The 71,069-nt window shown below is 31.5% G+C and overlaps 8 protein-coding genes and 1 non-coding gene across 13 annotated transcripts in view; 6 read left to right on the top strand and 3 right to left on the bottom strand.

Moving 5' to 3' along the window:
- The window catches only part of LOC100811581 (protein COBRA), a 3,580-nt gene extending 3,184 nt beyond the window's left edge, over window positions 1-396 (bottom strand). The window contains exon 1 of the mRNA XM_003550659.5: window positions 188-396. Within this exon, the coding sequence (XP_003550707.1) occupies window positions 188-293 (106 nt within the window). The 5' untranslated portion in view covers window positions 294-396. The remainder of the gene's footprint in view (window positions 1-187) is intronic.
- Window positions 397-9,612: 9,216 nt separating this feature from the next.
- On the bottom strand, window positions 9,613-11,601 carry LOC100811042 (cytochrome P450 78A5). Its single transcript, XM_003550658.5, has 2 exons — window positions 10,521-11,601; window positions 9,613-10,330 (listed from the first exon to the last, which is right to left on the bottom strand). Exons 1-2 carry the CDS (start codon window positions 11,481-11,483, stop codon window positions 9,707-9,709), a joined length of 1,587 nt encoding a protein of 528 aa, XP_003550706.1. The 5' UTR covers window positions 11,484-11,601; the 3' UTR covers window positions 9,613-9,706.
- A 13,242-nt stretch (window positions 11,602-24,843) lies between these two features.
- LOC100810510 (ABC transporter B family member 25) lies at window positions 24,844-31,880 on the top strand. The gene is made up of 17 exons (XM_006600535.4): window positions 24,844-25,153; window positions 25,991-26,059; window positions 26,145-26,180; window positions 26,272-26,346; window positions 26,504-26,628; window positions 26,769-26,868; window positions 26,964-27,135; window positions 27,652-27,770; window positions 27,841-27,951; window positions 28,046-28,190; window positions 28,415-28,547; window positions 29,572-29,647; window positions 29,736-29,801; window positions 29,969-30,076; window positions 30,772-30,879; window positions 30,971-31,168; window positions 31,274-31,880. The coding sequence occupies exons 1-17, from the start codon at window positions 25,103-25,105 to the stop codon at window positions 31,481-31,483; spliced, it is 1,902 nt and encodes a 633-aa protein (XP_006600598.1). The 5' UTR covers window positions 24,844-25,102; the 3' UTR covers window positions 31,484-31,880.
- A 2,988-nt stretch (window positions 31,881-34,868) lies between these two features.
- On the top strand, window positions 34,869-38,494 carry LOC102659796 (RHOMBOID-like protein 12, mitochondrial). Its single transcript, XM_014769500.3, has 5 exons — window positions 34,869-35,143; window positions 36,185-36,223; window positions 36,822-36,926; window positions 37,031-37,072; window positions 37,969-38,494. Exons 1-5 carry the CDS (start codon window positions 35,114-35,116, stop codon window positions 38,056-38,058), a joined length of 306 nt encoding a protein of 101 aa, XP_014624986.1. The 5' UTR covers window positions 34,869-35,113; the 3' UTR covers window positions 38,059-38,494.
- A 1,288-nt stretch (window positions 38,495-39,782) lies between these two features.
- INFA (translation initiation factor IF1) lies at window positions 39,783-40,542 on the top strand. Its single transcript, NM_001250272.3, has one exon. It carries the CDS (start codon window positions 39,804-39,806, stop codon window positions 40,218-40,220), a length of 417 nt encoding a protein of 138 aa, NP_001237201.1. The 5' UTR covers window positions 39,783-39,803; the 3' UTR covers window positions 40,221-40,542.
- Window positions 40,543-44,914: 4,372 nt separating this feature from the next.
- Window positions 44,915-52,381, top strand: LOC100803752 (RING finger protein B). Of its 2 annotated transcripts, none has more exons than XM_006600532.4 (11): window positions 44,915-45,307; window positions 45,571-45,720; window positions 45,986-46,153; window positions 46,580-46,732; window positions 46,882-47,034; window positions 47,546-47,710; window positions 47,827-47,997; window positions 48,858-49,041; window positions 49,159-49,369; window positions 50,184-50,454; window positions 52,030-52,381. In XM_006600532.4, the coding sequence occupies exons 1-11, from the start codon at window positions 45,124-45,126 to the stop codon at window positions 52,095-52,097; spliced, it is 1,878 nt and encodes a 625-aa protein (XP_006600595.1). In that variant the 5' UTR covers window positions 44,915-45,123; the 3' UTR covers window positions 52,098-52,381. The 2 variants fall into 2 exon arrangements, with proteins under 2 accessions (XP_006600595.1, XP_006600594.1); XM_006600531.4 differs by having other exon boundaries at window positions 52,027-52,381.
- A 4,325-nt stretch (window positions 52,382-56,706) lies between these two features.
- On the top strand, window positions 56,707-62,749 carry LOC100809978 (protein LONGIFOLIA 1). Of its 2 annotated transcripts, none has more exons than XM_014769347.3 (5): window positions 56,707-57,790; window positions 58,271-58,341; window positions 58,622-60,613; window positions 60,738-60,888; window positions 61,555-62,749. In XM_014769347.3, the coding sequence occupies exons 1-5, from the start codon at window positions 57,646-57,648 to the stop codon at window positions 62,289-62,291; spliced, it is 3,096 nt and encodes a 1,031-aa protein (XP_014624833.1). In that variant the 5' UTR covers window positions 56,707-57,645; the 3' UTR covers window positions 62,292-62,749. The 2 variants fall into 2 exon arrangements, with proteins under 2 accessions (XP_014624833.1, XP_006600592.1); XM_006600529.4 differs by having other exon boundaries at window positions 61,498-62,749.
- A 1,015-nt stretch (window positions 62,750-63,764) lies between these two features.
- Window positions 63,765-63,836, top strand: TRNAT-CGU (transfer RNA threonine (anticodon CGU)). The gene has a single exon. It is a non-coding gene; the product is annotated as a tRNA-Thr (tRNA).
- Window positions 63,837-68,632: 4,796 nt separating this feature from the next.
- Window positions 68,633-70,842, bottom strand: LOC102670246 (transcription factor TCP17). Of its 3 annotated transcripts, none has more exons than XM_006600526.4 (3): window positions 70,638-70,842; window positions 70,431-70,566; window positions 68,638-70,215 (listed from the first exon to the last, which is right to left on the bottom strand). In XM_006600526.4, the coding sequence occupies exon 3, from the start codon at window positions 70,131-70,133 to the stop codon at window positions 68,964-68,966; it is 1,170 nt and encodes a 389-aa protein (XP_006600589.1). In that variant the 5' UTR covers window positions 70,134-70,215; window positions 70,431-70,566; window positions 70,638-70,842; the 3' UTR covers window positions 68,638-68,963. The 3 variants fall into 3 exon arrangements, with proteins under 3 accessions (XP_006600590.1, XP_006600589.1, XP_006600591.1); XM_006600528.4 differs by having other exon boundaries at window positions 70,431-70,544; XM_006600527.4 differs by lacking the exon at window positions 70,431-70,566 and having other exon boundaries at window positions 68,633-70,215.
- Window positions 70,843-71,069: the final 227 nt, after the last annotated feature.

Raw genomic sequence — 71,069 nt, 5'->3', positions numbered from 1 at the left:
AGAAGTCCCCCAAAAAACAAATAAAATAAAAACTAGCTAAACTGTTTGCTTTTGCACCTTTTTTGTTTTAGTAAAAAAAAGGGGAATGCCCTTGAATCTTCATGACAACTCTACTGAAAGAGAGTACTTTTAACAGTGAAGTGAAGTTGATATCCAAGGACAAGTGAGAATGAAAGCGAAGCAGTACCTGTAGAAGTGAATGTAGTGCACAAGAGCAGTGGCAGAAGTAAGATGGTAAAGAAGTCACCACGGTGGACAACAGATCCAGCGGTTGATAACCACAGAGACACCATTTCTTACTTCACAGATTTGATTCCACAATGTAAATGTAGCTAGCTACAACTCAAGATAGCCACCGCCCCTTGACAAAGTTAAGGTTTTGAGTTTGAGTTCAACTGAAAAAACTCTTATATCTGTAACACAGTTTCACTTGCCAAATGTCAATGATTCCCCTGTGAATCCGTCTGAGTGACATTATTTTTTTCCCGTAAATATTAATTATTAATTTGTTTTATTTTTATTAATAAAAGAAATATGAATTTTTTTTAATCATTAAGTTAATTTTATAAATCCTTTATCACTTTTAGTATCATTTTCTCTGTTTTCAAATGTAAAATTATCAAACAGTTCAGCTTTTTTAGTGCTGATATTATTGTTTGCAAGGGAGAGTTATGCATATATACAATAGTACTTTTTACTTTCTATATTTAATAAATATCAATGTGCTTGTAGTCTCTCAAGAAAACATAACGTACTTCTTTTTTTTAAAAAAAACATAACGTACTCAATCTTCAGAATAAAAGATATGTTTAAATATATATTTTTTATTTCATTCTCAATAACACCAATGTTCCAAAGGAATGTAACAGAAGTAATGTGCAGATAACATCATTATTCAATTCTAATTCTAATAAACTAACTCCTTTTCTTCTTCTTTTGGGTTTACTGAATGATTTTTTAAATAGGATAGGGATAATATTGGAAGAATGAAACATAAAGAGAAGGCACTGCAGGACCACGTGCTGTGAAAGTAAGGATACTAAAGACACAAAGGCTTTCCTCGGCCTCTATCTTGGTCGGTCCAAGGGATGTTTTCCGCGTCTAGCCGTGTACGTCTACCCATGTTATGTCTAAAACCCTCAAATCAATTAATTATATACGCAACTGTTAAGTATTTTGTACAGATTTTATGCAGGATTTAGTTTTAAAATAACATTCATACAAATGAAAATTAAAATAAAGAAATTCAAGTCGATAAATCACAAAACTTAAGTTTAACTGTTAGTGACACAAGACTCAACCTAACAATTATTTGATTGCAATGTTTTTAACCCGATTCAACTCGAGTCTATTTGATTTTAATTTTTTTTTCCAGGTTGGATCGAACTTGTGAGTTTAACTGGACCTATAACTGTTCCTAAGTAGCACAAAATTGTAGTGATTATAACTTTTAGTTCATAGAAACAATAGTAAAAAAGTGCATTTCCCTTCTGGTTACCACTTGCTACACTTGATTGGGCTTGCCTTTAATTATTGTTTTCCCGGCCTTCCCTTTCTTTTTCATACTTAAAGCGAAACAATATATTCTTTTTAAATCGGAAAAAAAAATCAGTTGATATAATGAAGAGTGGAATTTTAAACTTGAGGCTTCAGCATATAGTTGTGTAGCGTGTAGATGTAAGTAATTAGTATTAGATTTTAAATTCAAATATAATTGCCATTATTATTGTAAAAAGAAGAAAAAATGGTTTATAATTTTAGAAGAACCCCCTTGGATGACCTGTGTGCTGTGGCATCTTCATTGAAAGCATCGGCCACTTAAGAGGAACTTTGCTGAAGAGTTAAGCCATAAGAATCACTTTGCCGCACAGTTAATTGATTATTATGGACTTTAATTCACTGGCACGCAAACATAATGATATACCTCCAAAAAGAAAAGAAAAAATACGTGGGATGATTTGAAAATCATCATTCACCACGATCCGTTATTGGGACGAAAATTAAGGGTGGATTAAAAAAATTGCATGAAATAAGTAACATAAAAAATAGAAAAAAAGACGATGAACATTTTATACTTTCATTTCGTGATTTATGATAAGTTTATTAATTTTAATAAAAATATCTTAAAAATCATATCAATAATAATTTGTGATTCAATGATATTACACTGTTATTGTATCATTATTAAACTTTAAAAAAATATAGATATAATATAAAATATTATTATAATCTAATAAGAAGTCAAAAATATCATAAATTTTTAAAAATTACAATAAAAAATATAACTATAATAGAGTTAAATGTAGTTATAAATAACTTCATCTTTAAAAACAATCAAGTAGTTAGTTAGTTCAAGTAGATTTTATTTAATTTTCTCAAGTAAAGTGTCAAATTCAAATATTATAAATACAAAAAAAATGTTATTAAAAAATACTTATTAAAAATTATCAATCAAATAGAGATTATTCGTCAATAAAATTGATAGATATTTTACACTAATATCATAAAAACAGAGTATATAAAAAATTGAATAACAAAAAAATGTACTTAAAAAAAGAAATTAAGTATAAATATTATAGAAGTATAAAATGACCTAATATATTTAATTATTATGATATTCTAATTTGTATTGATATAAGAGCTTTTTTAAATGCCAAAATTGACATAAGAGTTTAAAAGTAGAAGTAAAACAAATTATCAAAAATAATTAGAAATATTTAATATAATTTCTAACTCACATGTCAACTTTCGGTATAACTTTGCCACATGTTACCTTGTGATGCAATGCATTTCAGAACACTATTCTATTACCCCAATAAATAAGCAATCTTTCATATGAATACTAGCTAGTATCAGTTAAGAAATTAGAAAAATACATAAGAAGTGATTTGATGAAAATCACAATCGTGTGCTTTTGAGTTTTGACAAAATTGTATATGTGCCAATTAACATTTTTTTTTCTGAATAAAATTGAGTTGTAAAGTGACCCGATAGCGTTGGTTATTTGGTTACTATTTGTACCAAATTATTTTGTAACTTTTAGCATTTTCGCTTCATTAACCATCGAATTTTCTTTTATTTTTTAACTTGTTATGCATTGAGCTAATTATATAGAACACGTACTTCATTAAAATTTAGTAAGGAATTTCGTGCCATACAACGTAACACCGCTGTATTATGATTGAGATTCACCGAAGTTTTGGTTGCTTTCATGATTCACTAGTGCCTGGGATAGAATTTAAGAAGTATTAATATCATGGGCAATGAAATTAGAAAGAAATACTATATCAAACACCAATCTACGTTCATGCCTACCATGACAAGTTGCATGACTAGAGGTTCCATCCAAACTTTATTTTTCTTCAGATACGTACATCAGATATCATAAAAATCTGTGAGGTCGATCTCTTCCATTTTTTGTTTGTTTGTTGATAAATGATAATAGAATATATAGTGCAACAGCACCTCCCTGATTACATTCAAGTTTCAATCCAACTATATCACAAAGAAGATTAATGAAGAAAATGTAAAATTTCAATCACCCATCCAGTACGTCCTAATGCAAAGACTCGGTTATTTAAATCATTCATAAGCATGTGTGGAATACAAACAGAGATATATACCAACTTACAGAAACGGCAATGTACGTACCAATCTTGAACATCAATTTCTCCTTGATCATTGAAAAGAATAGACGTTACTAACTAACCCAATCATGGAAGATTCATAAAGGAACTAGATTGTACGCATTCACACAAAATCAACGTATTTGCAACTCTTGATCAGTTGATGAAGATGAGACGACTAAAGTCTTAAAAGTGTATTTCAAATCTGATTTGTCTAAATAGAATGTGAGTGGTGTAATTTTTATCCGACGATTTCAAGCCACTAAACATGTAAATGCGTGGAAATTGGAAAATCAATATATCCGAATCGGATGTTGAAATTTATATTTTTTAGTGTCTATAGGAAGTTGATAAAAGTCCAAAATAAATAAATAAAAGAATGTCAAGTTACGATACACCCTCCCTGTGTTGAAATTTATATCAGGCCTTTTCCTTCCACCATCTTAGGTTGTTGCTTCTTGCACCTCCAAATTACTTCTTACATCCTTTTTAGAATATTTTTTGGATTAGCCTTTCTGAATACCAAAATCTATAATCATTTTAGAATGTAATTTTACATTTTTGATTGGTTATTTCAAAAGTCAAAAAGAAGTACAGGAATCAACTTCGAGGTGTAGGAAACAACGGCCACCATCTTAGCCCAATTCACAAATTTACTAGGATTGAGATTATGCCAGCTTAGGAAACAATTGGCCATCCAAGAGTTACTATTTACACTTCCCCTTATTACTAACATATTCTTTGTAATTCATTTTTCCTGAAGTATCCTGGAAATTAATCCTGTTATTTTGCACTCTTCCTTTTGTAATTCTTTTAGCCTTCAACCGCTGACTTGCACTAATCTTCCGCCATGGGTTGCAGTGCACAAACCAGGATTCAAGGAGTAACTAATAACAAAAAAAAAAAAAAATAGTCAGCCATTATATGGTTTTGACTATGGAAACCTAGGAAGTCTATCAGCATGTTTGGGACACATTTAGGCTCTTGTTTGATTTGAGAAAGAAAGTAAGAGAAAAGAAAGTGAAAGAAAAAAAAAAAAAAAGAGTGAAATATGATATAATTTTAAAGTTGTTTAGTATGAGAGAAAAAAAGATAAGAAAGTTAAGTTTTTTCTCTTTTATTGTTTGATTGTATAAAAAGGAAAAAAACATATATAAAAAAGGAAAAAATACCCACAAATAAAAAATGAGATATTACAATTAATAAAAGTAATTTTCATTATTATTAAATGCATTTTTTTATTGTTTCATATGTCGTGTTTTATTGAAAGTGTAGCTTATTAGTTCAAAGTTCTGTTCTCCCCTAATTTCTTGTTATTTTCTTCTCAATCGATCGATGTTGCACCAATCTTTTAATTTATTATATATAGTCATTTTGTATTCAATTTTTTTATGATCACACGTTCATCTTAATATTTTTAAAATAGTACTATATAATAGAATCAATTATTTAGTTTGAAACTCATTTATGAAATTTGCTTTATATATTTTACAAAGCTTCGTATAGCCTAACTTTTAGTTGGTTGAATATGATTTATATGTGTGTTTTGAAAATCAAAATGGTTGGTCGTCCGATAAAAAAATTTGGCGAATCGATCTATTTTGAATAAAACCAATCTAGAGAAAAGCTATTAAATTAAGGATATCGGAAAACTTATGAAAAAGGGCGAAGAATATCGATTTACAACAGATCAATGACAAATTTTTAGTGCGACACTGCTTTAATCTTATTCTTAAAACAAGCAACTTGAAGTATTTATCCTAGCTTTTTTATTCTAGATATAAAGTTGTTATTTTTAATGAATATTATTGTGTATTTATGAAAAGTTAGATGAAATATCATTATGATAATTTTAATTTAGGTTTTTACGTATACTTAGAATATTAAAAAATTTATAAAATAATGTTTTATTTATTATTTATAATGATATAAAAATATAATATAATGTGTACCTTTAATATATACTAGCTATTGATTTTACGTATTTAATTATTATTATTATTTTATTAATACTAATTTAATCACTATTCAATTTGAAGTGAGAAAATAATATTCGAGAGGCAACTAGCTAGGCTGCATGTGATGCGTCGGCGTGATTAGCCTAGATTATGATCCAGGTGATGCGTAATTAAGCTCTTCATGTCACGAACATTGTCGATTCCACTTGCACTGCTAGCACACATCCTAGACAACTAGGCTCTCAATTTTTCTGTACCAAAGAAGGTTTCTAATAATATATTAAGTATGAAAACATTAATCTTTTAAGAGAATAAGTATGAAACTTTAAGCAGTCAAAAGAAATAAAATAATAACTTTAGGTATTAAAGTAGTGACTGGATTTGCGGCTTTTTCCCTACGCAAGATCCCAACAGTTGTCCCCATTCACACAAATCTTGGGTTAGCTAAATTCTTGATGTCATGATAGGATCAGCATGATAATTAATTAGCATATTATAACTCAAAACCACTATTAATAATTTGTGTGGTCCATAAATTGAGGAAGCACATTAAGAAGAAAGTACTTTTGCTATCCAATGTTTCTTTAACATGTTAAAGCATATGTTGGAGAAGCATCCAGCAGGCCAGTATGATGGATACACACTTATTAATAAATTAATAAGCCACATGTATATGCATGCAATGCGATGGGAATTCAGAATGAGGTTCTTTAATTAACGTAGAAATTTTCTATTTGGTACTGTTTTTTTTTTTATCGTTCTATAGGTTCGATTGGTGGTGGAGGATGATGATTCGTTCATATGCTTGAGTCAGGGCTTTTAAAACCCTAGGTTTTTCAAAGTTGAGGAGGCGGCGCTGGTGTTTTTTAATTCAACTTCTTCTATTTGTTTATTTCTTTTTCAGTTTTTAATTTTTGCTTTTCGAAATATTGGAATCACAATTTCGTAAACAAATATGTGGTTTGAGGATTAAATTTTAGTTTTCTGTTTAAAGCAGGTATAGGATTACTAGATTTAGATAAACTTCTAATATAATGTTCCTTCTATTTCGATTCACTCAATCTTTCTTTCACAATTTTATGCCAGTCGCAGATCTACCTTTTGGCGGCATCTTCAAGTAAAAGGATACATAACGCACCAAGCAACTTTTAGTTCAGTTGATAATAATTCGTTTTAAAGATTTAGGTGTGTAGCTTGATTCTTTATTATTAAACCATGTTAATACAAATAAGAATGATGATGTGGATCAACTTGTGTGAGATAATTATTTTAATTTAATCAAGATCTTACTTTGTTTAAAGAAAAAATGTAAAAAAAAAAGTAAGTAAAACAACAAAATTAAGAATAATAACAACTTTTTTTACTGCAACAATAACTAGTATTTTAATTTTAATTATCTTCTAATCTTAATTTAGATTTCAATTGAATTCATTAATTTTTATTATTCAATTTATTTTTTGGGGTAAATTATTTTTCAACTTGACGTATCTTTCCTATATAGTGATGTTTAACACCGTTAATTGAGTTCAAAACGTTGCCATTTTATATTAGGGTATTGGATGTTCTTCTCCCTGCAACCAAATTTTCTTTTGCACTACCACATTTCATTTCCATTACTGTATCACATCAATCTCACACATACCTTTCATGAAACAAAAAAATTAACAAAGAAATAAAGATAAAAGTTGAGAATAATGGTATTGTACGTAAAGATTATGGTGGAATTAATGCTTGAAAAGATTAAAGCTTTTGTTAATTGTTAGAGATTAAGAAGAAGAAACACTATAGGAAAACCAAATGATGACAACCTTTTTTCTTAATCAGATCTTCCCATTATTTATTTTTTTTCATTTTATTGTCATCCCTTCACCAAGGATTAATAACGAAAGGCTAGAAAGTATGTTTACAAATTTTGAGTAATATTTGTGATGTAAATACAAGGGATAGGATTCTGATCAACAACATGGTGGGAGATTCCGTGGTTCATGATAATCTACAGTAAACAATTTTGATAGCAACACTTGTAGAGACTCTGACAAGGAAGTGGTGAGAATGAGTGAAGTTATCCATACCTGAAAGGAACTGTCGTATATATTGGTGTACTTGGTGAAAAAAGCTATTAGGCTCATTAAGTTTCACGTGTGTGATCATGTAATTAAATATCCAATTACTTAAGTGAATGCTATTCTTATCTTGATATTTCGTTCGGGTTAGATACAGATTCTAGTTTAAGATATTAAACTTGGGGTCCTTTGGAGCATTAGTTTGCCTTTTCGTCCGAGTTCAATAGCAAAAGATGGAGTGACTTCATCTCTAAGTCACTATTGTTTAGAGTAAGTAATACTGACTGAGACATTAAGGCAGAAACTCTCTTTCTATATAACAATCTCCCTTAAGTTAATATTACTTTAGAATAAGCAATATTGACTTAAGCTTTGGAACAGCAAACAGAAATAATATCTGTAAGGTAGAAATAAGATAGAACAAGGTGTTTGGTAGGTGAGAGAATGAAGAGAAATAATTTTAATATTAGTGAAATTTACTGTATTATTTCTTTTTCTTTTTGGTTCATCTCTCTGTCTATTTCTTTTTTATTTATTTTCAATCAAAGATGTATACTTTTCATTTTATTTCTCACCTGACCTATTTTTACTCTCTAATTTTATTTTTATCTATTTTATTTTATCTTCTCTGTACCAAATACAGTCTTGGAAATTAAGGGAAAAACTACCTTCATAACAGGTAATAATAATGGTTAAGATTAACTTATGTTTATTCAATAAAGTTGTGCTCTTTTTTATGCTTCCTGTCATTACATATATTTTATTGGTATTCTTAAAGCATTTTGGTCGAGTACCGATGATGAGCAATGTGTTCGTTATGGATGGTAGCCGGTTGTGATTTGAGAAGGCAGAAAGGAATATAGAGTGAAAATAAAGAAAAAAAGCTAGGATGCTCAACAGAAAATAACAATTAAAAATGAAAAAGGAAGGACTAAAGCACTTGCATTTGATGCATGTAGATATAATAAGAGAGATATTATCAATTTCTTTGGATATTCAAATCCTATTTGCATCATTCTTTATGGGTGGGAAAGGAGCAAAGCTTTTACAGGCACATTTATATATAATTGTTAGGTTCTTATTCCTCAATCATTTTAAAGTTTCTGCAGACTGCATGGTCACGATAAAACTAGGGGAAAAGGTGAAATTCTTATTATCATGACGCTACTTGCTAGTTCATAGCCTATACAAAGGAATCAATTGATCTTTACTGCGCGGGCAGGATAAAATGATGCAGCCATGATGAACATATATACACGGAATTCATTGGTTTTGATAGCTTAAATATATAACGTACATCACGCATGCTAAGTCGCTGACCAACTTTCTTTCTCTCTATATATATGTTGTGTTTTATTCATAATTAACTTTTGGAATATGGCCAATTCGATTTTTCTGAAATGGCATGGCCAATTCGATGAAAGAATATATTATTGTAATTTTATAATTTTCAGCTTTTCTATTTTCCTAATTTGTAATTCGTATCCAAATCAAGCAAGGGATAAGAAACAATTTCTGCTCATATTTTTAATTTTTGCACTCTTCCGCCCTTTGTTATTGTTATAAGAATTATAACACTTTTGAAGATAGAACTCTTAACAATACAATATATAACTAACTGTACATGACAAAAGAAAGTAATTTTTTTTTTAATCTTGTTTAAGTTGCAATATTACTAGTTTGTTAATCCTCCAATTATGTTAATAACTAATCATTTTATTAATCTCAATAATGTTTTCATTTACATCATACCGATTATCATTATTATATCTCATCTCAAATATTTTTCACTTTACATATGTCATTTAAAATTTGGATATCTAATTTAATTAAGTAAGTCACTCATTGTTTTAAATAAATATTAGTTTAAAAAGACGTATAAATTATTTAAAGGACAAATTAGATAGACTGAATATATAACTTTGCAAAATTGCAAAAACTTAAAGTGGCCATAGGATGGTTCCTTCATTGTTTTGATGGAAGCAAGTGACATTTTTTTTTAACAACGGAAAGGAATATTATTATTAATGGGAGTAAAAGGATGGGATACTCCAACCCATTACATTGCAAGAGAAACTACAGGCCTTGCAACAACTTTGGTTTTGAGAGAGTGTTTCATCTCCATGGAGAGCTTCAAACACTCAGACAAGTCAACACCAGAATCATCACAGGGCATCCATTTGAATTTTTGTAAGAACATAGCAAGCCAAAGCTCAACAGTGGCCAAGCCCATGGCTTTTCCAGGGCACACTCTCCTCCCAGAGCCAAAAGGTGCCAACCTAAGATCAGATCCCATGATTGGCACGTCCTCGTCCTTCAAAAAACGCTCCGGCTTGAACTGTTTTGGCTCATACCACACTTCTTGGTCGTGAGTTATGGCCCACATGTTTACCATAGCAGTGGTGCCAGCTGGAACAAAGTGATTGCCAATTTGTGTGTCATGAATAGAAAGTCTGGCCCATGAAAGAAGAGGGCCTGGTGGGTGCATCCTTAAGGTTTCCTTCACTATGGCTCGAACGTAAGGAAGGTTTGGAAGGTCATCATCACTCACACTACGCCCAGACCCAACCACAGAGTCTATTTCAGATTGTGCCTTTGCTTGTATTTCTGGATGAAGAACCATTCTTGCTAGAATCCACTCTAGAAGGATAGCTACCGTATCAGTCCCTCTAAATATCATTTCCTGAAAAGTAAAATCACATTAATTAAACACCATTACTTAATTTGTCATTGGCACATATTAATATAATTCACAAGGTCATTAATGAAGTAGATTCAAATTAGCAAGTAGTACTATGAATGAAACCAAATAATACTTATCCGAAATGGAAAGAACTAAAGAACATGAGATTAAATATTAAGAAAAAACTTACCCACAAAACAGCAACCATATCAGAGTGGTTTAGCCTATTCTCTTTCTCCAAATCCAGCAGCACATCAACAAAGTCACCAGAACTATCAGTATCAATGGCCTTATTATCCTCACCTTGAGCAACCCTCTTCACTCTATGCTCCAAAATGATTTTCCCAACATAAACATTCACTCTATCAACCAAACTCCTACAGCTCTTCCTCACACCTTGCAAATCCAACCAACCCAAGAGTGGAAAGTGGTCACTCCAGTTAAACACCCCAAGCAAATGATACCCCTCGCTCACCAACCCCTCGAGCTCACACCCATCACCCCCCTCACCAAACACATAACTCCTCCCAAACACGCTCTTCATCACGTTATTCAACGACCCAAAATGCAACACCTTCCTCACCTCCACCACACCGTCCCTCCCCATCAGGCCCACGATGTCTCTCACCATTTGGGCTCCAATCCGGGCCCGAAACACTCCTTGGGCTGCGATTCTCCTCGGAGAGAACATGTGAGTTGCGGAGATCCTCCTCAGGTTCCTCCAGTACTCACCGTAGGGTGCAAACCCCATCGCACGGTGAAAGAGAAGTTCATAAGCAGATTCCTTAACGGGACGATCCGCGAAAGCGGAACTGTTCAAGATCTCTTTGGCGGTGTCGGGGTGAGAAGAGATGATGAAACGAGTGAACCCCACAGAGAACGCCATCAAGGGCTTTGCATCAAAGGTTTCAGCCAACTTAGCAAGGACCCTGTGAGTAAGAGGCCCTATGAAAGCCCAAACCAGACCCACCACCGGGTAACCGGAAGGCCCGGGAATCGCGGGCTTGAACTTGGAAAAAGCCCAAGCAAGACCGCCGGGAACCAGCCAGTAGCCGAACACGGCAACTAGAAACATAACTCCGAGCAAAACATCGAAACTGAGTATGTCTGATAGACGGAGAAGAAAGAAAGAGGAGAGTTCCGATGATGACATTTTGGGAAACCCAAAGGTTTTCTTTGTGTGAATGCCAACGGTTTTCTTTTTTGGATGATGAAAGAAGGCACAGAGTAAGTAAGTAAGGCGTTTTAGAAGGGCGTTTTAGAAGGGCTGTGAAAGACCAAGAGTGTGACCCAACGCTTATAAAGACATGGAAACACTATTTTCAAACAAGTCTTGCATTGCATGGAATTGCAACTTGAGCCATGTTTTAGGTGACGTTTAGATTCCTTTTGGTATTTTAATGTTTTGTATTAACGTTAAATTTTATTGAAAATTGGTACTAACATTGAGTTTTTTAAAAGTTAAAATAATATATATATATTCGAGTTAACGTATATTTTGAAAGAAATTCAATATGATATTCATTTTTCTGATCAGTACATAAGTTAATTTTTTGACTCGTCCTTTAAGTTGATTTTATTTTTTTTAGGACCTATAAGTTGTTGTTTTTGCGTCCTATAAATTAATTTGAATAAAAGGTAAAAGCTTTTGAATAAATATCATATGTCCCCAGATGTTCAAAATATTTAATATTAAAATTTTATTTTTTTATCATTATTAAAAAATTTATTTTATTGAATATTTGTAGCAGTACCTATTTGTAAAAGTTTTGAAAATAATTTTTTTACACTATCAATCTATAGAAACTAATGCCTATAAAAAATTCTATAAAACTAAATTCAATATTGATATTCAAATAAGATATTTTTACTCATGTTTAAAATATTTAAGTTTTTACGTGGTTGTCCATGCAAAATATCGCACGTCCTACGAAATTTCGCTGTTCTCAAAGAGTGGAAGCTGGCGCTTTAGCAGCAGAAAAACTGACTAAAACAGCTAATTAAAAAATCAGAGTCTTTGGTTTCATATCATGCAGTAATGCCTTCTGCAAGCTTCATGTGAATCCCGCTGAACTGCATAATAAGAATAGACATTGCGACGGTTAACGGGATAAGGGGCATAATTTGCGGTCGGGTTAGTTTGAATTAATTAACATCTTATGGATTAAAGGGTCATTTTCCAAGCATATAGCACTATGACAGCACTTACACATAATAAAAAAACAATATTATAGTGTATTTGAGAGAGAAGGAGACAGAGAACGTTTCATACCTTTCTCGGCCTTTTGACAAAGATAAGAGAGAGAACGTTTCATTTTTTTCTGATTTGTGAGTTAATTTAAACTGTAGTATTTGAAAAGAAAATTAGTCATTAATTAATTTTTTCAGTATACTGTTTTTAAGAGAGAGAGAACATTTCATTTTTCTGATATGTGTGTTGATTTAAAGTATTTGTAGGGGTTTAAAGTATTTGTAGGGGTGTTAACTAGTTAGTTTGAATCGATTTTGATCAAAATCGGTATTCAATCTAATTAAATTTAGATTGGTTTAATTTTTATAATTTTTTTTAACCCAATCTAGTTCAACTTATGTATGAATGGTTTGTTTCATTTCAAGCCAACAAATTATTTATTTAAATTTAATCTCTTTTTTTTCTTTTTAAAATTATTATTTTATATGATGATTCATCCAAATATTAAATACACTTAACATAATATTATCAAATGTCTGAAAGTAGTAAAATTGATTCATTTAATATCATCAACATAATATTTTAAAATATATTAATATAAATTAAAACAAAATATTCTTAAATGAAATTTACTATAATAATTTGAATCATAATTATTTTCAATAAACTAATTTCTTATAATAAGTTTTGCAGCAATCATATTTGTTACAATCAAATTTACTAAAACAAATGAACAAAATATAATTTATTAATATTATAAACATGATAGAAAAAATAAATATGAAAAAAAGGTAAAAAAAAATAACAATGTATCTCAAAATAATATTTTAAGAAGTTTCAACATTTGAAGTTTCAATGTTAATCGTATTTATAGTCAAACTAAACAACTCTAAAAATTTAAACACAATCCATTAGCACAAAATTAATTGATATGTTCTACAAATATAAAAAATGAAATAAGAGATCACAAACATGATTCAATCTTTTCCGCTTAGTTTATTTCAACTTACAAGTTTATGATAATCTTGCTTAACAAATCTAAGTCAATTTTGATCACAAATAAGAGCTTCAACGGTAATGGAATTCAAGGAACTATGGATATAGAATTCTATCCCCTATACTAGATGCAAACTTAGACTCAAATGATACAGTAGATACAAGAATGATCAATATATCTCTAATCATACGGGAAAGAATATAAAATTTGGATGTTTTCAATTTGCATCAATTCAAAATATCAAATTCAAGGTGGTCATCTTCAACATCATCCTCCAAATATCTATCTAATTCATTTTTTTGTACTCACCCTATTTTTTCTTCATTTTCATTCTAAATTCATTTTTTTAGTTTTTAATATATATATATATATATTTTAATTATGGGGTCAACGGATTTATAAATCTAAATATGTGACCCAACTCGTACATAAACGATTTTAATCGATTTGATTCGATTTTAATTCAAATATATAAATGATACAACTCAAACTGTTCGGATTGATATTGGTCAATTCAGATTCGTGAGTGATCTTTTACCCGTGAACACTCCTAAGTATTTGGAAATAAAATAAGACATTAATTCATTTTTCTGATATGTGAGTTAATTAAGTTGAATATATAATGTATTTGGAAAGAAATCAAGACATTCCTTTTTTCTGATGTGAGTTGATTTTGAATATGTAGTAGTGTATTTGGATAGAATCAAGGCATTCTTTTTTTAAAGTGAGTTAATCTGAATATAAACTGTAAAGTGTATTTGGATCGAGAAAGGAAAAAAAAAACATTCATTTTTCTAATCTCTGAGTTAATTTGGATATAAATTATAAAGTGTATTTGGAAAGAAAATTAAGACATCCATTTTTCTAATCTGTCGTATGAGTAATTTAGTTGACTCATTCTTTCCCCTCTTTATTTTTTTGGAATGAGTCATATTCTTTCCTATTAAGATTATCAACGTGTAGCAATTAGCTGAATAGATTTATTTGTAGGAGGATGCCCTAGAATATAGCTTTTGGAATTCTTAATCTGCATATACCCTTAATACTCCAAACATGCTATAAATCTATCTCATCAATACTAATAATCTATTTCCTTGCTGTCATTTGTTTTTTAAAATGTATATTGTACGATACACATGGTAGAATTTTTTATTTTATTTTTTGTGCATTGGCACGAAAAAGATATGAGCAGGCAGAGCGGTTACAAATTTGGGGTGTTGTTGGAGTTAAAATTAAATTAAATTAAGTATATTTTATCTTATTTTTTTACAATATATTTTATTTTAACAAGAGGGTTAACAGCATATTTTTATATAATACATATTTTATTCTCAATTAAAATTTATTAAAACTATAAAATCATAATAAAACTAGTCAAATAAAATGTAAGGTGTGTGTTCAAAACTTCAAATTAAAAAATATTATATTGTTAAACATTTCTCTTTATCTTAATCAATTAAATATAATTTATTTTTCAATTTTTTTATAAGAATCAATTAACTAATTTGTAAAGAATAGAAATGTTAGTTAATTTAACTGATAGCGCGTTAAATTTATCTTAAATTTACGTTCTCTTTCCATAATTACCCCTGAAATTAATGGTAAGACATACTCTTATTCTTTCTTTCAAGTAATTTTATTGGCTTTAGTTCTTTTAATATCTTTCATCAATAATATATTACTTTAATGTTTATTGGCTATGCATATGAAGAGACTAGGTAAAGTTAAATCCCAAAATGCAAAGTTGGATAGATGAGTTAAGGTTTTCTCTCCCTATTCTGAGATGGTGCAACCACCGAATGATGGAGGAAGCAAATCTACGAGACAAACATCGCCCTTGGGTAGTAAGAAATTTACTAAGGGAGAGGATGATGAAGCTTAAGCATGAAGGAGGGAATCATTTGCTCCCTAAGTTTGTTATTGAACCAAAGGTGTTTGATTAGTTCTATCAGTCAAATAAGAAGTGTCTTCTAGTGTACTTAGGAAGAAATTGAGCTTTTCAATATCGCGAGGGAGACGTTTGAGTTGATGAATGATATAAATGGATGTTTTAAGGTTAGTCTTTATGCTAAGGATGATCAAGAAAAAAGTTATTACCTCTCTCTATAAATATAAGATCTTTTTTTTAATTTTGTTTGTCTTTTTTATAAAAAAAATTTCAAATTATCTTTTATATTAATTATTTTTTATCGAATAAAAAAACTAATACATTAATTAATTATGTGGGGAAATAATTAGAGGGAAAAAAAGATCATAAGTCTCAATATTTTTAGGATAATTTTGATAAAATAATATAAATTATTTTTCCTTGAAAAAAAATATAAATTAATAAATTTAATGTTATTGACTATATTAATCAACTTTTTTAAAAAAATAATATTTTTTTTCACAACAAATGAAACTTATATTAGCAAGTGAAAAAGGTTTTGCCACAAGAAGTGCCAACACCTTTCACAATATTACACAACAATAAAGCACAAGTTTGGTGATGAACCAACCAAACTCATGGAAGGTCTCGATGTAGCCGTGTTGCCCTTGCAGTTTACAAAACACAGACCCACCCCCTATAATCTATAGTCCCAATTAACCACTGTTACATTATTGCGGTTTGTTTCCAGTGGCATCTACCTTAAAAGAAGCAAACAATTGATGGGATCTATACGCCATACATACAAAGAAGGATCAAACTCTTTGATAAATACTTACTCCATCTCCACGCCTTGTAGCAGCACAAGACCTAGCTTAATCAAACTCTTAAAGAGTATAAATTAATTAAAAGAGTCTTATACTTATGGACAAATGTAGTATTAATGAGGAAATTTGGATGGTATACGATCATCGTCATACTATTTGTCCTGCTTGGACTTTGTAGTTTTCAGCTTCCGAATCAAAAGTAGGAAAGGACTTTGGTATGGATATGATTTCCTAGTCTGGTTTTGGTATTCTATGATGAGAAGAGAATGTATTGTTAGTAGTTACTTCCACAATTGGTAAAAATGTTAAAGTGGACTTTAACATTGTCAACATGGCATGTGGTTGATTTGCATGTGTAAAAGTGGATATTGATCTTACGTTACTAGTGGGGAAATTTTGTTTAAATGGAAGTTGGTATAACGTGGAATATGAAGTTTTACACTTGTTTTGTTTATCACGCGGGTGTTGTGGCCATGCAGTGAGGCATTGTACATCAGTCAGCAATGACAAAAAAATTAACAAGGAGATAGCGGTGAAGGCTTGGTTGTTAGTCAATCAAGAAGGATACACAGTCCGCCCGTCGAACGGGAAGGATACAATCCTATGAAGTACAGACACTCCAACTCTTTATCGTATTCGGTGTCCGACACGCGTTCGTGTCAGTGTCCGACACCGACATGACACTCGTATTATGTTCTATATTTTGACATTATAAGTGCCTACGTATCCATATCAGTGTCGTGTCTGGTGTCCGTGTTGATGTCGATGCTTCATAGGTACAATCTTTTTTTCCGTTATTTTGCATTTTGCATGGGGATTGGCTTGTTTAAAAAATAAATCCCTAACAAATGAGTGTTCCATCAAATAAGTAATTGAGCAAATTAATAAATTCAGTAAGTTGGAAAACAATCATTTTGCTTTATTAGGAAAATGATATTTTTACTAGGCAATAACCAAAATAGTTTTAGCAGCAAATTCCAATCATGCCAGTGGGCCTCACGAGGATAGGGTTTCGTTATCTCCCTCCCACCAACTTGCGCAACCATCCAAACCATCATGCAAGAACAACTAAACAAGGACACATGCATGTCCACTCCAAGCAAAAGGTGTCATCTAAGCCTTCTTCAAACATGTTGGTCCTGCATGCGAATAGGCTTGTGCAACCTTCGCTAGCCAATGCTTCCAAGACACTTATTCCTAATCCCAAGCAAATCAAGTAATTTAAAAAGGTAAAGGGATTTTTAACAGCTTCAATCATTTGTTTTTATTTTTGTAGTTTTTTGCCTTTGTATTATGAGTAAGTGGTGGTTTGTTTCTTTCTTGTACTGATATTGAGCTGATACATGTTGTTTCTAGTGTTGTGTTAAGATTTGGCATACTATATATGTTCTCAAAGAAGATAAGTCTCCTTACATTTTTTGTTCTATTGAAAAGTATAGGTGGTCACATGCCTATGCAAAATAGTTTATTGAGAGTTACTTTTTTTCTCACCATTTTAAGCTTAATTACTTTCTTCCATTATTATATTATATAATTATTATAGATTATTGTTATTTCAGTTTCTTTCTCCTATTTTCTAATGAAAATTTTGTATGTTGATCTCATGTTATTTTCAAAATTTCCACTATCTTTTTCCTCAAACAAAAACCTATATTTTCTTCTTTTCACCACTCTTTTCAATGTTTTTCACTTTCATTCCATACACTTTCATCTCTATTAAACACACCATCAGTGTTTACAAGACCATTTAGGCAGAAAATGAAATTGACTATTTTTGGACAAATGAATTGTTTTGTGGGTTTGACACGAACTATTCCAAGGTGGCTATTGCTATATCCATTTTTCTTTTCTGCTAAGTACACTCTCCTTCCTTTTATAAAAAAATTAAATTCCATTTCAAACCTGCTTCTTTCCGTTGCACACTCCATCTTCCATAGCAACAACACACACCCCTCTCTTTCATCAAACTCCTTTCTTTCTTTCACTATCTCATCACATTTTTCTCTTGCTCTAGAGCTCAGATTTTTTCATCTTCCAAACTCGAGTGTAGTATGTTTATGCTCTCAACTACTTTTCTTATTTTATTTATGTTCACTCTCACAATGCCATTAATGTCTCTTTTCATATAATTTATGGATAGATCTTAAATTTTTTGAAGTTGTTGCAACAAAGCGCCTCTTAGAGTAATCCAAATTGAAGGGCTAGTATCAATTATATGCATTCACACTTCAATTGTTTCACTATTGTACAATTTTTTTCTTTATATACGGTACTTAATGGTCGTTATGTTTTTTTAACATTTTTAAAGTACTATTTGGAACATGGTTTTATTTTTTAACATTTCACAACACAAAGATAGCATTTCAAAAAGTACTTTTGTAATGTTAAAAAAATTGTTTTGGAAAGTGTTTTCCGAAAGGTTAAAAATTAAAAATTGCTCCAGAAATTAAATTCCAGAATAATGATTATATATCAATGTTATAGGTATAAATGCTATATATAAAAAAAAACAAATAAAAGTGTACTTAGAGGAAAGGAGAATGTATATAGCTAAAGCCTTCCGGGGTTTGGTATGCCTATGCGCGGATTTTCATGGTCGCCCCATTGCATTATGCGTTGGGCCGTTTGAACTTTGAAACGCAAGAAATAAAAAAATTTCAAACAATGATAACCATATAGTTTTTCACCTTGTTACTAACTTGCTAGCTATTTTATAATAGAATATTATAATTTTTAAAATTATTTAATAAAATAGAATAAGAAGAGATTTTTTTTTCTTGAATTTGAATTTTGTTTCACATGTCAACTCTTTTTTCTTTCATTTAATGCGATTTGTGGAAATTAAGTGTCTTCCACAGGACAATGACACCTGAGTAATAAACAATAACAAATTAATGCATCTGGCCATGTATCATGCATCTTTTGAAGGCACCTATCTATGTGACATTTTTCTTAACGTACCCGCCATATCTAATCGTAACAGAAGAAGAAAGAGAGTCATATCATTTGTTCCGAGATTATTTTTTTTGACTGAATTTGTTCCTAGATAATATCCCGTAAAAGGTATCGGTTCGTGCAATGTCTTATAATTAACAAGCATTAATTAATAGTTACCTAATATAGTTAAAATTATAATTAATGTTAAATAATTAAGAGAGAAGAGGGAGAGAAAAAATCAAGCAAGGAATACAATATAAAATTGCAACACACTCTTTTCTAGAGAGTTGAAAAAAGAAAACGTAAGAAAGAAAGAAAAATTGAAAGAAAAAAAATAATATGAAGAGATGTTATATATTGGGCTTTTATTTAGAACGGTAGAGGCTGCTGTGAAAATCTACTGTATAATAATGGATTAGCCGAGGATGATGTTAGGTGCACCCAGCATTTTTTTTAAATACCAAAACTGTATTTCGTTGTCTTCTTCTTTTAAAAGCTGTTTTTTTTTTTTTTTGCAAAAACGTTAGCGCAATGTTTCTTTCTTACAAATCAAGTTGATTCGCAAAGTTGATATTAAGCATACGGATCAAGTTGATCCGTAAGGCTTTTACGGATCAACTACTTATAGAAAATTTTAACAGTGCAGCACCAACAGAAGAAGAACGCACAAAGTCGAGGTAAAGACCACCACCACCACGCCGCCAACAATGTTGAAGAAGAACACACAACAAGAACCACGCCGCCAGCAGCCAAAGAACGCGCAAAAGAAGATGAAGGGCAGTCTCAGGAGGAAGAAGAAACGGAAGAGACGAGGCGCGGAAGGAAGAAAAAGTGTTGGGTGCACTAATATTTTTAAAAATATGTTTGGGGTATATCAGTGTTTTCCCCTTAAGTGTTGGGTGCACCTAGCATAACCCTTAGCCGATTAGAAAATATGGATAGGGAAGAGCGCAACATCTCGATCATTACCTTTGAAAAGACGTCTTTACCTACGTAACATCTGAGGAGTGAAGTTGCAGTTGATGATGTTTTGGGTTTTTTTTCGTAAATACACTTTCTCTCTCTTGTTTTTTCCCAATCTACACTATTTTACAATTTAATTTTCAATATATACTACTTGGGACCTTCTCTCTCCTTTTTGTTTTTTTATTTAAAATATTATAAAATATAAATATTATATTATATAATTTTTTTAATTGGTTTTAAAATTACTTATTTATTAAATTAAAATTTTTAAATTTGTTTTAAATTTTTTTTAAAGAAAATTATATTATTAAATATAATTATTTTTGTTTTATTATTTAATTTACTTAGCATATTTTTTAGGTGACTATTTTTTATTTAAAATCTGAATTGTCTAATATAATTATTTTTAATATAATTATATTACTAAATATAATTAGTTTGTTTATGTCATTAGATTTAATTAAAAATGAGAAGACTTTTTGTTTAACAATTTATTTATAGAAGAACATTATATTGCATTATCAATAAAATACTTTAATAATTACACTTGGCTAAGGAAAAACTTAAGATGGAGATATGTTAGGACAATTGTTTCTATGACCATGTTGTCGGCAAAATTCCACGTGTTTCTTTTATTACCTACCGGTTCATTTTCTTATTCTTCGTCAATCTCATCAAGTTGAAACGGGACAACCCTTTGCCATCTTCTTTCTCCTTTGATCACGACCCCACACTAATCTTGTTTCATATTCTTGCCCATTTGGGGGACAACAAAAAATAATTGCTAATTAAATATCTTTAAAGATTTTTTCAATATATTTTTATTATAAAGAATATAGCTCATATTTAGTAGTTATGAGTATCTTTTGGATGTTTTAATCTTTTCTTTTCATACCTACAAGGCATAAATAATAAAAATATCAATTCTTATCACTTAAGCAAAAAATAATTGCTAAATAAATATTTTTAAAGATATTTTCAATATAACAGTTACTACTCTTCGAAATTTATGTATATCGTATAAGATAAATGTATCAATTATTTTTTTTACTGTGTTTTTTAATTTATTTTAATACTACTAACTAATTTTCTTATTTTTAATTAATGAATATAACAAAAAAATATCAACAGCACGTAAATTTAACTACAAAAGTACATATAAAGTAACTAAAAAATTATACTCTAATTTTATCCAATTTTTTATTTTTCTTTATCTGTATGTTTTTTCTTTAAAAAAATAAAAAACAATATTATAAAATTTAATTTAATAGATAAGTATTTTTAAAACCAAATAAAAAAATTATATAGTATAATATTTATATTTTATAATATTTTAAATTAAAAAAATAAAAAGAGAGAGAAAGTCTCAAATAGTGTATATTGAAAATTAAATTACAAAGTAGTATAGATTGAAAAAAAAAAAAAAAGATGTATTTACGAAAAAAAAAACCTATTTTAGATTCAATTCCAATAATTGAACTTCAAGGTACTTCGAGATTATTGTACACAATACTAGTAGTAGCATGATATATCTACAATAAAACATTAAAGGAAAAAGTGTTAGGACAATTTTTTCTCTCACTATCCTAACTACATACCTGATAGAATTATTTAACTGAATTCAAATATAATCTGATTAAAAGAGGGAAGAGGGATAAAATTATATATATATATATATATATATATATATATATGAGACTTGAGTCATTATTGGATTAATTGGATATATTAATATAATTCAATTTTAATGTTATATATATATATATAATTAAATCATAAAATTAAAAAAAAAATATACAACACTGCAATCATAGCATATCTTAATTATAATATATATTTTAAGATAAATATAATATCATGTTATAATAAAAAAACGTATTATCTCAGGAGATTACCTTCCTGTAGCACAAGCTAATCTTAGCACGATCTTCCTGACTCTTCTCTGCTACAAACCGAATGTGGTTAACAGGCTCTAAAGATCAAGTCTAAGTCCTGTCGTGTGAGATGAATGAATGCATTTTTTTTTCCTTTCTATCCTTTTATACTGGTATGTCACTCCATGAGTTGTGTAATCCTTGTATGTGTATATTGTGAGCACCTGTGCAGTACATGCCTCCTGAGTTTTTTGATGGTTATTTCGATCTTTCTTGCATATTTTGTGCTTTTTTCCTCTCATGATGGTCTCTTTTGGTGGGTTGAGGCTATTTGAGATTTATGGTTTGCAAGTTAGACATTTGAGTTAGAGAAAACTGAGCTTTGAAAATACGTCCAGTATGCCAATTATTATTGTTTTAAAGAATATAAAATATTAGAACAAGTTTTAGTAACTTGAAATATAAGTTTCTGTAGGAAAAAAAAACATAAAATATAATTTGAAATCATTCTCAAGATATATTCAATCTAAATTTTTAAATTTGAACTCACCAACATCAGCTGCGACTTATATCAAATTAGTGGAACAAGAGTACATACAAGACTATTCGTAAATCGTAACCATGCTTACTTTCTAGCTACTTATTCTATTTTAGTACACAAATTTTAAGATTCCACTATTTTAGTATTTTTACCTAAAAAATAAAAAACCTATCATTTTATTCATTTTTTCTTAATTTTGTCAAATAATTATTTTGGTCTGAATATATGTATGTATGTAACACAATTTTTTTTCCACGTCATAACACGTGCCTTGAATAAACAAAAGAAAACCACGTCTTGCCTTCCATGGAGTGTGGGGACCACATTCACGGACTGAACTAAGCTACAAGTAGGATACACCATGTTCCTGGTCCATTCAGATTGAGAATGACGTGGTTGATGACGTTTTCTCACTGCTCTAATTTTATTTTTAAGAAAAATTCCAAGCATCAAGGTTTCCATCACATATAAAAGCATCACGAGAAGCAAACAAAAAACTATAATCGTGGTTACGTACATCACCAGTTAGGTCATCACAGAAATAGACTAATACTTTTTTGGCTCAGAAAAATACACAATATAAAATGAAATATTTTTTTAAGTGATATGAAACTTAGTTTCTTAACTAAGATTTTAAATTTAAATTTTATAAATAAGTACAAATATGACCGAAAGAAATAATACACAATAATGACCGATCATATTTTTTAATAAAAATTAATTATAAATAAAACTAATCAACAGTCTATACAAATAATGTATTAAATAATAAATAAATAAAAAAATTAAACATAATTTTGTGTCTATATGATACCACTTTAATTTTAGTGAATAACTCTAATGAACTTACCACCAATAATTGATTGGAGTGATAAAATGAGTTAGTTTGATTCGTCCCATTCCTTGTTTGTCAAAAACTAACTAGGATGGACTAATCCATTTTGGTATACTAAAATTTCTGGTTTTTTGAGATTAGAATTTAGATTTTATCTGTTTTTTTTGTTGCAAATTCCTTTTTTCGAAGTTGAGTATAAAATTCTATTTTATTTATTTCTCTTTTCATAATAGGTATTTCATATACGAGATTAGTTAAAATTTCATGCAATTCAGTATAAAAAACATAAATTTTAATATTAATAATTTGATTCATGTGATTTGATGAAGAATGATAGTAAATCGATGGAATATTTTTCGATAAAACTCACGGAAAAATTGAAAAGATGTAAAATATATCAATCATTTATTCTAAATTTGATTTTAAAATAAATTTTCCTATAAGTATTTGAGAAATTGAATTTATAAAAAGAATATAAAAACAACAACAAATATGTATTTTGATTTCTGAACAACAGTATAAACTTTTTTTGAAAAATATAAAATGACAACTCAAATTTTAAACACCTATTAGTATTTACATTTTTCTTTTAAAAAATATATATGGCGGGTAAGCGAGTTAGATGGGATGTGCCATAACTAGTTGATGTGTTGGATTCTCCATCTCGTCCCGCCAAATTGATAGCACACTAGCTGGCTGCGTCTGACTCGTTTTGTCATTCTACATTTAATATAAGTGATAATAATTTATGTCCCTTAACTAAGTATTATAGGATTCAAATTTCAAATAATATTTAAATATGAAATAAATCATGTTAGTAAAAAAATATTTATTTATACACATTTATGATCACCAATCAAAATTAGTTAATACTTTTGGTAGAAAGATCTTTACACCAATACGAAATTCAGGAAGAAAAAAAAAACTCTATTGAACGTCTTTAAAATATTCAGATTCAGATTGCACCTTCTCTTTTCATGCTAACAAAATTCCATGTCAATTGAACTTACTCAAGTCAAAGTTGTCTCTCTCTCTCTGTATTGATTAATAATGGTGCCTTTCTTTTTTCCTTTTAGACCCCACATATTTTTTTTAGTGGAAACAATCTTGTTATTTTTACTTTTTAACTAAATTCCATGTTAATTTTAATAGTATGAATTTTATATTTGACCTAAGTTAAAAAGTTTATGTAGGAAGAAAGAAATCATCAATAAAATTTGCTATTAATTTTTCTCATGAATTAATGGCCATTTTCTTGATGGAACAATACATTGAGTCTTATTAGTTAGTCTAAAGTCTATACACACTCTTTTCAGTTTTCAATTTTCATGCCTAAGCCCAATTATTCATTTTTTTTTCTTTTATTTTTTCTCAATCCTTCGACCATTAGGGTAAGGTGATAAGGTAATTTTTAATTCGTGAAAATTAAAAACAATATTAGAAATTTATAATAACAAAGACATGTTACTCTACGAACTGGGTTAAGCGGGGAAAACGTAATTTCCTATGCACTAAACTATGCAATAAATTATTTTGCAAAGATAGAGTCCATTTTGACTAACCCAGCCCCTATTAATTTAAAATGATTTTTAGTTTGTTTTATTATTTGATGTTTTCATGGACATAACCTACCGAATGTAACGTGTTGGAATTGGCGTATTGGTGTGCAGTATCTATTTAGAGAGAGTGGGAATCATTCGTTTCGTTTCGTTCAGAGGTTTGTTTCACTGTTTCAGAATGAACGGCTTAAGAAGTGAAAGAGCCCCTCTCTTGGAGGCTGAGCGTGCTGTAAGTCTATTTCTCTTCTCTTCTTGGCCCATATGCACAGTGCCATTCATTGGTGCTCACCTTCAGCTTCTCCTGCTTCAGCAATTTGGCCACACTCAAACAATTTTTGTCTTTTGTCAATTAATTGTGTGATGAATTGGAAAAAAAAAAACTTTTTTCCACTGCCTCTGGGATAATAATAGGAATATCCTATTGCACTGTTTGAAACCTTTTCTATTTATGAAATCTTTTGATGTGCTTCTCTGCGTATATTTCAGTTTCTGTTCTGTAAAGCGTAAACTATGTTCAGTTGAAAACATAGTTGGACTTAGAGTCTTTATTATTTTTTGTCATTTTTCGTTTTTTTTTTCTTTTTCTTTTTGAGGGCTGGTGAGATCAAAATTGGTTTAGTTATTTGGTCTATGTACCTTCATAATCTTTACCGTTTGGTCCTTCTATTACTTTTAATTCATTTTAGCCCCTACAATTTTTTACTAAAATTGATTGAAAATTGTATGTTTAAGGACTAAAATGAGTCAGGTTTTAAAAATGTATGTTTGGTCTAAAATGTAAAGATTATATAGACTAAACGAGTAATTAAAGCATTAAAATATATAAGAGAGGCCATTGTTTCTTTTAACTGTTTCAAACTATTTGGAACTCATATATGGTTTATTGGTTAAGGCTCCTTCCCAGTGACAATTGCTCTTTGAAACTATTAATTAAGTCCCCAATTCTTGGTATGGCTATGCGTTTAGAACGATAAAATAAAGAAAAAAACTGCAAAAGGGTTGTGGAAAAATTTCTGTAACTGCGTTGGTCGTTGTGGTACTCCATTAATTTTTATGGTGTATATAGGGAAGAGGAAAGAGGGATGGTGCCTCGGAAGGTCAAGCCTCAGACCTTGAGCATGGTGATGCAGTGCCGGTAATCATTGTCCATACATCCTTTTAATCAGCATTAGCATCATATTAATATGTGCAATTGCTAACTTTGTGCATTGAAATTACAGGCGGCAAATGTGGGATTCTGTAGGGTGCTTTCACTTGTAAGTGGCCAGTGTTTCTTTGGATGAATTGCTGCCATATTTTTGTGATCATTAAAATTGCTTATTTTTTTTTCATTTGAAATTGATGCAGGCAAAACCTGAGGCTGGAAAGTTGGTGATCGGTACTGTGGCTCTGTTGATTGCAGCCACATCAAGTATCTTAGTTGTATGCACCTTTTACTCCCTCCCTTTTCCTGTCCCTCTCACACACACACATAGATACCAAAAATTCTGTCAGCATGTGTATATGTTATTTGCTGTCACATTGCTGGATGTAAGGTTCAAGCTGCTTTCTAATGAACATGGAAATGTTCCTGCTACAGCAAAAATTTGGTGGGAAGATAATTGACATTGTCTCTAGGGAAATGAAAACTCCAGAGGAGAAAGATGAAGCTTTGAATGCTGTTAAGAACACCATACTAGAAATCTTTCTGGTCGTTGTCTTCGGGTATGATGCCTAGTTGAGTACTTTCCAATTAATCATAGACATAGTTTTATCAGGAAGAAGTTGTGAACTTATGACCTCAGATCCATCACATGAATTTTATGGGATCCCAAGTGATTCACTGAGCTTTCTTGGTTTTACAGTTCAATTTGCACTGCACTTCGAGCTTGGCTTTTTTATACTGCTAGTGAAAGGGTTGTTGCACGACTGAGAAAGAATTTGTTCAGTCATCTTGTAAACCAGGTAAAACAATAGTCATAATGATTCTTGCATTGTAACTCTTTAGGTGTGTTGCTTTTTCTGAGTAGGCTTGTACATTATCGATGATGAGTTTTCAGGAGATAGCCTTCTTTGATGTTACTCGAACTGGGGAGCTTTTAAGTAGGCTATCTGAAGATACACAGATCATAAAGAATGCTGCAACTACCAATCTTTCTGAGGCCCTGAGAAACTTTTCAACTGCATTAATTGGTCTGAGCTTCATGTTTGCAACATCATGGAAGTTAACATGTGAGTAATTCAACAATGAAGAAATACACATGCACACACTGTTTATACTTTATACTAACCAATATTTTAAAAAAACTAGATCAGTCATTGAACTAGTGTAAGTTTGGTTCACAATGTATTGGTTCATTCAACTATAATCAAACCAATGTTAATTAGATAAATAATTTTAATATTGTATAATATATTATTATTAATCAATAAATTAACATAAAAATAATAAGAAATCAAATCAGATAAAATTTAACATTAGCATGAAAAGACCATATTGTAAATCCAGCAAGATATTTTTTATTCAAAACATATTTTAGTTGAATAAGAAAAATAAAAAAAGTAAATAAGCAAAAACTTGTTCAAACTGGGTTTTAGCCACTGGTTTGAGTGGTTCTCTAATTATCTGATCTTTTAACTTAAAAGTTTTAAGTTGTCTTGACCAATTCACCAGTTTTCTGGCCAAACTGAGTTTTTTTTATCCATTATCCTAACTTCTCTCTCTATCTCTCACATCAACTCTTATAGTGTTGGCTTTGGCTGTTGTACCTGTTCTTTCTGTTGCTGTTCGCAAGTTTGGCCGTTACCTGCGTGAACTTTCTCATAAAACTCAAGCTGCAGCTGCAGTTGCTTCATCAATAGCTGAGGTATGTCTTTTTCATCAAACAGATACCATAGAAGATAGTTAAACTAATATTATTTTTATGTGTTGTCCAGGAATCCTTTGGTGCAATAAGAACAGTAAGATCATTTGCCCAAGAAGATTATGAAGTAACACGCTACTCAGAGAAAGTTAATGAAACACTTAATCTTGGTCTTAAACAAGCTGTGAGTTAGCCAGTGATAGTTTGATACGTGCTTGTGTGTAATTTTATTTGTTTACCTTTGCAGCATTTAATCTTATATCTCTTTGAAAATACAGAAAATTGTTGGACTCTTTTCTGGAGGCCTTAATGCTGCATCTACACTTTCAGTCATTATAGTTGTTATATATGGAGCTAATTTGACAATCAAGGGTTCCATGTCCTCGGGTGATCTTACATCTTTCATTCTTTATAGTCTCTCAGGTAAGTTTGTCATTCTAAATTTCCCTTTTACATGAGAATGAATCCTGTAAAACATTCACAACAGTTTAAACTTTAAAGTGTGTATGATCCCTAGATATTAGATCATTAGTTATTAGTTGGTTAAGATGTTTTACTTTCTTGATTTATTTTAGCGATAGTTTAATTTGTTGTATCTGAACTGCTATTGTTGTTTTTATATTGACTCAGCTCCTTTGCCTTTGTAGTGGGTTCTTCTATATCTGGTCTGTCAGGATTGTATACAGTAGTTATGAAAGCTGCAGGTGCTAGCAGAAGGGTATTTCAACTTTTGGATCGTACCTCATCCATGCCTAAGTCGGGAGATAAATGTCCACTGGGGTCAGTTGCATATATATTTCCTAAAATGTTGTTCACCAATATTTATATGTGTGTGTGTGTGTGTGTGTGTGTGTGTATTTCCCCCCCTAAAACATAACTTAAAAAAAATAGTAACATAAGACAAATACCTTGTACAGTTGGGTGAAATTAATGTGGTACCCACTAAATAGGGGGCAGGATCCATATCATTGAGTGGACCACTGATGAATTTCACCTAATAAGTAAAGAATGTATTTCTACTTTCTAGCATTGCTTTACACCTATACACATAGTCTACGATGTGCAGACGAAGGAGTCTTCCTTTTGGAATCTTGTACTATAGGATTTTAGAGTGTCCAATTATGCATTCAAATCATGTATTTGCCAATGAAAATAGTTAACTTATTATAAAATAGACCTTGCAGTATTTAGACACTTAGCCCTTGTTTGTTTACTGTTTTCAGAAACAGTTTTCTGTTTTCTAAAATCTGTTCGTCTCTTGAGCACATTTGAAAATGTTTGTCTCTTGAATATTTTATGTTTTTTAAAAGTTTGTCTCCTAAGCACTTAAACAGGGCACTTAAAGAAAATGTAACAAAAAAAGAGCACTTAAAAGAAAAAAGAAAAAGAAAAAAGATGAGAAAACATCTTCCAACAATTTCTGTTTTTTGGTTTTAAAACACTAATTTGGAAACAATTTTCGAAACTTATTATATTTGGTTGAGAAATTGATTGTTGAGAAGTGTAGAATTGTTTTAGAAAATAGTTTTTAAAACAAAAAAGCGAGAAGAGAATCAAACAGACATTTCTATACGACCCCCTGTTTTTTCAGTGTTACAGAGAAATGAAATTTAGTAATATAGAGATGAATGCCTGACACAGGGTGAGAATACAAGCGTCATACTCATCTTTTTCACCCTTTCCGTTATATAAGTTTCAGAATCATTTATTAAATTAAATATATCCCCTTTCAGCTTAAATTTCTTTTCTAAGGAAGAATGGCGATATTTTATAATGAAGTGACCCTAAATATCTTTTACTGTAGTGATCACGATGGGGAAGTAGAACTAGATGATGTGTGGTTTGCCTATCCATCACGCCCTAGTCATCCAGTGCTCAAGGTAGCAGTTACCTTCTTGTTTTATGTTCTGGCTTTACAAATTGAGTGGTAAATTATTAAGCAAATTATGCTGCATTGTTCATCTCTAGGGCATTACATTGAAACTGCATCCAGGAACAAAGGTTGCTCTTGTTGGTCCAAGTGGTGGTGGAAAGGTATAGTACATATCTTTTCATTTTCCCTTTCTTCCTGTGTTTTGCAGCTCATCATTCCACAAGGTTCTTATTTAATGTGCTTGGGTTGAAGAAGAATAGAAACGTAAGCAAGGTGGAGTGAAAGGAGAAAACATCACGAACATGAACTTGTTTCTTATTTTGTGCAGAGTACAATTGCAAACTTGATTGAAAGATTTTATGATCCAACCAAGGGAAAGATTGTACTGAATGGGGTTCCTTTGGTAGAAATATCACACAAGCATTTACACAGAAAGGTATCTTGATTATAGTTTGTTTTTTCAAGTGTTTGAATTTAAATACTACAATTTTTTTGTTATTATTACTATTTACTGTCTAACAATGGGACCATGGATTAATAGTTTAGCACTGCAGCAGCTGTTTCCGTATATAGGACACAATTAATTTATAACATTTTAGCAAATGAATACCAAAGTACATTTCAGTACATATTAACATAGATAAGACATTTATACACTACTGACAATGATTTACCCAATTTAGTATTGTAGACTTGTGGTGCCATGTTTTTAACTTTTAGGGAACCTATATATCTTGTAGTATACTAGTATTATGGATTGATGAGTATGGGATAAAATCTTGATATATCAACTTATTAAGAAATCAAGGTGAAAAACTATTTATTAATCCATGCCTTGTGCCTATCACGTTGTCATGTCACCTATTACATTTCTTACTGTGCTGTCTAGCTGCCTTGTGATTAAGCATGATATTACTGGAGATGTAAAATTTGGTGTTTGAGAAATTAGTTTAGTGAAGTACAGGTTTAATATGATTAAAGTTCCTACTGTGCTGAACTCTCCAAAATCTAAATTTGTCCTCTTAGATTTTGGAGAGTCCCTTTGTAACAGAATTTGGACTCTCCAAAATCTAAATTTCTTTTGTGATTTTGAGAACTTAAATTTAATGCAGTTTGCTCATGTATTTGCAGATCAGTATAGTGAGTCAGGAGCCTACACTCTTCAACTGTTCCATAGAGGAGAACATAGCTTATGGATTTGATGGCAAAGTGAACGATGTTGATATAGAAAATGCTGCTGTAATATTTTCTGTCCTCATTCTCCAATGAGACACCTCTCTCCCAAGTCCCAACTCTCATTTGCTCATAATTGGTATGTATTTGACTGCAGAAAATGGCCAATGCACATGAATTTATATCAAAATTCCCAGAAAAATACCAGACCTTTGTTGGAGAGCGTGGGGTAAGGCTTTCAGGAGGGCAGAAACAGAGAATAGCAATTGCTAGAGCCCTGCTTATGGACCCAAAAATTCTCCTCTTGGATGAAGCCACCAGTGCCCTAGATGCTGAAAGCGAATACCTAGTGCAGGTGTGTTAACATAGTATTTTGGTTGGGATTATTTTTCCAGTTTCATGAACGTATAAACTTGTCTATTTTTTGCACAATATGCTAATGGCGGTGAATATGGTGCAGGATGCCATGGAGTCTCTCATGAAAGGAAGAACAGTTCTAGTCATTGCTCACAGGTTATCCACAGTTAAAACTGCTGATACTGTTGCAGTTATATCTGATGGCCAAGTAGTTGAGAGAGGCAACCATGAAGAGCTTCTCAGCAAGAACGGTGTCTATACTGCATTGGTCAAGAGACAACTGCAAACAACAAAAGCCGAAATCTCGGTTTAGCAAATCATGAATAACCAAACCTACCATCTTGCTTGTTAAACACTCAGTCTGCTCAAAAGGGGAGGGGCAAATGATACTGAGGCACAAGTTCCTTGGAAGACCTTCACTTCCACAGTTGCAAGTTACAGCATTACCCTCTGTATCAGAGGAAAGAAAATGAGTGAAGAGAGAAAAACTTAAAAATTGAATAGAAGAGAAAATAGAAAGAAAGAAAATTTCGAATTTTTCTTCATCTAAATGTCAATTTTTCTTTCTTTTCTTAACCAAATAAAATAAAATGTATCATTATCTGTATTTTCTTACTTTAGTCCAAACACATGATTAAAGTTTAGCAACAAATTTGGTGTAACTCCCGATATTTCAAAACCAGAAGTAATCAGTGTGATCTATACTGTCAGTAGAGTATTATCAACATGCTTTGTCTACAGCATGCTTTCATTTTCCTATCACACTTTAGCACCCATTAGCCACTGATTGTGAATTGTGATACGTAGATGATAGCATCCTTTAAGTTTGTAAACGATGTTAACAGAAGGCACTAACTTGGAACAAAAATAAATTTAAAATAACAAACCGAGCTTAATTTTCATGCGTTAGTATAAATATATAAACTATCAATTAATAGATTTTCATTTGTAAATATAAATAACAATTATCAGCAAAAAATATAAAATAACAATATTTATTATAAAATTAACAAGCTTTATACATAGACTTAAAGTTGCAATATTTGTAATTGGAGATTTTTTTTTAAGTGTGACTAAGTTTAAAAATATAAATTAGTTTCAAACAAGCTGTTAATATACACTCATTGATAAGTTAACCACATCATGAGGTTATAGAAATTTTTAATGGTGGTTAAATAAGTCGTTAATAATGTCATGATGTTTTTAACGTACCATATCATATGATATGACATTTATGTTCAAAATAGAAAGCTCCAAATTAGTTATTATTTTAAAAAACCAATGAAGACTTATTGTTTCCTGTATTATATATTTGATCATATTCTAGAAAGAATATTTGATTCTATTTATAAGTCACCAATTAACCTATTAATAATGATTTTTTAATTCTATTTTTTATATTATTCTTAACACTTCGTTATGAGAAAAGAAAAATATTGAGATTGAAGGTTGTTATTGGTCCATATTCATTAATGAGGATAGTAAAGTAACATGTGAATATTAATAATAACGTACAAGAGAGAGAATGTGAGATGATAATTTAGGCTAAACATTTAATTAGTTATTAATAGAATTAATTGGATGTGTAATTATGTTAAGATATAATTGAAAACTTGTTTTATTTTTAGACATATTTAATGGCTTAACTTCCCTTTCTTAGTTTTGATGATTCAATTGAAAGAAGTATATAATAGTATATTTTATAAAATCTAAAATATTAATTATATTTTTTAATACTTGTGCCAAAATATTAAATGTCATGAAATAAGGATAATATGATGACTGATTAAGTACATGTGTAAATATAACGCGTGTTTGGTTTAGAGTTAGCACAACTTTCAATGCACGCCCATGGAAAAAGCCTGTCTCTCGTTGCTTTGAGTTGAACGAACGTTTAAGTTGGTTCAATGTCAAAACAAAATGCTAGTAGTTAATTTTACTTCACAAGTAATTAAGTTAAATGAACAATATTGTACCAATTACCGATAAATGATTAATAGTGTGATGAAATTATTAAAATGTTTAATAGTAATTAACTGTCTCACAAGTAGTTAATAATGTCATGCAGTTAATGAAATGTCTACTGTGGTTAACTATGTTTTAAAAGTTTTTAATGTTAATCATATATTGTTAATGCTATAAGAAATATTTTTTAAAATTATAATTTTTATTCTCATAAATATAAAAATATTTAAAATTTGTCACTTTAAAATTTTTAATATCATTTCTATCTTCATAAAATAAAAATATATTAATTTTTTGTCTGAATGTTGATTCAAGTAAATTTCAACTTACATAATGATTTTTATCATATAACATTTTTTATATCAGTTATATTTATAGTCAAGGTAAAAAAACAATACACCTAGATTTGAATATCCAAACTTTACTTTAGGAAAAAAATTACACATTTTAATTACACATTTTAATTTTATAAAGACAAAAAGTATTATAAAAATTTATAGGATAAATTTCAAATATTTTTATATTTACGAATAAAAAAATATGTTTTAACTTTAAAAAATTTATTATTCTAATAAATAAAGAGTGTGTTAGTTGCATTAATTTCCTACAAACAAAATATATTTGTGTTTAACCGTGTAAAATCCTGTACTGCATGCCTATTGCGTTTGTAGCTCTGTTACGTTACATACACACTTCTCGCGGTTTTCTGTACGTAACCATTGAAAATGCAGAACATAGTTCGCAAACTGGTGGCAGTGGCACACCACCCTCATCGCCACCGTATCTTCCACACTGGCGGCGTTCACAGCGTCTTCTCCTCTGCTCTCAAATCTTCACAATGGATCCACAACATTCTCCCTAATTCCCTCCTCATCACTCACCCACTTCATCATTTCACTCATTCCACCACTTCACCCTCTCTGTAGAACCCTCCTCCTACGTTGCAGGCCCAATGCTCATTATTTTCGAGGACACAACTTCAATTTCAACCATAGTTATCACTCTTGCCGGCGTTCTTTGTAATTTTCCCTGACACTATTATGTTTTAAATAATGAGGGTTTAGTTAGGGTTTTTGCTTGGGATTTTCAATAATGTATTTTTATCCTGTTTGCAGGAGATCATGGCTCCCCGGGCTAACACCTAATGACATGGTTTTGGCCTTGATTATAACTAATGTTGGTGTTTTCTTATTGTGGGGGATGGCAGATGAAAAGTTTCTTCATTTATAAACTCTAACCAACTTGATAATGCCATGATAAATTATTAGATAGCCCTGGAACACTATTTTGACCAATCTCTCTGTGACACGTAAGAGTTTTTCAATTTATCAGAAAGAAAAATCTCTTTGGGTAAGCTTATCCAAAATGACTTCTCTAGAAAAAGAAAAAATAAAATGAACTTAAAGCTAAAATTAGCTTATGCATAATTTTTTAGGAAACCTTCATACTAAGATTAATTTCCTTCTTTCGATATTATCTCTTAGGATTGGTTATCACATTTATGGCGATTTGTTCCCCTAATTAATTTGGATTATGATTAGTACAAAAGTATATACAAAGGTTAGTGCTTTAGGTTTTAAGAAACATAAAACACCCAAGTATATTGTACTAATTGTAGTACATTTCAATTAATATCTATAAGTGTTTCATTTTATACCTAAAACGTAAAGCCTCATAATTTCAACCAATTTCGTCAAACTTCAAAGTAATAATGATTGTTGGTGTGGCAATTTACCAGCTGTTGAATGATGGAATTCACCAAAAAAAAGCTGTTGAATGATGGAGTTGGAGTTGAGAAATTGTTGTTTCAACCTTCAATGTTATTTATTCTCTGTATGGAATTAACATCAACTAGACTGCAGCTGACTCAATTATTTGCTGTAAACAGATCTCTTTGGACAATTTTAACAGTGGACATTTGCACACTTTGATTACCAATGCATTCAGTCACAGAAACACCTTTCATATATTTTCCAACATGATTGGACTCTACTTCTTTGGAAGGAACGTAAGTTTCTATTCTTGTATCATACTTGTCGTTATATATTAAACTCTCCTGTGTTAGGAGTTAAGTTACTACTTACTATATGAGTATATGTTAGGAGGTGACACCTTTAGAGCAATAAGATTTGAAGACTGTGATTTTACCAAAAGAAGAAAGATCCTATCGTCATTGCCATACACGGTAGTAAATACTAAATGGATCTAATTATTTGTTATTAGCGTATAGCTTGGCTAGTTTGTCAAAAAATTAATTTAATTTAGATACTATCACTTGGTTGATAAATTTCTTTCCTGCTTTTCTTCAATGAATTATTTGTTCTTTTAGCTTCTATATATTACTCTGTAACTATTCCCATTGGGCTTTGGGCAGACTAGAAAAAGTTTGGATCTGAATTTCTGCTGAAGTTGTATCTTTCTGGGGCAGTTGGTGGCTCTGTTTTTTTACTTAATCCATCAGGCCTATAAAGCACAAACATCAAAGGTCCAATGATTATTAAAGTTTGAGTACAATACCTCTTGAGCAATTCTATAACTCTTTCTTGCAATTTCTGAGTAAAGAAAATTAACAAAATTTTGATTTATGCCTACTTCAGAAACTAGAAAAAAATAGTAATTAATATGCCAATTTTTCAAATCACAACCTTTTTGATATATTATTGTCAATATATTTTACTTTCATTTTGATTTACCTACCTGTAACTTTTGAAACTCGTAAAGCTGAAACTTTTCTTCACATGCTTGGTACATTTGATTTAGAACCATCATCTATAAATGAATTTTCCAGAAAGATAGACAAAAAAAATTGTTTTGTTAATAGTATGCAATGGTTAAATGATAAACATATTTTATACTAGGTGATTACTGGCAAGTGATAAATTTCATTAACATATGAGCAAAAGTGAATACTTGTTCTCTTGTTGGGATTTAAACATATTTGGTTACAGACATGAAAAAAGTGTATATCCCCCCGATAAATAAAAAGTCTTTTTCAACAATTCTTTATTGAATTAAAGAAATTTCAAGGTTTCTCTGCATTGTGCTTCAGGACTGGAGAGCTATGATTGCGTCAAAGGAATTAGCATTGGTAAGCTTTTATATAAATTATATAGTGGGCTCCTCTTCTTTAGGAAATATAGGCCGTGTTTTGTTCGAACAGATGTTCTTGGTTTGACTTGCCAGCTATGTTTTTGATGAACACTGTGCTTTCAGGGAATTATTTTTACCTTTTACTTTTAAAGTATGCTGATTCCTTGAAAATCTTTTTATTCAGAATCAAATGAATGAGGATATTGCTACGTAAATTTAATTTTTCATGGGTGCTTAGCATGACAGGACAGGAAATTTCTTTCTGGTGTGAGTTGTGCGACATTCAATGTAGTCAATGATTTCATTCCATTTTGGGTTCTACACTTTGTTTTTTGAGTACTCTTGCTTTATGGCACACATCAGTTATTCAATATGTATACATTAGTTGTCATTGCCTGCCAACATTAATCTATTTTCTGCTGTGTATTGCACTTCGTTAAGTTTTCCTGGTTGCAGGAAACATCTATTTTTTATTTATTTATTTTAAATGTTCTCTTAAATGTTGCATTGAAAATTACTATCTTTTCATTTATAACTTGTGGTATTGGTTAATATCACTACCCCGATTAATTGAACTAGCACTTGGCAATCTTTAGGGGGCAAGTGGAGCTGTGAATGCAGTTATGCTGCTTGACATATTTCTCTTTCCAAAAGCAACCCTTTACCTTAACTTTTTTGTACCAGTTCCTGCGGTCTTGCTGGTATGATCTTCTCAACCTTATTAAGCTAAGCCAAAATTGTGAAGTTTGTGATGTAGATACTCACATATCCTTTTCTTTTCTCTTATAAATTCTTGTTAATTAAGGGTATCTTTTTGATTGGGAAAGATATGCTGAGGATACTTGAGGTATGGTGAACTCTCCAAGGCTTGTTTACTATTTTTCATAGTGTTTTCCATCTTGAGTAACTTAGTTGTAGAGAAATGATCAAATGCTAACTAGTTCAATGACATCAATATAAATTTCTATAAAAATAAGCCGTAGTTGTGACTTGTGAGGGTTTTGGGTAGTTTGTATGAAATCATTGGTTCAAATCTTATTGCCACTATTGTACCAAAAAAAAAATCAACTTAATTCGTACAAACTGTTTCAAGATTTAGTAGGTCTGTCCTGTGTATAGTAATTTCTGTATAAAACAGTCCTTTTGTTTCAATCTTGATGCCTTAAGATCATGGCTATCAAATTGTGATGTGAATTACAAATAGCCAAACCAATTTTTGCACAGTATATCATAAATTGTATTGATTAATAAGATTTAGAAGCAATGAAAGAATAGCCTTAAACTAGGATAGGAATTGACAAAACAATCATAAGCCATAATGGAGTCTTGCTATTAATTGATATAACAACCGTCTTATTTCACTAGGTACGGGAATTACACGAAGGTCATTGGGTTGGTCAAAAACCTATTTCTTAGGAGTATTATTTACCTTGAGATCCCTTTTAATAATTTCCTTTTGTGTCCTTCTTGGTTTCCCTATACCCCTTGTTACAATACTAGAAACCAGCCATATGATGTACTCTCCTCGCTAGCCTCGCTAGTGTCTTCAGTGATTTTCTTTGCACATGTCCAAACCATTTTAATCAATTTTCTTTAACCTTTTCCTAAACAGATGTCATGCTAATATCCTTTCCATTTTAATCCCCCTTTGTCCTCTCCTACACGAGACACGTTGTCAACTTGTCTTTCATTCCATGGCAGAATACTAAAAAATAAAAACGATTGTTGATTATCAAATTGCAGGGAAACAGTCAAATATCAGCATCTGCACACTTGGGGGGTGCTGCTGTTGCAGCCATAGCTTGGGCAGGTGTTCGGAAAGGAAGATTCTAAATCCTTTTTCATACCCTGCAAATGTGTGTTTATTACTGTTCAATAAGTTTATCTTAGGTATCCTATTGAAGAGTGAAGACATTGGTTCAGCAGCCGCGCATAGGACAAGTTACTGTTTTTCTTTTCAGATTTGAATGATATATTATTGTTAACCCCTTTAGTCTTCCAAAATGAAAAAAGAGAATGCCAGCCACTTTATCATCCATTAGAGAAATATGTTAATCCCGCTCAATATTTTACAGAAGTATAATACTAGATGATATTTATCCTACATTATAAATTTGAATTTACATTCTTGAACCAAAGTAGTTTTATGTGTTATTTTTCTTATTCATTCACGTAGTTGTTTGACTGTTTCTCTTTTATTGAGTATTTTATTTTTTATTTATATTTATTTCTTTTAAATATTATCACTTAATTTTAGTTTCTTTTTTATCTAAAAATATATTTTTTATATAATAAAGTTAAACGTATTTTTCCTCTTTTAGATGAACTAAATTTTAATATTATGATAATCTTAATATTAATTTGAAACTATTAGTTTTGAATTTTGATACATTATATTAACAAAAGTGAGGTACTATTTTGACTCAAATATTTTTTTTTTAATTTTAAACAAATCTCTTTAAATATATTTGTATTTAATATAAATAAATATTCATTATTCATTGTTAAAAATAAAAATATCTATTATTTTTTATTTCCATTTAAATTCAAAAATATTCATCAAATGCAACCGAAATTTGCTAATAAAGTTTATTTTTCTAATCATGTGCTAGATTAAAATTTTATGCAGTAACGAAATTTTCTAATCTAGACATGGTTATAGTTTTATTTATATTTTAAATTTAATTGTACTTTTGATCTTATTATAAATTTCAATTTGTGATTTTGGTCTCACTTTTTTTAATTGTGCAATTTTAATTCTCTAATTATGTGGTTTTTAAATTAACCAGTTTCAATCTACTGTTAGATCATTATTCGTTGAATATTTTGATATTAACTTAATGAGTATATACACCAAATTTGAGATAAATTGGACTTTTGTGGTTGTGTAACTTTCTCATTTTGAAGAAATCAAATAAAAGACATAATATCTAAAAGATACTAAATAAAAACAGTATGATATTTAAAGAAATAAAAAGTAAATTTATAAAAATAATAATAAAAGAAAATTTTCCAAACAAAATAAAATTAGATAATAATTTTGGTTTCAAAAGTGAAACTCTTACTATCTCCATGCTCTTAATATTATTTTGTTTTCTCTCCTTTAAATATATATTTCACTAACTAATCATATAAAGCTAGCTAAAAACTTTTTTTTTTTAGACATTACAGGTTCAAAACCAAACCAATAATACAGTTAATTTTTTTATATCACCTAATCTCAAACTACTATTTCTTTATTATCTTTATGTGTATAAATTTCACTATTTTTAATTTTTTTTTCATTACAATTAAAATTGAAATTATTTATTATAAATCTAAAATATAATATATTTATTAAAAAAAATATGTAATTAATATTAATTTTAATTACATAAAAATAATAATTTTCTTGTTTAATACACAATCTAAAGTACCAATTTATACAAAATTTGTGTAAAAGAAATGTTTTCCCTAAAATATAGTAATAAATATTCCTTGGTCTTGGAGCCTAAGCCCAAACCTTATCCCACCACAAAACCCCATTCATTTTCCTTCCAACCAATCTCACTCACAGCATCTCTTCACACAGCACAGACATGTTCACCTCACTCCACACCCCAATCCTTCACCCCCGTTACTGTCACCACCCTACACCGTCCTGCACCCAATTCTCCCCTCTCGCCCTCCCACCCTTCCACCGCACCCTCTCCTTCCTCGCCCCTCCGCCGCTCCTCCCGGCCGCGCCCGCCCTCTCCGCCGCCTCCGCCGCGAAGCCCGACAAGTCCGGCGAGCAGAAGTGGGTGCACGAGGGTCTCATCATGGAGTCTCTCCCGAACGGCATGTTCCGCGTTCGCCTGGATAACGAGGACTTGATCCTCGGCTACATCTCCGGCAAAATCCGCAAGAACTACGTTCGGATCCTCCCCGGCGACAGAGTCAAGGTCGAGGTCACCCGCTACGACTCCTCCAAAGGACGCATCGTTTATAGGCTCCGCAGCAGCACCCCCTCCTAGTGTTTGTAAAAATTACTCACACAATCCAGTTTCACTGCATCATTCTTGTAAAAAAAAAAGAATGATAATGCTTCACGTTGCAATTTGGTGCAATTTATTTCAGTTTAATTTTCTTCTTTTCAGTCACTCTTGTCTTATTATTGGTAGTTGTTAGAGTAACCAATGTTTTCAGTTCCCAATCCTTGATATTGCAGGAAAATTGCAGATGAGTGCGATACTAAAATGTTGACCGTGAGTGTGTTAGATTTTTACCTTCAGTGATGTATTTATGGTGAAACTGGGTGAATGTTTTTATTTGGATAAACTGAAGCTTAATGTTCTAGTTTTTGAGATTGTGAAGGATAATCATTTTTAGTCTCTATTCAGTCATTGCTGCAGTGATATAGGTGGGAAGATACAAAACTTAGATGTTGTTGCTTAGGTACTTTTAGTTGTGTTCTCTTATCAGAATTGAAGTTTCACATTAATAAACGTATGCAGATTGCAGACGTTTAATGCAAATTCTTTATTATGATAGTTATTGAGGGGCCCCTTCAATTTTGACTGGAGAATAATATCAACTATCAAGAGTAGTCAAAGAATTGCATTTAAATTTTGTCTAGAATGAATGGAATAAAGTGATGATAAAAATCTAAATTTTAATTAGGTTAAATTTGTATTTTGTCTTCTAATTTATTTTTTAAATTGAATTTGGTCCTCTAGTTTTTTTGGGGTTCAATTAGAGGACAAAAACTAATTTAACCTTTTAATTAAGTATACAAACAGCTTATGGCTCCATTTTTTCGGAAGACTAAGCACGAGTAGGTAATTAGTATGTGTAGTGTCCTTTACTAGAAAAATGGTCTTCTGTTGCAGAATTTGCCTTGCTGAATGTGTAGTAGTATGATGTACTGTTATAATCAACATGGTTGGGTCAGTTTTCCTTCTACTGCTACATTTGGCTTAGGTTAACAAAGTTTGGCCGGGGTGAACCCATCTCATTCTCATTGATTCGTTTCTTAGTCCATTATTTTAAGTGGTATGGTATAAAGAGGTTTTGCGACTGTATATTGGCATAAAGAGGTACTAGAGTAAGCTATATGTGGTTTACATGAGAACTGAATATATAATAGCCTTATCCCCGGTCTACATAGATCTTGAGGCATAGAATTTGCTATTGCTACGTGTAGCAAAAATTGCTATATTCACTTTGAGAAACTCAGGAGTATGGTCTACATAGATCCAAACTTTTTACCACTCCATGTCCACAATTTCTTCTTCTGTCATCACAGATTGATAGTCCTTTGCACTCTTCATTAGGTTGCCAACCTACGAATTTTAGAAATAAGACACAATCTATGGAGAAAATATAATACATTTCCTCTCAAGAAACAAGTGTATCCCTGTGATTGGCCTGAATCCACAATCTTGCTCACCACCATTGCCCAATTTTCGTTCCAACACTTTAAGTCAGTTCTTCTTCAATTATCATTCTGATATAGACTACGAAAATGTCACAACTTAGAGGAGTGAATCTTGGACGGTATTGGGATTCGTCAACAATTGCTAATAAAATCATTTTTCAAAGGTGCAAAAGGGAAGAATGGAAAGCAAAGGGAGACAAATTGGAAGGTAACCTTGCAATTGGAGAAAGATGGGACAATGAAGTCAATCAGATGTTGACTCGTCTCAAGTTTCTAGATCCATATAGAATATTATAAAAGATTTTATTATTTTAAATTAATGTCACCGAGAATAACTCATCCTATATACCTATACTCTTCGCGGCCATTTATCTATAATATTAAATTTGATAATTTAAAAATATATTCAGATGACACTGTTAAAATTGGACAGTTTTTTTAAGATTTGGATGACACCCATTTGGTGTTTCATAATAATTTTGTTAGGTTACAAACTAAATTTAAATATTAATGTATTTATTGGTGATTAAAAAATATAATTCAATTAAATCCATGTGAATATTCAAATCAGATATTCAAGATCTTTTATAACTATATTTTCTTATACTTTTAACTGTTTCTGTATTTAAAAATATGTTTGAAAATTTAATTTATTCTAAAATATTAAAAAATAAATTTTTTTAGTATTTTTTTAGATATTAATTTTGCTATGATTAAATTTACAATAAGAAAAGTTTAAATATATTTCCATATATAAAATTTTAATTATTACTTTTCTAATAAATAGTTTTGAATATATTTATTAATATGAAAATTTATTTATTTGAAAAAGGTATTATAATTAATTAATGAAAAATTGATTATAATTATAAATTTGTCTGTTATTAGTCAATTATAAGTAATCCAACAATTAAATATTTAATTCTAATTATTTCAAATCAATTATATGTAATTAAGTTTGTTCATCTTTTGAGTTTAATTATTTATTGGTTATTTGAATTGAATTTAGTTTTCATTTTAAATTTCAAATGTATTATTTATTCATCCCCTTGTATGCTTTGTTTTCTTAGTTGTCTAACTTTTATTATCTTTTCTTTTGTTTACTTTTCTTCATTTTGCATTTTTTTTTATTACTATCTAATATTTCTTTTTTCAATTTGTGTGGTGAAATGTGTTCTCCTCAGGTAACGATTTATCTCCCTTTCCATTTGTTACATGTTATTTTTAAAAAAATGTTTTATGTTTCCTCCTCTATAGTAATGTTAAAATTGATCTCTTTTGTGGTTGATGATGATGTTTTTTTCAAAGATGATGTGTGCATATATGAAACAAAACTAGTGATTATAATTATGAATGACTTTGATTATGATTTTGAATAATTAATGTATATAATATTAAAATATTATTTCGTTTGTGGATTTTCTAATTCTGCTTGATCAATCTTTTAATTTGGGTCATAAGTATATTGATTAAAGATGACAAAAAAATATGTATTAAAATTCATGATGGATTAAAAATATAAAATTTAATTGGTATTAGCATCCAAGGATAAAATAAATCATTTTTTATTCTATTTGCTTATTAACGAAATATTGATAGGTAATAACCCAAACTTACCAATACCTATAATTTGAAATTACTTTAATAACTTTAATTATACATAAGTTAAGTTACTCTAATATAATTTTAGTATAAATATAAAAGTTCAAAAATATTTATTTTAAGTACAAATATATGTTTTAAAAGTACTATTTGTTTTAGTATAACAATATGCTTCAAATTTGTTTGTTTTAAATTTTTTAATGAATACTTATAAATATACTTACAAGCACATACATACTTATGCACACACATATAATTAAAAAAACATTAAAAATATATTCAAAATTATAATAATATAAGAATTTGTAAATAAACCTAAGACTCATGCAAAACACGAGTTACTAAAGTGGTTCATTTTAAAATGAGTATATCTAATGAACCATAGTTGCTTACACTAAAGATAGATTTGTCTAGATCTCCCACCATAAACTCATTTAAACTAAAGATCTAAATTCTAAGAACTTTTTTAAAGTAGTGTTTGGTTTAAGGGGATGAATTAGAGGTGAAAATGATTTGAGTTGAATTAAGATGAAAGTGGTAGAAAAAGATGTTTGGTGTGTGAGAGGTAGATGAAAATTTTGAAAATAGGTAGGTCTCATGCTATTTTACTTTCATCTCAAAATAGAGTGAAAGGGATGACTCCTGAGAGATAACACTACAACATTAATGCACTTGCCAAAATTGACCCCGATGAGAAGATTTTCATGTTGGTTTATTTGCTTTCAAGTGGCCTTAGATGAAGTTGTACAGTTGAATATGTAATTTACATAATTGACTACTAGTGCTCAATTAGTTAAAAAAATGAATAAAATTATGGTGCTCTAAGAGGAAACATGCATTCTTTTAATGGGGTAAAATAGATATTTGTTTTATCTCTACTTTTTTTACTCTCTCTTTTTATTATTTATTTATTATTTTAATTCAAATATTTCATTTTTTACACTCTCTTTCATCTCAATCAAACCACTTAGATTTATACTCTTTTTCACCTCAATTCTTTCCTCTCTACTAAACATAGCCTAAGGTTATGGCACACTCCACTCATTATTTATTAGGCTAAAAAACAATTTTGTCTCTCTATTTTTTCAAATTTATGATATTATTATCCTTATTTTTTAATTGAAACATTTCATTTTTAAAAGTCAACGATTTTAATCTCCTTGATTAATTTTAGACTCATCGACTATGTATTTTTAATTCTTTTTTCAATAAATTAAGCTTGTTAGAAATTAAATAATTTAAAAAAACATGATTATAAATAAATAGTTATTGATGAACATTTACAAATTATATAGATTTATGTTTGAAATTGATTATAAAAATTAAAATGGTAGATTTTTTAAAAGTTGAGGATAAAATATCTCAATTAATAAACAAAGAGTAAAAATTATGAATTTTTTAAAAGTGAGAAAATAAAATTTCTCAATTAAAAAATAAAAGGACTAAAAATATTAATTTAAGAAAATAAAAAAATAAAAATTACATTTTAATTTTTTTATTAAAGTAACAAATCATGAATCGAACGACTAATTTACATGCCACGTTTGACAAAAGCCATCGATCAGACCGGCACGAATTTCCCACGTGTTACACAAAGACCCGTCCCTCTTGAGATTCACCCCCTTCTCTCTCGTTAGATTTTTTTTTTTTTTTTACTGGCCTCTACTTTATCAGCCAAACAAAAAAAAATCAGTTTCACTCTCCGTCTGATTTCATTTGACACTTTTACAATTTTTCCCCATTTGCATGTACGTTATCTCCCTCTGTTTTCATTTCACCCGGTTTCTTCTTCCCCACATTTTTTTTCGAATTAAAAAATTCAGAAAAATCCGATTTTTAAAATTATATTCTAATTGGGGTGGTTAGCAAAAAATTGATTCCTTGTATTATCGAAGAAAATGAGGTGGGAAAAGGTTGAGGTGAAGGCGATAGGCACAACAACAGAGGGTGGTGGCGGTGGAGGGCCAGGGAAGAGGTGGGGTCACACCTGCAACGCCGTCAAAGGTGGCAGACTTGTCTATGTCTTCGGTGGTTACGGCAAAGATAACTGCCAGACCAACCAAGTTCATGTCTTCGACACTGGTCAGTGCGGTTGTTTCCTCATTCCCATGTTTTTGTTATGGTGTTGGAAAATATTTTGTCTTTGTTTTTTGATAGGTTTGAAACGGATAATGGATACTTGTTTTGTAATTGATGCTGTAGAGTGTGTGTATTAGTATTACCTTATTTATTTTATTACCTTTGTGCCTGGCCTGGTTTTAAATATATATATTTTTTATGTATTAATTGTTATAATGCGGGAATTTTATTGTTTATTTTTCTGATTCCTCGTTTTTGATTTGCAGTGAAACAGACATGGAGCCAACCTGCTTTAAAAGGCTCCCCACCAACTCCTAGGGACAGCCATACAAGCACAGCCGTTGGTGATAATTTGTTTGTGTTTGGGGGTACAGATGGAATGAACCCTCTCAAGGATTTGCACATATTAGACACTTGTGAGTCATCTTTTTCATATCTAAATTAATTAATTAATCACCCTTTTTTGCCTCCAAAAGCCAAAATGTATGTTCTTTAGCTCAAGTTCAATGGTCTCTGTGTATAGCCTGAACGTGTATATGTTGCCCCTTTTCTTGGATGATGATGATGACATTGAAAATTACAGCTTAAGTTAAAATGTGAGGATGTTATGTAGCTATGTCTATAATTATTTGTTATTCATCTCTTTACTTATTTGACTCACTGATGTTAAATCATTGTTAGCTTTGCAAACATGGGTTTCTCCAACCATAAGAGGAGAAGGGCCACCAGCACGTGAGGGTCATAGTGCAGCAGTTGTTGGCAAACGGCTATTCATCTTTGGAGGTTGTGGAAAATCTGCAGATAATAATAATGAGCTCTACTACAATGATCTTTACATATTAAATGCAGGTGATTTTCCCAAATCATACTGCCAGTTAGGGAGCAAGTTAGTTAGTTCACTGCAAGATTTATTCCTTTGGTATTTAAATGAGACCAAATAAAGGTGATAATGACAAAATTGACTAGGGTTTCATAGTTTGTTGATTATTTTTGTATGATACATGTTTGAACTTGGCAAAATCATATATTTCCTGGCTAGCTTGTAGAGGCTCATTATAATTTCAGTTGTGATTGTGAATGAAATGAGAGAGCTCCCCTTTGGTTACAATGAGAGAAGTAGGGGTGTTGGGTGTGGACTGTGGAGCTTTTCAACATTTATTTAGTTTTTATTTTCCTTTCACATTTGCATTTGTGTTGAAAATTCGTCTGTTACTTTTGACTTATTGATTAGATGTAGGACATGCTGATAATTGCTTTTCACTCTTTCAATTGTAGAGACATTTGTTTGGAAGTGTGCTACAACATCAGGCACTCCACCATCTCCTCGTGATAGCCACAGTTGTTCATCTTGGAGAAACAAAATTATTGTGATAGGAGGTGAAGATGGGCATGATTATTATTTGTCTGACGTCCATATTCTTGATACTGGTATTGACTTGTTTCATTTTTTTTTTAATTTTAATTTTATTGAATTGTAATATTACAAATATAAATTTACAATGAATTATAAATAGTGCAAAGTAAAGGAGCTTTATTCAGAATATGATAATTTTCTTTGGAACTTCTGTAAATATTAGATACTCTAATTTGGAGGGAGCTGAGTACATCAGGCCAATTGTTGCCACCTCGAGCTGGTCATTCCACTGTTTCTTTTGGCAAGAACTTGTTTGTTTTTGGTGGATTTACAGATGCCCAAAACCTCTATAATGACCTTTATATGCTCGATATTGGTATGTTCATTATAGCTTATAAGAATATGCTTTTTTGCTTAAGTTTTTGTATGCATTGTACTGTGGTTTAACTGTTTAATTAAAGTAGAACCTTCCTGTGAGTGTAATTGCTCTAACTTTTACAATTCTTGCCTTTTTAGTTAAGAATTTAGGAGGATCTATTCAAGTGACTGTCTGTTAACAAACTTATTTTTCTACACATTTCATTGTTGAAAAATGCTTTTCACATTTCTTGAGTAGATATTCAATCTTTTTTTATGATGAGAGGTTCACATTAGTCATTTTAACTTTTAAAATTAATGTAGGGTCTAGCCCCAACTTTTGCCAAAATTATTGCTTTAGTGGATATTGTAATATATATGGTAATTTCTCAATTTTTAGAAAGACATATAGTTAATTTGATTAATCAATTCTAGTTTGCTGTTCAGAAACGGGTAGTGTGATAGTTTTTGATAAATATTGATTGAATTGAGATTTCTTATATAATCTTTCATTTCTGATCTGAGTGTAGATACTGGTGTTTGGACAAATGTTACAACTGCAACCAATGGTCCTTCTGCTAGATTTTCTGTGGCTGGTGACTGTTTAGACCCTTTTAGGAGTGGTGTTCTTATATTCATCGGTGGTTGTAATAAAAGTCTTGAGGCCCTGGATGATATGTATTACCTATATACAGGTTCAGCAAAGTGTCATTTATTTGCAACTATTAACTTTTCTAATGTAACCTATGGTTCTGATATTTTGCTAGATTATTACATATATAACAAATTGTGATATACTTCTGACTATTAGGGATTGCTCGAGAAAGTGAACAGAGACCAGAAAAATTATCTTTAAAGAAGCAATTGAAACTGAAATGTCTAGAACAAAATCCCAATCCTAGCCAAAATCAAGTTCTAGTTAGATATGGAGTGGGTTCTGATGTGGGACAGACCATGAAAGTGTTGAATTATAGCCAACAAAGTAAGACTTTTTTTTTATGCATAAATTTTCTGCTTCATCTCATGGATATCATAAAGTCTAGTTTTTCTCATAAAGCCCTACATGTATATTATACGGTTTCCTTTGTGTTAGAGCTTGACTATCTTATCTTCAAACCTCTTAAGTCTTGATGTACATTTTTTCTTGGGATAATGATGGAAATATGGGATCATTATCCTAACTTGAATATTGCATTTTTTAATTTAAATTTGATTATGATTATGCTTTTTTAATATTCAAGAGAATAAAGACTAGCAATAATACAATGATGATGACAAAGCAAGATATTGCCATTTAAAATAAAGAAATTTAGAAAAATAAATTAATAAAATATAAGCTATTTAAAAATAAAAATTACATTTTTTAGTATATGTTGCCATGCCTTTATTCTTTTTTTTTTTTTTTTTAATTATTGTATCTTGTACCATATTGTACCCAATGCTCTATCCATATTCGTGCAATGTAAGCTGAAAGATTTGTTGGATTCAAGAAGTTCTTCAAAGTTATGTCAGGGCTTACATTTAAAGGTTTGGGCAATTTGGCTAATTAAGTTTAAGGCAGCAAAAATTGATGTTTCTAGTTGAACTCTTCATCATATTTAATTAGTCAAGTTTGTGTTCGTGTAGGTCTTGCTCTTGCAACTAGTATGTATCAGATCTTAGATATGGAGTGTAGTTATGGCAAGTCAGTGATGACTAAAATAATGATCCCTCTAAAAGTTTTGATTTTAATCATTTATGATCCTGGAGGACAAAAAGAATTGAAATGATATTTGACTATTCACTATTTAGACTTTAAAGTACCACTTGGGGACAGCTAAATGCCCACTATCATAAATGCAGGTAGACTAAATATCCCAGTAAACCAATCCCTACCTCCTGGTAAGAAAATGTTTGAAGCCAAGGTTACTGAAAACATCTCAGAAGGATATACTATTGAAACTGTTATTGATGGAAAACCTCTTCGTGGAATTCTGTTTTTAAACAAGCCTATCTCTCTGTACACAGATGCTCATACTTGCAGTAGGTATGTTTTCTTGAGTTCTTCCCCTCACCAGTCTCTTTCACTTTTCAATGCGTTGATAGTATTAAGCACCTTTTGGTATACAAGTTTGTTTCAACTTATGCTTAATTCACCAAGCAGGAAAAGGACTGTTGGTGAAATTGATAGTGTTGTCTCGAATGGTATACACCCTAACCAATTTAAGACTCCTAAAGTGGTCAAGCAAAATCAAATGGAAAACCGAGAAGCATCTCGTGGAGACAGTTCAGAATCTCATGAACACCGCACTGAATCCATTGCCGTGCTTATGTCAAGTAACCCAATGACTGCCAATCCTTCTGATACCCATAAGGTGAAGTTGTTTTCTGTACTTTTGTTAGTTAGAGTTCTAGAGGATGGCCTGAGTAATGAATGATTTCTATTTTTTTATTCCACCTGTCAGAGATTGGTCAATAGAATTATTCTGTGTGAAAAAAATGACCAAGTGATTCTGTTGAGATTTCTACTGAAAGGAAGTTGGGTCTTAACATTCAGATTTTTTGTTGTCTTAAAAATTGCCAGAACTGCTGCAAGCTATAGTATATACCGCCTGAGATATTGAGTTTCCTCTAAGTTTTATTCTGTTCAAGTCTTGAAGATACTTTATGTCTATGTATGTTCCATTGTTCCTTGAAAATGTTGCTTTGTTTCCTATAATCTATTAGCCCAATCCTGAGATCCATTTCTGTAACTTTGTCTTAAGTGTTTTCTTTATAACATTTTGTGGATCCCTGTGAAATGTAGTTGATGCAATTCATTTGATATGTTCCTGGGATATCTGTACAATGATAATGTTTTTCCTTTCTTACCAATTTGCCATGGGTCAAATTATGTCCAATTCTATATCTTATAATTTTCCCTTGATAAGATGACATTTTCAGTTTCTAAATGATGGTTGGTTTGCTTGGATCTAATTGTGTATATGTTTGAAAAATCACCATCCTGTGTTGGGAAATGAGAATATGAATCTCATCAGAAGATATGATACACAAGTTTGGGTTAGTAAGTCCTTGTTGTTTATGATATTCCTAAATAATAGATGTCAAACTAATAATTTTGTATCCTTAGGAATGCTGGGCTGCTCTTTCTTAAAGTTTCTTTTTTATATATACATGACTATCCCGCAGGTTTCTGCCAACCCAGAAGCAGAAGCTGCTGCTTTGAATCAAAATGATGAAAAACATGAAACACCCAAATCCTTAATTGGAAACTTGACAAATGATGGAGCGAATGATGTGACAAGTTCTAAAGGTGAGGTGCAAACTAATGATCAAACAAATATGCTAATTTCCAACTTTGAAGTTCCAAGACGCGATAAAACAAGTGATGCTCCAAACTACAACACTGAATTTCTGAAACCTGCTGCAGCTGAGAGTGCTTTGCATCTGTCAAATCAAGGTATGAAAAGTGAAAATTAGTAGTTAGTGCCATTAGTCTTTTTCATGTGTTTGCTTTCAATCACTTTGTTTTTTGGGGTTCAATCAAAAACTAACTATTCCAAAGGTTCAAACTGTTAGATCTAACATGCCTCCTCATGCAAGAAGCCTTTGTGTTGACCCTATTGTATTAGATGAATGGGGGGACAAAGATTGAACACTAGACCACATTGTCAAAGGCTCTAATACCATGTCATGAACCAAGTATCTCTAAATCTTAAATTTTTAGGTGAAGACATATTTTCAGAGGTAGGGTTTCAAACTGGCTAGGATAGTAGGGAACAAATATTTCCAGCTCGAAATATTGAACAGGTGAACTGAGTGAACAATTCTATCATTAACCTTTGACATGAAAAAGGACTAAATCAGGGATTCCATCCTCCCTCCCCAACCAGACCAATGACTAAACCTTTAGGCTAATTGAACTTGCAATGGTAATTCTCCCTTGCTGCGCTGTTTATGCTTTTTGAGAATAAGTGGCTTGGTTTTATAAGTGAAATAATAGGATGATTTCGGATCTGTCAAAACAGGCCAGCTTGATCCACTTTGGCTGAACTGTTTTCAGGCAGCTCCAATTTGATGTACGTATATTTTTCTGGCCAGCCCAATAAATCTCTCTCTCTCTGCAATGAATCAATCCTAAAAAGAAATTTAAAAAAGGAGAATTAAGAAATTTGGACAACGGGATTGAGCCAATGAGTAATGACCAATGAATCAGTGTGCTAGTTCATTTATCAATTAGGCTTCAATTCTTTTAACAAAAAATGGTGTCAGGCATGCACTTAGTCGATAGCTTGTTGGGGTAAAAAATAGATAAGATTTCAGGTTAGCAGGCCAACTTGATTTTGGGCTCGGCTAGATTGGGCTTGAATTTTATTTGTCCAGCCCATACATTTAGTTGGTTTATGCAGGTCAGGCTTTGTCTATTTTGACAGTATTTTGCCTCAACTCTTATTTGCTGCTGTGAAAAAAAATCATGATGTTGCATTTGAATTATGTCCTTATCCCACTTTCAGAAGATAACCTTTTGCTTCATTTCAATTATTTCTGTTAAAACTTAAAAGGAAGCATATAAGCATCATTGATTAGATTTAGATATGATTATGACTGCAGCTGCATATTGTGCAACCCTTTGGCATTAAAAGATGTTATTTTGGTGCTGGATGGATTTCTCTGTTTTTTTACATTTGTGTTTGTGTATTGCTGAAAACATAGAAAGCTGGATTAAATTTTCCATTGCTGTACGGGGCCCACTCATTTCCCTGAAAAAAATGCTCTTTTTTGAAGGCTAGATGTTGAACATGCATTTAATGTGTTATGGTGATATACAACACTAGTTCATCTATATGATTTTTAAACAATTAATGTTAAAAGTAGGTATTATGTTAAGACAGGAAGTGATTTTTAAAGGAACCAATAAAAAAGAATAGATTTCTGGTACTGAGCATTTTCTATTTTTGACTTTATTTCTTGTTTCTCATCAATGTTTCTGAGCCCTAATTCTTCCATATAAGATTAATTTTCCAATGACTAGTAGGTGCAGTGGTGGATTCCGCAACTCCACAACTCCAACGGCAAGAGAATGCAGTGAATCAGCAAAATTAATTTGAGCTCAGGAGATAACGGCTGATGGTGATAACTGTCTGCTCGGCATTTGTACATTCCTCTTCTCATGTTGATCTTAGAGGTCAATATAACTGGTGATATAGGCTAACGTGTTCCACTGGTGGGTTATACAATCATTTACTCACTGTCACCCTTTAGTCTGAAATTTTAATTGAACAAAACCATGATTACGTTTAGGTGTAGGTAGTGATAGAAACAGTTCTATTTTATTGTGTTATGTTCATTCCTGTCTTCATTTATTGCATGGAAAAAAAATTTTGTTTTGTTGGTGGCTGGGCATCAGTACTTTTTCTAAATGCAGTTTAACCTATTAAATTCTAAAGTTAGAGTTACTGTGTTGCTCTTTTTACATCTTGGAGCTTATTTTGTTATATATTATTCTTGTTTGTCCCTGGTCCTATCACAAATAATCTTAATGCTCAATTTTAGTAAAAAGATTAGGTAAATAATTTATTTATTATCAAAAAAGGGTTAGGCCATAGCTTCTATAGTTGCTTCAAATGCCTAGTAAAGACATCTAGTAAGGGAATATACTATATCAAGAATCAAAGAACCACAAAAGATGAGTTAAGTAGTCACCAGTTATTACTAACATGAGTTAGCTACTATTGTACTACAAGTGCATGAAGATGAAAATTAGGCACGGCAATGACACATGCAAAAGAACAATTAATCTGTTTCCCTTGACAGAGGACCTAAGAGTAAGTTCATCTCATCTTTACTCATATTTCTATTTGAAAAGTTAATCTATCTTGTAACTTTGCCATAAAAAAACAAAGCATAATGGATATGGCAATGACATTTTTCAGAAGCTTTAGTTTCTCTGCTTGTTGAGTCGAAAACTTAACTTTCATGTGTTAGGCATTCAAGTGCACTTTTTTTATTTATTATTGTATTCTCGTCACTTACTGTCATCTTCATGTGGGTATTTGGCAATGATGACTGAGCAATTCGTTAAACCAACCAACCACCACTTTCTTAACGCTTAGAATAGTACCTTGTCAGTACATTTAACATGCAAGTTTCTTTTTACGTGTGCTTGCCACTATTTTAAAGAACAAGTTTGTGCTTATATTCATTATTTTCCAAAATATGCATTTCTCTGGTCCACTAACTTGATCTGTCTCCCTTCTTCAAGCACCAAAATGATAATAATTTTAAGTTACTATCCAAATTTGAACTTATTACCCAGTTATGAATGAAAAAACTTACAAGTTTGTTTGGCGTCTTCTCCCGACCCAATTCATTAATTGAAAAATATATATTACTTGGTGATTTTCTGTCTAATTTCTTCAACTTTTCACGTGCTATAAATTACTTTTCTGTCTAATTACTTGAAATATATATTGGTGATTTTGTCTAATTACTTGGAGCTTTGCTTCAACCGGCTAGCGTTTGTCATTGAATATTTCATTGAAGGAGCAGTGCTAAGTCCTGTTAACGGTTTTGTCACACTATTGTTGTGGAAGTAACCTTATGTGACATAATTTTCATTTCAGTATTAATTGCGTTGTCAAGAAATAGAAAATGTCAAATACAAAGAAGGGAAAACTGCCAAAAGAATGTGGCGGGTACCACATGGCACAATCTTATTGCCCCCACTATCAATTCTATGCTAGAACCCAGATAGTATATTCCGTCTTAAAATCGTATCAACAGTATGCCAATATGTGAAATCAAACTGAATGTAAAATTTCCATTAAAACAAAAACGAGACAAGCACCTGCTCTCGCTTTGGTCATTCAATTACACAATGATTCATGACATAATTTTGTTACAAGTAAGATCTTTTTATTTTTATTGGGAGAGATGCCTACGTCATGTTAGACGGTCTTAAACATAATTATCTCTAAAGAAAAAAGAACAAATTATGCTTGCATTTCTAAAAAAAAAATTAAATTATATATAACATTACTTTTTATTTATTTATTTCTATACTAATTTTCTTTATGCTTAAAATATTACACCTATACTCAGTTTTTATATGTTGAACTAATACTTTTTTAATGATTGGAAACACTGAAAACAAGAGGTGTTTATATACTCTTATGAAACTTCATGAGATTAGTGTAATTTACTTTTAAAAAAAAACAAGGATACATGTGAGAAACTAAGAATGTGTATTCGATTGGAATGATTCCTAGTTTTCATGGTTACACAATAGTAATAGGTTTGCGGACAAACTAATTAATATGTTGGTTAGATCCCACCTTTGGTTATAATTCTTTCCCTGATTAAAGTGCCTCCTCCACAGTGTACGTACACATGTCACAGGACTAGCTATTATTAGTGGAGGATGCTCTTCCAAGAAAGGTAGGGCATGATTGCCCATCAAATTGGGTTTACGATGATGGAGTAATAAATTAAATGTTACTTGGAACATCGGGTAGAGATGATTAGGATAGGTGACTTAGTCTTGCTTTATGGATGTGGGGTTCAATTGATATTTACAATGAATTTTTCTCTGTCCCTACATAATCACCGTCACTTTCAATTGCTAAGTGAATCAATAACTAACAGCGCAGATAAGTCAATGGAAAGTGTATGATCTTCATGGCCTGTATATAGCATAAACTAATTGAACGTGTGTTTGGAAATGGGATGGAAAAGCAGTGTGTGTTTGGAACTAATTTTGAAATGTAGGTCGATACTCTCTATTCACGTTCGAAGACTAAAATTAACATGAAATATGTGTCTCCAAACAACTGATAAGGCATCACATCAAATCGATAAAAGATGTCAAAGCCAAAAGTGAAAAGTCACGTTAAATATGTCTGCAAAGGTGTGTCTAAACTCTAAACACACTATGAAATGAATGAAGATGAGAGCTGTGAATTTAGGTTAGCTTATCATCTGGTAACATTTTTTTGAGTTAAGCTAAGTCAAACCAATTTAATGACAGACTAAAATTTTATTAGTTCAGTTCACTCTTTAATTGGCCGAGAGCCAAATGAGCCAGTCCATAGGATCATTTACTTTTTTAAAATATAAAAATTAAAAAATATTAAAACAAATTAACTTTTCAATAATAAATTAATAAAATAATTTTTAACTGCTATTCCCTCCTTCCTACCTCCTTTTGTCACCAAGGATTAAATTTACATTACCATTTAAATCCTTCACCATTAGACCAACTCTAATCATTCTATAAGTCTAGTTACTAGATCTCTCTACCTTGCTATATCAATTGGGAAAACACATAAATACAAGAAGAAAAAACGTCACGTTATAGCATGATTACAATAGAATCTTGTTAATTAAACAACTCAAATCCACAAAATTATTAATAGATGATTGAGGTATATCTATAATGTAGTATAATAAATAACTAAGTAATCGGACACAAATCATTCATATATTAAATTTAAGATTAAATTATTTGAGTATTATTTAAATTCAATCCGTAACGAAAATAAATCTTATTCAGATTTTAATAATAATCTCTTTTTAAAATTTCTTTTGTCCCTTTCTTTTCTTTCAGCCTTTAGCAACTAACACTAACTCTTACTCCAATGATGTTTCCGCCTCGAGTACTGATTTCACTTGATCAAGATATGCAAAATCATGTATTAGGTTAAGGAAATAGAAACTTTTTGAGCTCTTGGTCTCTTTCTAAGAACCTCTATCCGTGAGTGGTTAATATTTTACTATTAAAAGATGCAAAAAAAGTTGTCATATTATGTTTCTATTTATTTGATTTGCTGTAATTAGCCAAAATTGTGATCGTAGATTTGTAGCTCTTTATAGTTTATACTATTAAAAACTGTATTCAATAATCAAAACTTTTTTAAATAAAAGTATGAACCCTTTTTTTAATTAAATAGATGGAATGTGACCTTTTAGGTAAAGAAAAAAGTCGACACACATCACTTTTCATTTTATAAAATATTATCAATTATCATAAAGTAGACATACCCATTAATCCATTATTTAATAAATAAATTGCATGCCATGGTTTGGGCAATTTTTCTATAAAAAAAATGACAAATTGGTTATCGCCATCGTTCGTTACAACTTACTAGTTTTATCTATTAATTTTACAACTTTAATTAAAAGCTCTCAAATCAATGGTTTTATAGAGGAACAGGCATTGAGGCAGGACGGGGCTAGAGTTGATACAGTTTTTTCGCCTATGGATAAATGAGACTGAAGATGTGAGTTTAGTGTTTTTTAGCATATAATTTAATTTTTATATTTTAGCCTATGTATTATAAATATTTTTATATAATTAAAATAGCAATAAATAAATATATTTGAATATTAAAAATGGCCAATTAAGGAAGTGAAAATAGTAAAAGTTTTACTTTTTATAATATAAAATTAGAAAAATATTTTTTAAGCCATTTTTGATTCAACATTTTTTAACCTATAAATATTTTAAAGTTAAATTTAAAATAAGAAAATTTTAAATTACTTTTTATTATTATTTCACATCAAGCAATTTAAGAAGAGAGAAGTAAGAATATGCAATTTATTTAAAACAAATAAAATGTTAATATTTTAAAAACTTTTAAAAATATTATATATATATATATATATATATATATTACTCAAATAGTAGCATAACCTAGTTTGTCGGGGAAGAGAAACAAAGTCTAATCATATCTGAGTCTCGAGGACCACTAAACATTTCTCAGTTACCTTTTTTTTGTTTTGTCTTTCTTACAAATCAAATTATATATAACCAAAAAACATGGACTTTCTGACCCAGCTCTGACCAGATTTTGGTGCCCATTTTCATGATTCTCCATTTGTTGAGACTCGAGAAAACATTAATACAATACTTCTTGGATCTGCAGAAATTCATTGGAACTAGTTTCATTTAGGTGTTTCAAGCCGTTGTGTGTGTGTATTTGTTCCTCTGCGTTTTTTGTGCATATTTTTGGGAGCATTAATTGTCTATATTTTTGGTAAAACCAATACCCAAATGCTAATATAAGTCCTAATTGCAAAAAATTTGGGAATGCAATTCAGTTGGCAAAATTTGTTCTCTTTCATATTTTTTAAGGAACCAATTCTATATTTATTTGATGAAATCAACTAGAGATTTTTTTTTGCATCAAATATTTATTGTGGCCCTGTAATTTAGCAATAGTATTATTGTTTATGTGTAAGCTGAGGATGGAAAACCAACTTTGTGGATGCTGAATATGGAACTATATAACATAAATGTGGAGACCTGCTCCATTGACTTGTAGTTGTCTTATGAACCGTGTCCTGGAATTAACTTCTGAGTGTAAAGGAAGAGAAAGGAGCTTCCTTTATATCTTTAAGCACAATTTGGATGGTAAGGACTAAGGAGTAAGGACCCTTGTGAGCTGTCTGAAATGCTGGATTCTATGTTATATTAATTGTTACTTAATAGAATCTGCAACCTTATCAGAAAGTGTTTGCACTTTGCATTGTTGTCGTCTTTTGTTAGTGGATTTGAGAGTACAAATGATGAAGCTTTTATGAAGAGGGAGTAATTGTAATTGATTGTGGTGGTTGAGAGAAGTTGAGTTTAATTGGAGAAGAAGAGGTAGATATGGCAGCAAAGCTATTGCATTCTTTAGCAGATGACAACCCAGATTTGCAAAAGCAGATAGGATGCATGACTGGGGTTTTCCAACTCTTTGATCGTCACCATATTATTCCTCCTCGCCACATTACCCAGAAGATGCTTCCTCCAGGTAATGTTCAATTTTGGTAATTTAGTTTATGTGAGCATGGTTTTCATAATTTCATCTTTTTTTTTCTTCTTTTATCTTTCTATTTTCCCTTCACCAGTCTCAAATATATTATTTTTTATCACTAGTGCTGTTTCCTAATGGTTGATTTATCACAAGGATACTAATCTCATGTCAGAGTCTTAGGTTTCAACTCCTTTTGTCTGTGTTGGTTCCTTTTCAACTTTCTTCTTCATATGTTCGGAACACTGGAGGGGGGTTGTAATTTTTCAAATTTTAGTAGCTGAGGTTGGCTCTGCATTCACGGGATGAGATGCTTGTGATAATCTTATTTAACAAATATTGAAGTTCATTCAATACTTTGTATCTTGAAGTAGATTAGCTCATGACCTTTGCACCACTTAGTGTTGGTTCTTGGCCTTATGGTCTTATGTTTCCATTTCATTAGAGTATTCAAACCTAACGATTCTGCTTTCATTATAGGTAATTCCCACTCCAATTATGACAACCTGGAAAGAGGTTCTAATAGAATACACCAAAGACAATCAGCAGCTGTAAGCCTTCCTTTACCCGTTTAACATATTATATACTGTTTTACAGTTTAAAATTTCTTGAATAATGGAAGTTGTTACCAGACCAAAATTTAGGCTAAGAATTGTTCATCTTCCTCAAATTTGTTTCAGGATTTGCTGTATTCTGTTTATTACTTCCTAATTCAGTGGCTGAAGTTTTTTTTTTTCCCTTGTGTGGGCAATGTACTGAAACTACCATGTTGTCTGAACTTCTCGTATTTGAATGGAACTAAACTTATGCTACTTGGTGAGTTTGTTGCAGGATATAAGGGGTGTGAGTGAAAAACAAAGAATTTCAACGGAATCATCAAGAACCTCATTCTCTTCTTCTTGTTCATCATCAATGTCCTCTTTGGAGTATAAAGCTCAAGCAGGCGCTCCCTTCAACCGGAATGGTTATCCTAAAAGTCCTATGAGGGAGCCAGTTATGAACCAAACAAGTTCCTCTCCCGATTTAAGATGTCAGTCCCTTGATCTGAGGGATGTGGCGAAGGACTCTATGTATAGGGAGGCCAGAGGACTATCTAAAGAAAAGGATTCCCCAACACATTTTCAGCTGTCCAAATCCATCAAAGGAAAACAAACTCCTATTCATCTAAGGGAGTCTCTGAGAGTCCTTGCTAAACTTAGAGAAGCACCTCGGCATTATGTTGAAGCTAAAGAACTTCCAAGATTATCATATGAAGTAAAAGGACATTGGCATTCCATCTCAAAGGATGCTCCTCGGTTTTCTTATGATGGAAGAGAAACAAGTGGTACATCTTTCGAATCACATGATTCCTTTAAATGCCCACCAAAGCTAAAAGAGCTTGCTAGACATTCACTTGACAGTAGGGAAGGTTCTTGGCGTGCATATGGCTCTGATTCAAAATCCAGTAACCCCTCAAGAAATTTCAATGCAGGTGATGCCTCTACCTCAGTTGACAACGTTTCTAGTCGACAACAACCGTCAGCATCCCAGAGCCGGCCACCTAGTGTTGTAGCAAAATTAATGGGCTTGGAAGCTTTGCCAGAATCCTATAATGCCAGTGATACTAACTTTAGTTTGAGTGAAACTGGCTCAGCTCAAGGCAATGATCAGTTTTTGAAAAATGGACTCGTCAAGCCACTTCGAGTTCATAATTCTCCTAAAATCTCATTGAAAGACACGACTTCCCCTCGATGGAAGAATCCTGACTTGGCTGTGAAACCAATCTTAAGTTCAAGGTTTCCCATTGAACCAGCACCATGGAAGCAGCAGGATGGAAACCAAAGCTCTGAGAAACTAACTTCCCGGGCCATAAAAGCTACTGCAAGATCACCAGATTCATTTCCATCAGTTTATTGTGAGATTGAAAAGAGATTGAAGGATCTTGAATTTAAACAATCTGGAAGGGATCTCAGAGCTCTCAAACGGATACTGGAAGCAATGCAAGTAAAGGGGCTGTTAGAGACCAGAGAAGAAGAACAAGCTTTAAATGTTGGAAATAAAAGAGACTATGAACTAAATCCGAGTCTTATTCAGCATTCTATATCAGTGAGGCAACAAACAGCCAGGGAAACTGAATCTGTAAAGGCTATAGAATCACCAATTGTGATCATGAAACCAGGAAAACTTATTGAGAAAAGTGGAATTTCTGCTTCTTCAGTCTTTCCAATTGGTGAACTCTCTGATTCCCATAAACTTCGGAGTGGTGGTGTACATGCACATGATAAAAGGGGGACAGCTTCCAATCAAATAGCAAAAGATCAGTCTCTTAGAAACAGTCACTGGAATGCTCCTACCAGTTTTAGTGAAAAGAAAGAAAACAGTATCAGGACTATTAAATCAGCACAATCCCAACCAAGGTCTAAACAACTTCCAAAAGAAAATAGTCCAAGTTCAGTAAAGAATTCGGGATCTGTTAGCCTGAGAATGCAACAGAAGAAGTTAGAGTCTGAGAAGCAATCTAACCTGCCTACCCCACCATCCGATTCAAATAATCCCAGAAGGCAGTCCTTTAAGCAGCCAACAGAATCAGGTTCTCCCAGTCAAAAACTGAGACCTAAAGTTGCTAGTTCACGGTACTGTGATGACCGACTTAGTGAGACTAGCAATGAATTGAGAAGTCTAAGTAGTCAGTGGGATGAAATATCTCTGCAATCAGACAGTATCACAGTTGACTCAAAGATGGATACTGAAGTTACCAGCAGTTTACAATCTGCTGAAATTATTGAAAGCCAATGCTCATCTATGAAGCCTATTGAGCATTTGGTTTCAGGATCAATGCATAAGGTTAGAACTATGATGATCTCTTTTCATTCAAGCTTTCTGATTAAACTGTATGAGAAAATTAAAAAAATTAGTAGTGACATTTTCCAATTATCAGTTGATATATATATTTTATTTAATTTTTCAGAAATCAACTCTGAGGTGGAATGAGGATGAGTCAATTGCAGAACCTGCAACATATGCCTCAGATCATCCAAGTCTTGATTCAGTCGATGATGTCTCGGTATACAAATATGATATGCCATCCCCAGTAAAGAGTAAATCCAATGCTCCTAAAGGTAATATTTCTGTCTTCCAAATAACAATAAAAAAACAAAGAGACAGGTTATCTCTGAAGTCTGATGACTATATTTCATAGAGTCCAATAAAATAAGACAAATTCTTGGTCTAGAAAGTCAGTCCATCCCCAAGATTGATTACAACTTTATGTTTAAAAGAACTCTTGGTCCTTTTCTATTTGAAATGGTTCCTCATGTAAGAGATTGAAAATCCTTTTTTATGATGGATTGAGCACTAGAGAGTTGATGTTGATCATGTTTATATTGTATAAATACGTTAAAAAAAATGTCAGATCTGCCACTTAGATATGATGATGCATAATTGTACTCCCTTTAGCCACTGTTTTTTCTGGTCTGTAGCCAGCCTCATTAAGTAACGTTCAAATTGTATACGAGACAAAAAATTTCTCAAAGGCAATTGTGATGAGCATCAATTTAAGGTGCCATGGGCGTAATATGTATTTTCTGAAAAATTAGCCACAAGTATTCACTAGAGAAAGAAATTTCAATTTGCATTTTTCACATGTAAATGATGTAATAGTCTAATATACAATGTGCAAGTTTTATTCATTTCCGTACACTCTTTACCTATAAGCTTTATTTCTGCAGCTGATAATGCTCAAGAAAATAAAGCAAATGATAATACAGATCAGTGGAACCCTGCAGATGGTTTCTTCGTTAACAACACGATCAACTGCAAGAAATTGCAAAGCATAGATTGTCTTATTCAAAAGCTTAGGCAGCTAAATTCGAGTCATGATGAAACTAGAAACGATTACATAGCTTCCCTTTGTGAAAATACAAATCCAGACCACAGATACATTGCTGAAATACTATTAACTTCAGGTCTATTATTGAGAGCTTTGAGTTCTGAGTTGCTGACATTTCAACATCACTCATCAGGTCATCCCATTAACCCTGAGTTATTCCTTGTGCTGGAGCAGACCAAGTTAAGTAGTTTGCTTTCGAAAGACAAAAGCAGATTTGGAAAAGCTGCTTACATGAAGCTAAATACAGAGAAGTGGCAGAGGAAACTCATCTTTGATGCTGTGAATGAGATTCTTGGTGAAAAACTAGGCTCTTTTCTTGAGCCATGCTTGAAGCCTAATGAACTCGTAGCAATGAAATTCGTCAGTGCACAAAAGCTTCTTAAAGAACTTTGCTTTGAGGTACAAAAACTTCAATATGTGAAGCCAGATTGTAGCTTAGAAGATGAGGGAGATGAACTGAAAAGTATGCTACGGGAAGATGTGATGTGTCACTCAGAAAACTGGACAGGTTTCTCAGTTCAATTACCTGGGGTTGTGTTGGATGCTGAGAGACAGATATTTAAGGACTTAATTGATGAGCTTGTGATTGATGAAATGGCTAGTTTGCAAGTGAAATCCGGTAGGCACAGGTAGCTATTTGGAAAGTTGTTCATTCCATTTGTTCCCTATTTTCGTGAATCCATAATGCATCATTTTGTTCATTTACACATAATTTTTTGTATCAAGCCATAAAAGTTTGCAGATTAAGAGCTTTGACTATTTTTGCTAAATTGTGAAGCAAGTAACTTGCCATGGATTTTACACCATAAGTATTCTCAAGAGTTCGTTTTGGAACATGTTTGTCATCTCTGAGTTTGGCTTCTGTAACTGTAAGGCCACCAACTTCCTTGCCATGAAGGCATTGACGGACCTATGTTGTCCTGAGGGGGTGCAGATGCGCGGGACTTTGATGAAGTTACAAGTATATATTTAGTGTTGTTATCTTTTTGCCCCTTCAATTTTTATAATTTCAACTCACTGCTCTCAATTTTTCATTTCTAGACTTTGAGAAAAATACAAGTATATATCTAGTATTATTATCATTTTGTCTCCTCTATTTTTTTAATTTGAATCCGTCGCCCCTATTTTTTTTGTTGTTATCAAACTTTGTTTTTTTATCAACTAATTTTGTTCCTTTTCAACTCACTAAGTAATTTTATCATTTATTCAACTACACATTTTATTTCATCTCATGTTTTATTTTTATAAGTATAATAATCATGGATTTAAATTGTGGTTTGCAATTGTAATTGTAGCTACAATGCAAAGGTTGTTGTAACTTACTGCAATCACCTCTTAATTGTAATTATGAACATTTTAATCATATTTTTTCATAATTTCTCACAATGCCAAGAATTGTGACAAAATTACAATTGGGATTGCAATTGTAATTACAAATTAAAATCATGATAATAATAATTATATTTATAAAAATAAATTGGCTTGACTCAGGTCTATCTATGCACACCTCAATAAAAGTGGATATATAATCGGAAAATGTCATGATTGTCAGTATCTCTCGAATGAATTTATCTTTTTTTATAAATAAAATTTTGTACATAATACATTATTGTTAAAAGCATTAAAAAATTAAATGACAATACTGCTCTTGATGGCACTTGTCACCTTCAATAATCGGTAGTCATCAATCTAAGGACATACATGAGTGTGGATCTGCTTTAACTTTATTTGAAGTTGCGCTGGATAGAGTCTAGAAGGAACTTGAAAGAACTAATGCTATAAGAATTTTTTGGAGTTTTTTTTAAACGTTAATGGAAAAATAATTATAGAAAATAAAAAAATACCTATGTACTACGAAACACACAAATAAACCGATGTATTTGTGTATTTTTATTAGATAAATATTAAAATAAGAAGTTATTAGGCCTAATTTTGTTTTAAATACATTTTTATCCAAAATTTGTATAATAAACTCGTACTAATGAGCATTTAATTTTACTTTGCCTATATAATTTTTGTATCGAATCAATTACTTGCGAAGATGAAAACTGAGAGAGGTAAAATTTAATAGTTCTTTATTAACAATTTAACAATATATATTAAATGGCCTCCGTAGCATAGTGGTAGTGCGTTCGCTTCGTAAGCGAAAGGTCGCGAGTTCGATCCTCGCCGGGGGCTTCATAATGGTTTTTTTTACAGATTTAAAAGATATTTCACATTTTTCTCTCTCTTTTTCGAGCGGGAACAAAAGAAAGAAGAGCAGTAGGTAACATTGGACTACAGGGCCCATATATTTTGTCTTTAGGCAAATGTGTACTCATCTGCACGCCTACAAAGTTCATGCAACACTATATAGCTACAAAGCCACACAGATTTATATACTCATGCTTTTCCTTCTACAGTTTAGTATTATAACTCTATATGGATTATGGTCAATGTGTTGTATTATCATTCTTTGAATTCAGTTGATGTTATATAAAATTAAGAACAAATACTATTACGTGATAGTATCTCTCAAAGGGTTTGTAAGTCTTATTGAGAGATTAAGAGGTAAAGGTCGAATTGAAAGAGAAAATATACTCATTGAACTACAGAATGATATATATCAAAAAAGCCATTTATTTATAATCACACAAAAAAAAAATTGAACTTTATTTATGATTACAACAAGATTTTTGTTTTTATATATTTCCATCACGCGTACTATTTTGTCAATTTATTTAAGTGTATTTAAAAATAAAAACAATTAATAAAATATGGTATTGCTGAAGGAAAGAAGAAGGGAAGGTTCCAGAGGGAGAGAAAAGGAAAAAGGTGAACAAGAAGTTATTTATAAACAATTTTATTATAAGGTAAAACCGACTTAATTTTTCATCTCATGATCAGAACTAGAAGTTAAAATGATACATTAGCCAAAAAATTTAAATTGTCATGATAGATGCACGACTCAATAACTGATGTCATATGTCATGTTAACTAGTGCATTACAACTTATACATAGTGATGCGAGATGTTCATTCGATCACCTTGAATTAAGCTAAGACCTAGATACAAAAAGTAGAAACTATACATACTAAACTCAAGAGTATATAACTATATATGCCCAAGCTAGGGGATAATTGTTCCAGATTAGGCTTGAAGCATAATCCATCCAACCACAACCACTAGGGTAAGCACAAATTATTAAGTACATGTTGATTGGAGTCAACACTATTAGCATGTTTGGTTCAATATGTTGATGTGCCTATGAAATACTGTTTTTTACATTCAATTGAAAAAAAAAAAACGTGAAAGCTACTTACAGTAGCGTTGAACCTGACATGAGTCAAGGGAAACAAAACTCATAATCAAACACATACTATAATCTAAAAACAAAAATGCATTGCCTCTAAAATGTCTTGGGCTGGGCCTTGTGGACACCTTATAAATTTCAACCAACATCAACAATTAATACACATTTTTTACTCATCACCATTCTGCCAAAATTACCATTAACTTAAATTTTGGAGTACCTTCACGTATACTCAACCGGTCAACTTATCTCGAATGCCGGAAGGAAGAATCGCCATCGGTACAACTCAAAACTCAGTCAATAAGAGACATACTTTGTCAAAGTGAGACCCAAACTCGGTCAAAGCCATCCATATATATACACCTCACATACAACATGAAATTAGAAATATTACTATTATTTTTTTTAATTGAATAACACCTTCCTACAAATTAGTCACAGAACCTTTACCATACCTACTACTATGTAGTTACCTCAAAAGTTGCGTTTAATTCCGATTACTTTTTCTTACTTTTATTGAATCTTTATGAGGGTACGTGGAGTAGTAATTAATTGCAAGCTGAGCAAAGCCAATATAATACTAGTATATATAAATTAAGTGGAGGGTAATGTGACACACCAAACTCCACTGGCACTGCTAATTTCTGTGAGAAAATAAAATCATATATCTATAAATGTAACTGCGTCGTATTAATTAATTGTTTTCCCATTTTCTGTCTTAGTTAATTTAAAACCTTAGAATCGGGACCACTGGCATATAAAACTTTTTGTCTTTTTCTTCGATGCAGCAATGACTGAGTCTCCTTTAATTTTATCTTGGATCTTGTGATATATTATTATCGTCAACAGGGAGGAGAGACTGCTTTCAAAATCAGTACCTCTGCTTGTGATTTTATGTTGCTTCCTTTTCATGGTCAGAAGAAACCGCCGATTCGAAAACATGTTCTCACCTTTTCACTTTGTGTTAGGAGGAATGCTTCTATCAGTTCCATGCCCTGCATCAATATGCTGTTTAAGAGGGTACAAATTAAGATGAATGAAGCTAGATAGGATTTCCTATTTCCCCACTATATATGTACACAAATTAAGAGAGAGAGAGCTTAATTAGGGCTGTAACATCTTTATCTTCAATTTTTTTGAGTTCATTACATATAGATGTTTAATTTCCTTGGTAATTAATTAACATTTCATTGATGGCTGAGTTTAGTTGCACCTCCATAAGCCTTTGTACATTGTATTTGTCTCTATCATGTCTGGCCTGCATGGTTAGTTGCATGCATATGAGATTAAATTATCATTTGACAAGGGCTTACTAGTCTTATTGTTTAAGTATTTTAAAGTTAAAAAATAAGTGCATTAAATTTAAAAGTAAAATCTGTGTAATATTATTTTAAGTTCAAAAGTTGTTTCATTTAGTTCTCTGTATAAATCTTTGAAAATAAGAAACAATTAAAAACACAAAATAAAAATAAAAGTAAATATATAGGCCCCATCTATCTATAAAAAATTATTTTTTAAAGTTGTCTTCATTAAAACTTTTTTTTTTTAATTTTAATGCTAAGGGTCAGATACTACCAATTAAGTTTGCATCTAATTTCAACATATATTTTTCAGCATTTAATTTGTTTCCCATAGTTGAGCATACCATATATATAGTGAGGTTTGGAACCCACTACTATATAGTGAGCTTTGTTTGAAGGTATATGTGCGATTTAGTGATCTCAGCTTATAGTTGCGACGATAAGACTGCTTAATTATAATTGTCCACATAAAAAATCCATGTCCACAATCACGACGAACGACAAGATTAGAACGTGATTTAATTGAAAACCTTGTTAGAATTTGAGATTTTAGAAATTATTAATGTATATATTTAGTGGTTTTTAGTGGAGTTTGAGAAAGCCTTTAGCCTTGGCCTCCTAATAATAATGAAAAAAAAAGGTACTTGGCTTACAAGTTGCAATCTTCCTCTAGCCATGCGCGCACTTGCTTTTAATACAATAACTCCAAACAAGGCACACAATCTATTTCGCCTTTTCATCTGTTCCATGTAGTAGTGGCATTTAGATAGTAAAGAAAAAAAAACCATGCATCAGGACCAAGAACAGATTTATGACAAACCAACAAAATAACCAAGCAGCATCCGTTAAAGTTGCAAAGAAAACCATCACATACATGCATATATATGTGGGGAATTATTCTTGTCATTCTCCATCTGCCGAATGTTTTCAAGGTATATTACTTTCAGAATACAAAAGTCTGACTTGATTTTACCTTTTAATGTATAGTGTCTGAAGTCACAGTTTGTCTAAAGAAACCAATTTGCATTGTGCATAATGCAACTGACGAAATTAATTAAACACCTAAATTTGATGCACATACATATATTAACATATTATAACTAGCTACTTACTATTAGCCTCTGCATTCATATATCAATTAATCGTATATCATCATACATATGTCCTTGGTTTCAGCGGGCTTAATTTTAATGTGACATATTCTGAAAATAACAATTCTAACAAAGCTTAATTAGATGTGAGTGCATGCATGTGTACTAGTGAGAGAAGCGTTCTTGGGATTGGTATCCCGTGTCTTTTGAACATTTCCTTGGTCAAATCGTGCAAAAAAGCAATACATATTAGGAGTAGAAAAAGTTCAAAAGCTCAAAGACGCTTGGAATCATTTGGAAATTTCTGGTTATAAGAGCTGCTTTGATTAATTAGCCTTTAAAGCTGTCATATATATACTACATGAAATGAGAGGACTGTTAAGTGTGTAGTACGTACTAATTAAGTTGAAGCAACAACAATATTGTTTATTTGCTGATCAAGCTACATTAATCATATATACATATATCTGTCTTGGACTTACATTTATTTATTTAATTGTACCCTTTTCAAACTACACTACGTTCAGTATACAGTGATTCCAATTGAATTCTAGCTTATTGGAGGCTGTGAAAGATAGTGTCATGCCTGCGTACAGTTACGGCTTACACATAAAGAGTAGCATATGAGATAAGCTCATTAGATGCGAGTCTAAAAAATACCAGTTTTAGCTACTTTTTGTACTCGATACGGGATTCATAGCATTTCGATCGATAATGCAAAATATGTTAATGAAAGATGGAGTACAAGGGTACCCCTCCCCAACCCAAAATATGAGATTCCTAGCATTGTTACCCCTTTAAGAGTTGACATTCACAACCTTCCTCTAAGTACACTGACCTAACAGTAGTCCTTTCTCATTTGGTGGCTTCACGTTGACCCAATACAATATCATGTTGAAATTTATATTCTACAGAGTGTAAACACACTTTAAGGGCGAGAGTTTTGGATTAGATAAAATGTTTTATTTTTATTGGTCGTGGGAGATTTAAGAAAAAGTATTATTGTCCAAAATTAAACTATACAGGCACGAGCTAATTAAATTGGTTTTGCATGCAGATAAGTGTCATACTGTCATGAACCAACAAGAATTCAAGTATTAAACAAAAACACGTGAATAATTTTATGATTTACACCTTTAATACTCCCCGAGACACAATAAGTATTTGGATTTGTAGTGTAGATAATACAAGTCTACCTATGATGAAGTGGATATAAAAACTTGTAACACTCAGTTATATAGAGAGACTGGTCTAAAAGCTAATACCATACCATAAGCGTTTAAACTATTAGATAAAAACACGCGAGTAATTTTATATAATATATATCTCTAACAATGAGCACATGAACACTATTCCAGATTATTTTATATTATACCTCGGACGATTAATCAACAAGACATCTAGCTAATAATTAATAGCTGCAACCACAGCGATTACTTAAAAGTTCAAATATAAATATTGTATATGTATAGCATTGCCATACCTACAAAACTCACATTCACGGCTGAGTGAGAAAATTTAAATCATGTGCTTTAGCCTCTTGAATAATTGATGAAAAGAATGTCCAGGATTAAGAGTTATTCACATCGTTTGCATCAGGAAGGAACCACGATGAGGAGCTTCAAGAACGAGTAGTACTACTACCCTTATTTGGTTGGCTACGATCATTGTTGTTATCTGAATCAAGAAGTTTGGAACTAAATGATGTTGGAATGCGTCGATTAAGAGTTGAATTGGTTGAATGAAGAGATTGGATGAGAGGATGAGGCATCATGACTTGGGAACTTGAGCTAAAGATCTGAACATTGTTGTTGGATTGTCTTGGATCACTTTCCACTGAGTAAAAAGCAGATGCTGGTGTAGCAGAAGTAGGTGGACAGAAAAGCAATTGGGGACCAGATGATGCTGCAGAAAAATTACAAGATGAAAATGGCACACCACTGCAACTGCTTGGATGGGCATTATGTGATGAAGGAAACAATCCATGGCTTCCAAAGTGGGATAAAGATAGACTTGAAGGCTCAGAATGGTGGTTGGATGAGTTATGTGTCATGCCATTGTTTAACAAACCAGGTAAATAAGAGTTATTAGTAGTTGTCCCAATAGGGAAGAGCTTATAATGAGCTGAAGAATATTCCTCTCTATTGTTATGAGTGCTACTACTACCACCAATTCCTCCATCTTGATGATTTTCTTGTTCATTTGTTTTGATCCAGCTCTTTCCTTTTAGGGAGTTTGACACACTTTCAACTAGATCCTTACCATTATTTAGTGAATGTGAATCTATATCCCAATACCTAGTTGACTTTGTTGCCATGAGGTGGTTTTCATTTCCCCCATTAGCAGCAGCATCATAGAAGCCTCCAAGAGAAAACTGAGAGGTACCTGGCAGTAGGGTTTGTTGGTGATGATGAGCAAAACAGTGAGGAAATTGAAGTGGTGGAAGCTTATCAATATCAGATTTGGTGGTTTCAAGCAACCAATCTACCACCTTGCTAGGTTGGTTGAGTCCAAGCTTTTCTTGAAGATCATATAACTCAATTGCTGTGGGAACAGAAAGTCTAATCCTTCTGTCCCTCAGTCCCCTAATGGTGCAAACCTTGCTGTGCCTATCTTTTCCTCCCAAGGAACGTGACACTCTCACAATTCTTGGATTTCTGAATGCTGACCATGATCTTGATGAGGAGGAAGTGGAGGGTGCCTTTGAGAGCTTCTCAATTTTAATGTTGTTATCATCACCCTCTTGTTGGTTATTGGCTCCATGAACTTTACTTGAACTTTCTATCATCATGCTACTTAATTATTATCTCATAGATTTTCTTCTTGATTTCATCCAATAAAACTAACCTTTTCGATCTCCTCACCGACCCGATCTGATAAACAATGGAAAAAAAAAGGTTATAAATATACCATAAACATTTTTGTGTTGTTATTATATATGCAGTTTTTGTTTTAATATTTATGACAACAAATTATATAATCTAAAATTGTTGAGTATTTGTGGAAAAGATTTACAAATTAGAGAGTCAAAAGTAAGGGTCAGAAAGAAACAAAATAGTGGAGAGTTCTACACTGAAATCAGCTTTACCAATTCAACATGACTAACTGAAGCTATGCTGCTCCAAAATTAGGGCAAATAGTCACTCAATTGATAGTTAAGAAACTGAATCGAAGCGAGAAGCAAGAGTTTGATGGGAAAATTCTGCATTTGATTAGGATTTTCACTGAAAAGATTAGAAGCATGAGAACAAGGGATGGTGATAATCAAAAGTGAGATATTACAAGATGAACTTACGTGAGAGCGAGGAAAGTGACGATGCTGCGTGCCAAATGGTGAAAACTTTTCAGCATATACAGAAGAAAAATGGAGAGGAGACAGCAGAAATTATAGAAACTTCGTACAAAGTCTTCAATGTTAATTAAGTGAGCAGATGACCTTAAGTTTCGACTTCAACCTTTTTTCCTGCAAAGGAATAATAATGTTGCATCGAATTGAGAATTTTTGTAAAGAGAAAAAGGTTAGAATTTTACAGCATATCATAATGTTGGGTGTAAATGTAAAAAAATAATAATAATAAATAAATAAATATTAGTTCACCTTGACCATGTGGCATCCTTGTCAAATGACACGTTGACCAAATTGCTTATCTTGACTTCCTCAATTTGTTTACACCACTTGTTGAACAATGAATAATCACTGCTTTGATAATGACTATTGTTAAGTGTT

The sequence above is a fragment of the Glycine max genome, chromosome 17, assembly GCF_000004515.6.
Source record: "Glycine max cultivar Williams 82 chromosome 17, Glycine_max_v4.0, whole genome shotgun sequence".
NCBI lineage: Eukaryota > Viridiplantae > Streptophyta > Magnoliopsida > Fabales > Fabaceae > Glycine > Glycine max.
This window is presented reverse-complemented; position numbering and strand designations above follow the sequence as displayed.

Excerpts from the sequence above, each read along its gene's own strand:
- LOC100811042 (XM_003550658.5), bottom strand. The coding sequence starts at position 11,483 with ATGTCATCATCGGAACTCTCCTCTTTCTTTCTTCTCCGTCTATCAGAC. Across the intron at positions 10,331-10,520 it reads ATATGGTTGCTGTTTTGTGG|GAAATGATATTTAGAGGGAC; the intron begins GTAAGTTTTTTC and ends TTTACTTTTCAG.
- LOC100810510 (XM_006600535.4), top strand. The coding sequence starts at position 25,103 with ATGAACGGCTTAAGAAGTGAAAGAGCCCCTCTCTTGGAGGCTGAGCGT. Across the intron at positions 25,154-25,990 it reads TCTTGGAGGCTGAGCGTGCT|GGAAGAGGAAAGAGGGATGG; the intron begins GTAAGTCTATTT and ends TGGTGTATATAG. Across the intron at positions 28,191-28,414 it reads CATTCTTTATAGTCTCTCAG|TGGGTTCTTCTATATCTGGT; the intron begins GTAAGTTTGTCA and ends TTGCCTTTGTAG.
- LOC102659796 (XM_014769500.3), top strand. The coding sequence starts at position 35,114 with ATGATTGGACTCTACTTCTTTGGAAGGAAC. Across the intron at positions 36,224-36,821 it reads CGTCAAAGGAATTAGCATTG|GGGGCAAGTGGAGCTGTGAA; the intron begins GTAAGCTTTTAT and ends GGCAATCTTTAG. Across the intron at positions 37,073-37,968 it reads ATATGCTGAGGATACTTGAG|GGAAACAGTCAAATATCAGC; the intron begins GTATGGTGAACT and ends ATCAAATTGCAG.
- INFA (NM_001250272.3), top strand. The coding sequence starts at position 39,804 with ATGTTCACCTCACTCCACACCCCAATCCTTCACCCCCGTTACTGTCAC.
- LOC100803752 (XM_006600531.4), top strand. The coding sequence starts at position 45,124 with ATGAGGTGGGAAAAGGTTGAGGTGAAGGCGATAGGCACAACAACAGAG. Across the intron at positions 46,154-46,579 it reads TCTTTACATATTAAATGCAG|AGACATTTGTTTGGAAGTGT; the intron begins GTGATTTTCCCA and ends TTTCAATTGTAG. Across the intron at positions 47,035-47,545 it reads CCTTTATATGCTCGATATTG|ATACTGGTGTTTGGACAAAT; the intron begins GTATGTTCATTA and ends ATCTGAGTGTAG.
- LOC100809978 (XM_006600529.4), top strand. The coding sequence starts at position 57,646 with ATGGCAGCAAAGCTATTGCATTCTTTAGCAGATGACAACCCAGATTTG. Across the intron at positions 58,342-58,621 it reads ACCAAAGACAATCAGCAGCT|GATATAAGGGGTGTGAGTGA; the intron begins GTAAGCCTTCCT and ends AGTTTGTTGCAG. Across the intron at positions 60,889-61,497 it reads TAAATCCAATGCTCCTAAAG|CTGATAATGCTCAAGAAAAT; the intron begins GTAATATTTCTG and ends TTATTTCTGCAG.
- LOC102670246 (XM_006600527.4), bottom strand. The coding sequence starts at position 70,133 with ATGATGATAGAAAGTTCAAGTAAAGTTCATGGAGCCAATAACCAACAA.